General features: G+C 44.1%; 1 long non-coding RNA gene, 2 other non-coding genes and 2 pseudogenes across 5 annotated transcripts in view; 2 read left to right on the plus strand and 3 right to left on the minus strand.

The window, feature by feature from the left end:
* LOC148755207 (testis-specific Y-encoded-like protein 4) overlaps positions 1–1,600 on the minus strand; it is a 13,566-nt pseudogene extending 11,966 nt beyond the window's left edge. The window contains exon 1 of the transcript XR_016018947.1: positions 1–1,600. This exon is cut by the window's left edge and continues 2,192 nt beyond it. The product of XR_016018947.1 is annotated as a testis-specific Y-encoded-like protein 4 (transcript).
* Positions 1,601–15,284: 13,684 nt separating this feature from the next.
* Positions 15,285–44,097, minus strand: LOC148755208 (uncharacterized). 2 transcript variants are annotated; one of them, XR_016018951.1, is made up of 5 exons: positions 37,881–37,972; positions 30,473–30,654; positions 28,325–28,464; positions 24,048–24,171; positions 15,285–16,489 (listed from the first exon to the last, which is right to left on the minus strand). It is a non-coding gene; the product is annotated as an uncharacterized LOC148755208 (long non-coding RNA). The 2 variants fall into 2 exon arrangements; XR_016018950.1 differs by lacking the exons at positions 30,473–30,654; positions 37,881–37,972 and adding an exon at positions 43,906–44,097.
* Positions 17,853–17,974, minus strand: LOC141573001 (U5 spliceosomal RNA). The gene has a single exon (XR_016019113.1). It is a non-coding gene; the product is annotated as a U5 spliceosomal RNA (small nuclear RNA).
* Positions 43,491–43,609, plus strand: LOC148755209 (5S ribosomal RNA). The gene has a single exon (XR_016019120.1). It is a non-coding gene; the product is annotated as a 5S ribosomal RNA (ribosomal RNA).
* Positions 44,098–53,728: 9,631 nt separating the features above from the next.
* LOC141569887 (5S ribosomal RNA) lies at positions 53,729–53,848 on the plus strand (annotated as a pseudogene).
* The last annotated feature ends 18,241 nt before the right edge of the window (positions 53,849–72,089 follow it).

A 72,089-nucleotide genomic window follows, 5' to 3' on the forward strand; every position in this document is an offset into this window, starting at 1 on the left:
AAGCTCCTCAACTTCCAAATTGATGATGTGCCTCATCATGTCTTCGTCTTGGCCACTGGTCATAGGTGACAGCTAGGGATGGTTCTGAAAAGCAGTGACCCAAAAACCTGGGATATTCTGGATACTTCCACACTGCATATGGAGCCTTTGCATCCAGCCAAATTGCGCTCCAGCTGAAGGAAGGCCCTGTCTACCTGGGCACTTATGTTTGACAGCTCCTGATCAATGGCCTCTAGTGAGTCCATGCAGTTATTGATCTTCGGACCCCTGGCACCTGTCTCCTGTTTCACTCCTACCACCTTTTTCTCCTTCTGTGTTACCTTCTTTTCCTTCACCACCTCCTCTGCTACTCCCTCCTTTTCTGGTGTCGCTGAGATGGCACACTTTTTTGTCATCACTTCCTTGGCCTTTGCCCCAGACATCATTTGAGACCCAAACTCCCCTGTGCCACATGCTTCTAGAAATTTCTCCCCAGCAGGACCTCTCAGTTCTCTACGCTGACAGCCATTTTCCTGCCTATTGTCTGCTGCCACTGAGGCAGAGGCAGAGGCTGCTTCCAGGCCCTCCGTAGCCTCTTTCTGGTCCATTTTAGTCATTGCACAGCTGCAACTCCCAGCAACTTGAATGCAGAGCACAGGGCCACAGCCCCAGTGGGCCCGAGATGGGCCTCCCTCCAAGGCAGTTTCCAAACTGCCATCACATGTGTCTCCTCAGTTTTCTTGCTCTGGCCCTGGTTCAGGTCCTGATGTCCTGGAGCACGGTCAGGAGTAACAAGGCCACAGGTTTTAGAGACAGGAAGGTTGTTGCCCTCATCCAGGCCACTCGTTTTGGTAGAAGTCAGACCCGCAGAATGAGAGAGCGATCCTTGTCCTCTGCAGAAGCCATATCTTACTGGTTTTGATGATATTGTAAATGAGGTTGTTTTCTTAATTTCCTTTTTGCACGGTTCATTGTTAATATATAGAACTGCAACAAATTTCATTCTATTTTTAAATAAAAATTTAAATATCTGAGCTGTACAGCATAATGTGTTGATATACATATACATGATGAAATGATGAGTACAGTGGAGCTAGTTAACATATCTCCTCATAGTTCCCAGTTTTTTTGTGATGCGAGCATCTGACATCTACTCTCTGAACAAATTTCCCGTATTCAATGTGGTATTATTAACTAGAGTCATAATGCTATATGTTTGCTCTCTAGACTTATTTATCCCGCAAACTGCAACTTTGTCCCTTCTGACCGACATCTCCCCCTCCCCCACCTCCGCAAATTCCCTGTTAACCACCATTCTGCTCTCTGCTCCTGTGTTTGTCCTTTTAGATTCCACATATGAAGGAGATCATGAAGGGATTTTTTTCTTTCAGTGTCTGGAAGCTCAGACGATAAAATCAAGAGTAAACAAGTGGGATTCCACCAACTAAAAAGCTTCAGTGCAGCAAAGGAAACAACCAAATAGAACAGCAGCCTGTGGATTGGGAGCATATATGCCAACTACATGTCTGATAAGGGGTAGATATCCAATAAAACAGCACAATAACAAAGAAACAAACAACCTGATTGAAACATTGACATTTTTGATCTGAATAGACATTTTTCTGAAGAAGACATAAAAATGGCCGACGGCTGTATGAAACGGAGGAAATTGGTACAGCCATTCTGGGAAACAGTATGAAGGTTCCTTAACAAACTACAAATAGAAAATCCATATGCGCCAGCAGTCTCTTATCTGTGTATAGAGCCACAGAGAATGAAATCAGAACCTCAGAGAGAGAAATCTCCTTCTTCAGGGACCTCCCAGGTTGGCAGTGCCCACCAGGTGGCTGTGCCACCCTGAGGGCTCAGTGCCAGCACTGGCCCTCTGTGCCCTGGGGAGGGAAGGGCCCAAAGCACCCCTTCCTCCCGGCCCACCCAGGCTGGCTGGAAGCTCAGGTTGGCTAGATGCCCATGGCAGGGACAGGGGTGCAGGGAGATTGAAAGGCTGTGTCAGGGCACCTGAGGAAGGAGGGCTAGGACGGGGCTGGGGTGGCAGCCTCCCATGAGGCTCCTGGAGCTAATGCTGCCTGTGGGGTCCAAGCTGCAGGAGCAGCTCCCTAGGGAGTCCCACAACCTCCCCTGGAGAAGATCGGCCTCCTGCACTGTCCCTGGGCCAGGGATGCAGGGGAGGGTTACCGGGAGAATATTCCCTACCAATGACCTTCAAGTGCCCAACTCGAAACCCTGGGTTTATCCTAGGGGCACAAGGATGGTTCAACATACGCAAATCCATCAATATGATACCTCACATAAACAAAATAAAGGACAAAAATCATACCATTATATCAATTGATGCAGAAAAAGCATTTGACAAGATACAACATCCATTTATGATTAAAACACTTCATAAAATAGGTATAGAAGGAAACTACCTTAACATAATAAAGGCCATATATGACAAACCCTCAGCTAATCTCATAATTAAGGTGAAAAACTGAAGACTTTTGCTCTACATTCAGGAACATGACAGGGCTGTCCCCTATCACCTCTGCTTTTCAACATAGGTTTGGAAGTCCTCGCCAAAGCAATCAGGCAAGAGAAAGAAATAAAAGGCATCCAAATTGGGAATGAAGAAGTTAAATTGTCACTCTTTGCAGATGACATAATACTATATATAGAAAACCCTAAAGATTCCACCAAAAAGCTATTAGAAACAATCAACGAATACAGTGAGGTTGCTGGCTACAAAATCAATGTACAAAAGTCATCGCATTCCTATATACTAACAATGAATTCTCAGAAAATGAAATAGAAAAAAATCCTTTTGCAATTGTAGCAAAAAGAATAAAATACCTAGGAATAAACTTAAGCAAGGATGTGAAAGACCTATATGCTGAAAACAATAGGACATTTAAAAAAAAAAATTGAAGAAGACACAAAGAAATGGAAAGACATTCCATGCTCATGGATTGGAAGAATCAACATAGTTAAAATGGCCATATTACCCAAAGCAATATACAGATTTATTGCAATCCCCATCAAAATCCCAGTGGCATTTAAAAAAAAAAATAGAACAAGAAATCATCAGATTTTTTTGGAACCACAAAGACCCCTAATAGCCAAAGCAATCTTAAGAAAAAACAACAGTGCTGGAGGTATCACACTCCCTGCCTTTAACTTGTACTACAGGGCAAAAATAATCAAAACAGCAGGGTATTGGCAGAAAACAACAGACACATAGACCAATGGAATAGAATTGAGAACCCAGAAATAAAACCACATAAATATGGACAGATAATTTTTGACAAAGAAGCTAAAAACATACAATGGAGCAAAGACAGCCTCTTCAATAAATGGTGCTGGGAGAATTGGATAACCACGTGCAAAAGAATGAAACTGGACCGCTATCTGTCACCATGTACCAAAGTTAATCCAAAATGGATCAAAGACTTAAGCATAAGACCTGACACAATAAACTGCATAGAAGAAAACATAGGTACTAAACTTATGGACCTTGCTTTCAAAGAGCATTTCATGAATTTGACTCCAAAGGCAAGGGAAGTAAAAGCTAAAATAAATGAATGGGACTGTATCAAACTTAAAAGCATCTGCACAGCAAAAGAAACCATTGACAAAATAAAGAGGCAACCAACAGAATGGGAGAAGATTTTTGCAAACAGTGCCTCCGATAAGGGGCTAGTATCCAAAATATACAAGGGACTCATGCAACTCAACAACAAAAAAACAAACAACCCAATTGAAAAATGGGCAGAGGACCTGCAGAGACATTTCTTCAAAGAGGACATACAAATGGCAAATAGACATATGAAAAAATGCTCAACATCACTAATCATCAGAGAAATACAAATAAAAACCACAATGAGATGTCACCTCACCCCAGTTAGAATGGCTATCGTCAACAAGACAAATAGTAACAAGGGTTGGAGAGGCTGTGGAGAAAAAGGAACCCTCATACACTGTTGGTGGGAATGCAGATTGGTGCAGCCACTATGGAAGGCAGTGTCGAGGTTCCTCAAAAAATTATAAATAGAATTACCATATGACCCAGCTATCCTTCCCCTACCCAAAAAATCTGAAAACATTTATCCATAAAGACACGTGTGCTGCACTGTTCATTGCAGCTTTGTTTATGGTGGCCAAGACATGGAAACAACCAAAATGTCCTTCGATAGATGAATGGATAAAGAATTTGTGGTATATATACACAATGGAATACTATTGAGCGGTAAGAAAAGATGAAATAGGAACATTTGTGACAACATGGATGGATGTTGAGAGTATAATGCTAAGCAAAATAAGTCAGACAGAAAAGCAGAGAACCATATGGTTTCACTGATGTGCAGTATATAAACCAAAATCAATGAAAGAACAAGAGAAACAAATGAGAAAAAAAACCTCATAGATACAGACATTAGTTTAGTGGTTACCAGAGGGTAAGGGGGGTGGGGGTGGTAGGTGAGGGTAAAGGGGATCAAATATATGGTGGGAAGGAGAACTGACTCTGGGTGATGAACACACAGTGTGATTTATAGATGATGTAATACAGAATTGTACACCTGAAATCTACGTAATTTTACTAACAACTGTCACCCCAATAAACTTTAATTGAAAGAAAAAAGAATCACAAAGTATGACAAATAGAAATCAAGCACTATTTAACTGCTACATTAAGTTCCTTAAATGTACTTTCTTCTGATTTTGAGGGTGGTTGGTTAATGTTAAAAATATGACCTCTGGAAAGGAAACATCCAATTCATTTCCACCACTGACTAGTTAGGGTACCTGGGTAACCTTAAATTCCTCATTGGTAGAATTGTTAATGGAATGTCTTGTCATAATGCTTATAGGCTATTGTAAATATCGCTATGCCAAGTCACCAATTATTTTTAATTTTAACATTGCTATTGATGAAGAAAAATAATACATTTCAAATTTAGCCATTTTAATAATACCACACATATATAAAGCAACGATTTGAATACTTGAAAGATTTAAATTGAAATACTATACACTGTTAGTTAATCGATCCCTATTAGAAAAGTCAATAGCTTTAGAAGCTGACCTTCTGTACAATTGACTATTATTGTATTTGTCTTAGAGACAAGTGGTAGGAACAGAATCATTAAAGTGAAACATGAAGCATTTGATCTGACAAAAAAACCTGCTATAACTAATAAATGAATTCAGTAATGTGGCAGGATACAAAATTAATAGTCAGAAATCAGTTGCATTTTTATACACAAATAATAAATTATCAGAAAGAGTAATTAAGAAAACAGTCTCGTTTACAATTCCTTTTAAAAACACCAAGGAAGAAGTTTAACCAAAGAGGTGAAAGGTGAAAGACCTGTACTCAGAAAATTATAAGACATTGACTAAGAAACTTAAGAAGATACAAATGAAAGCATAGACCGCGCTCCTGAATAAGATTTAACATTATTAAAATGTCCACACTACCCAAAGCAGTCTACAGATTCAATGCAATCTCTACCAAATACCAATGACATTTCTCACAGATCTAGAACTACTAACCCTAAAATTTATATGGCATGACAAAAGACCATGAATAGTCAAAGCAATCTTGAGAAAGAAGAACAAAGGTGGAGGTGTCACGTCCAGCACGAGAGGGCTGTGGGGAGAGAGAAGGGCAGCGCAGGGTTAAGAAAAGACAGTAGCCACGAATACAATGCAAACTGCGGTGCCAAGGGAATCAGCCTCAGGGACTGACCGCCTAATCAGGCTAACACGTAGTTTTTATTGGTAAACTTCTAAAGAGGTAAAAGATGGTTAATCTCAAGATCTGTGTGTTAGTAGCCTGCTGGCTATCTTTCTGAAAGTTCCCATTGTGTTCCAGCTTGTACTTTGCCTTCACACAAGCACATCTCCAAGGAATCCATTGAAGGGGAGGGAGCGATATAATTCCATCGGGTCTCAGTTTGCTGAGACTTCCCCTCAAAGGAGCTTTCCCGATATCTCTCCTTCGGGCCTCAGTTTGCTGAGGCACTCCCTTGTGAAATCCTGGGAAAAGCGTGGGGAGAACAAATGGTTTGGCAGCTGTAAGGAAACATTGAGGTATCACACTACCTGTAGTCATCAAAATAGCATGGTACTGGCATAAAAACAGATGCATAGATCAGTGGAACAGAATGGAGAGCCCAGAAATAAACCCATGCCTATCTGGTCAATTAACCTATGACAAAGGAGGCAAGAATATGCAATGGGGTAAAGACAGACTCTTCACTAAGTGGTTTTGGGAACACTGGACAGATATGTGCAAAGCAATGACACTAGGCCACTTTCTTACACCACATGCGGGAATAAACTCAAAATGGATTAAAGACTTAAATGTAAGACCTAAAACCATAAAATTCCTAGAAAAATACATGGGTAATACACTGCCAGACATTGATCTTAGCAATCTTTTTTTGGATTAGTCTCCTCAGGCAAGGGAAGCAAAAGAAAAATAAACAAATGGGACTATGTTTAACTCAAAAGTTTTTGCACAGCAAAGGAAACCATCAACAAAATAAAATGGGAGAAAATATTCCACAAAATAGAATGGGAGAAGGTATTCTCAAGTGATATATCCGATAACAGGTTAACATCCAAAATATATAAGGAACACATACAATTTAATACCAAAAAAGCCAAACAAACACAAACAATCTGGTTAAAAATGGGCAGAGAACCTGAATAAACTTTTTTCCAAAGAGGACATACAGATAGCCAATGGACATATGAAAAGATGCTCAACGTCACTAATCATCAGGGAAATACAAATAAAATCCACAATGAGATATCACTTCACACCTGTTAGGATGACCATCATCAAATAAATCAACAAACGATAGGTGTTGGTGAGGATGTGGAGATAAAAGGGAACACTCGTGTACTGTTGTACTGTTGTTGGGGTTGCAAATTTGTGCAGCCACCATGGAAAATAGTATGGAGGTTCCTCAAAAATTAAAAAAATAGAACTACCTTATGACCCAGCAATTCCACTTCCGGGTATTTATTTGAAGAAATCCAAAACAAAAATTTGAAAAAATATATGCACCCTTATGTTCATTGCAACACTGCTTGCAATAGCCAAGATATCAAGGCAACCTAAGGGTCCATTGATAGATGATTGGATAAAGATGTGGTACATATATACAATGGAGTATTACAAAGACATGAAAAAGAATGAAATCTTACCATTTGTAACAACATGGATGGACCTAGAGTATATTATGCTAAGTGAAATTAAGTCAGGCTGAGAAAGACAAATACCATATGATCTCACTTATATGTGGAATCCAAAATACAAAAACATGAAGAAACAAAACAGGAACAGGTTCATAGATACAGGGACCAAACTGATGGTTGTCAGATGGGAGCAAGGTTGGAGGTCTGGGGGAAAAAGGTAAAGGGACAAAGAAGTTCAAATTGTAGTTACAAAATAGTCACGGGGATGTAAAGTACAGCACAGGGAATATAGTCAATAATATTGTAAAAACTATATATGGTGTCAGGTGGGTTCTAGATGTATTGAGGGATTACCTCATAAGTTATATAAATGTCTAACCACCACACGGTACACCTGAAATTGATATAATATTACATGCGTACTGTCACTGAAAAAAAGTCACCACCCTCAGCCCAAGGCAACCATTCCCAAATTCCTTCCTCCTCTCCATCTCCTGCTTCCCCTACAATCAGAGGCTGTTCTCTTCCTCCTCCAGGAAGAGAGCCTGGCAAGTTTCCCCACGGAGGAACCATGTTCTCTGCTTGGTGGGAGTGTGTGTGTGGTGAGGGTTTACAGATCTGTGTAGACAAGTGACATGTTGTCGCTGACCGTGGCCTCACCTGACGCCTCAGACCAAGTGAAGTCCTGGCCTGACTTGGAGGGAGATGAGGTCCGTCTCCATGGAGCCCACAGACAGAACCCCTCACCGCAGCTGCATGTGCCCGCTGTGTGGGCTGGCCCCTGGCATGGGGGTGGGGTTACTCCCGCTGGATCCTTAGATGTGGTTGGCACTTTGTCTCATCTCCAAAGCCCCCAGTCTCGCAGTCTCGTGCTCTGACCTCCCAGCAGCTTCTCTGAGCCCCTCTGTGTTTCACAAAGGCTTCTGCTCACACAAGCTCAAGTGCATCCTGCCCTTGAAACTGAGACCTTCACCTGGATGCAGCCAGTTCAGGGTGGTCCCCGTGACACACTGAGCAGCTCTAGAGGTGCTTTCCTGACTTAGGGGAAGGGTCCTGTGCTCGGAGGGAAAGGGAGCAGGTGCGGGTGTCCAGGCCGCCCTTCTCCTGTACTGGATGGCAGGGTCAGGCTGATCAGGTGAGTTATGATGGGGTGCGGCAGGGGCAGGGCAGGTGGGGGTGCAGACTTCCAGCTAGGTGGTCACTCCCAGGTACCTTCATCAACCCCACTCCCAGCACGTCTTCCCTCTGCCCCTAAAGTCTCAGCCCCAGGGTCTCAGCACCCTGGTTCCCCAAAAAAGCTCAAAATGGGCAAGGAGATCTGGGATGTAGGAAACTGCGTCCTATACCTTAGCATTGTGTTTACATCATGACCAAGAATCTGTACTTCCAGGGATCTGTTCTTAAGTCAGATTCGTGGATGCAGATGTCCCCTTCAGCTCGGTGATGGAAATTAGAAATGGCCCATGTGGTCTCAGACACTGGATCCCAGATGCACATGGTGGGTCCATGCGTGTCTCACGTCAGAGAACCCCAAAGACCCTGCCTGCACCTGGACACCAGGCACTGACGTTAGCGGCCGCTGAGCGTTATTTGTCCATATGGACCAGGATGAGTGGATCCCAGCCCCTCTCCGTGGATATTAGTGTTTGTTCCAGTTTCCTGCTGTTTGAACCAGTGCTGTGAGGAATGCCTTGTAAATACATCTTGTAAAACATCTTTGAAACATTGTGCAAGCCTGTCTGTGGGTCACATCCTAGGGTGAGCACTGCTGGGGGAGGGGAGCTCCTGTGGACCTGGGATGGGTCCTGTGTCCTGTCCTTCCAGAGGAGGGGCATTTCCCACTTCTGTTCAGGGGTCTGCTGGGACCTCTGCTTGCTCACGGTGTCCCTATCTCTGCACTGTTTACATCTGCGTGTACCCATCGGGAGGACTGGCATTTCTGACATGTATTGGTGGTAGGTGTTGCCTCTTATTGGAATTGCATGTGATTGCTCTTTGTCATTTTTGAAACATTGATATTTGAGAAGTTTTTGCACCAAAGGGATGTTAAACCTTTCTTTGATTCGGGGTTGTGAAAAATGCTTTGGGGTTTCTGGTTTGTTTTCCAGCTTCTTACATTTTTTGTGATTCTGTTTTGGCCACAGGAAGAGCCAGGTACTTCCTGTCTGTCTTCTAAGGCTGATGTCACATGTGAACAGTGGTGTCTACCCCGAGATTAAGTACATACAGTATTTACTAAAAGGCTTTATTTTATACATCTAATAGTTCATCTACCTGAGGTTTCACTTAAAAAAAATGAGTTCCAATTAAAACAGAAACGAGTTCCAATTAAAATGAATGAGTTCCATTAAAAGATTCATGGGCAGACACAAAAGGGAACCTATTCTATGCTTCCATTTAGAGGAAAGAGCCAGAATAATTACAGTAACAGAGACAGAAAAGAGATCGGGGTTGCCAGGGGTTGGGGAAGAAGCAATGGGGAGTGAAGCATGTGGGTGATGGATTTCGGTTTGGGAGATGAAATATTTCATAGCTAGAGGGTGACGATGGATGCCCGGTCTGCGAATGTACTAACTGCTCAGGAATGTGCAATGTATAACAATGTCTGTTGCATTTAATTACAATAAATTTAAACCCCAAATGTAAGTCATCACATAAATATGACAAAAAATTAAAATTAAGCCAAACAACAAATGTAAACCATAAGAGGGAAGGGAAAGAACGTTCTGGTGGAGAACAGGGTTAAAGCTGTGGAACAGGAAATAGTTCTGAAGGGCGTTCCAGAGCCAGCCACCCCTGCAGGGATGCGGGTCGCAGTGACAGCTCCATGTCCCCTAGAAGGCACCGGAGCTGAAGCTGGTGCAGGTGATGGCTCTTTCCCTTCCCCTATGGTTGCTGGGCACAGTGACAGGTCCAGGTCCCTTCTCAGAAGGCTGCCCTCTTCTCAGAAGGACCTCGAGGGAGCAGAAAGCATTTTCCAGGGACAGGGAGCACGCTGGGTCATACAAGCGAACCAGGGGCGACAGACTCTTCTGCAGATCATGAGACTCTTGGTGTCACCCCGCATATGCACCGCACATTACAGGAGAATAAGCTGAGGCTTTCTCTCCTGCAGCCTCTCCATACTGGGGTCATCTCCTCCTGGTTACAGGGTCCCAGAGTGGAAGACACAGGACCCAGACCTTGTTCTCTTCAGGTGCCCAGGAATGACCCTGTCTCAGACAGACCCCTGGGCACTTCGAGGTTGTCCTGCCCATCAGCCTGGTGTCTCTGCCCCCCCTATCTGTGGGAACCGGACATGGTGCCAAGAGACTGGATGCCCCTGCCCCATAGCAGAGCTACCTCCAACCTCTTACTTCTTGTCCCCTTGTCATCTCCCAAGTGTGTACACCTCTTCTTACCCCCAGTGTGCATGTGTGTGTGTGTGTGTGTGCGCGTGTGTGTGTGTGTACCTGTGTCTGTGTGGAGATGCCCAGAGGAAAGGGCCCCACATGGGAAGGGGACACCAGGATCTCAGGGGCTCTCATTTCCAAAGCAAACCCTGTGGGAGGGTTAAGCCAGGGCCCAGGGTCAGACGTAGGTCATGGCCGTTGTAGTACAGACTGGGGACGTAGCAGGTGCCGCAGTCAGTCAGCCTCAGGGTACAAAAAAAGTGCAGACTGTGAGAGGACCTCTGTTAGTATTAAGGGGTGCCAAGTAGATTCTCGAGCTGCTCAGGGCACTGTCCATCAGTAGATTGAAACCCTCAAAATTCTAATGACCAAATATAGAGAAAGACGCCCGTTTCTTAAGGAACTGTGGGTGTGGCTTTTGGTACCTGGATTAAGTTAGAATCCACTACACAGAAAACCCACAGAGTGGTTCAAAGAGCTGTATTGGCAAAAGCACTGACTGAGATGGTGAAAAGTGAAGAAAGGCCTGTGGGTCCACCGACTTTCTGCAGGCAGGAAACCCGCTGAGCACATGGCCGTGTCCCAATGTCTCCTTCAGAAGTGACCAAAGGGAGTAATGAACACGTGGAAAAGGAAGGCGGTCTTAGGGGACAGAGTGAAGGGGAAAATGGACAGGGAACCATTCCAAGTCACAAACATCAGGGAATACCCTCTCCCCTGGTTAACAAGTCCTAACATTGTCCAAGGGACTGAACTTCCCAGGACTGCGACTGCCCTGTGTTCCCAGTCTTCTTTCTCACAGGACTGCAGTCACATGCTCTCTGTCCCCACGCAGGTGCTGAGCCCGTGGGAGCTTAGTAACTTCTCATTTAGTTCCAAGGTGTATGACTTACAGGGCCCTCTGGGAGGGATACCACGAGATCCTGGATTCAAGTCTGATACCCTGATGAGATGGGACCTGGGGGACCTGAGATGCAAGATGGGGTGAAGACACCTGACACACACAAGGGACATGAACTATGGTGGCCAAGACTGAGAGCTGAAGCAGACGGCTTTCAGGGACCTGGGCTTGTCACCTTTTCCTGAACCCATGCCCTTTGCCCAGGACTTTGCAGTTTCTCTGCACCTTGACTGAGACTCCCCAGGAGCCCCTCCCCACTCCCGCTGTTTCCAACTGGGCTGTTTATTCCTGCCTGTCCCCTGGGAGCTTCCAAGCCCCTGGGGACCTGGAACTAGATTACTGCCCCTCCCTCACTTTGTATCTCCTATACCTCCTAATCTTCCCTGGGCAGAACCTCTCCTGGATTCATACCTGGGGAAGTGGAGGACTTTGCCTCCACGTGGACTGTCGGCCGCAAGCCCAGACTCTCACTTTATGACCTCCCACTCTGCAATGGTCTCTCCAACTCAGCCCCGCTACAGCCACATGATACCCACCCAGGTGGCTTTGACGTCCAGGGCCCCACATTCTTTCCACCCACTCTGACCATATGCTCACTCCATAGGTCACACACGCTCCCCACCAGCCCCACCTTACCACTTCACCCCTCCCACCTGCCTGTACCCCTCAGGCTGTGACTGACTGCCATGCATGCCTGTTTATGTCTCCCTAGTCAATATTTTGAAGCGGCTGATGGTATTAGGAGGTGGGGCTTTGGAAGGTGGGGTTTGGGAGGTGGGTGATGAGGTTTAGATGCAGTCAGGACTGTGGAGTCCTCAGGATGGGATTGGTGCCCTTAGAAGAAGAAGAGACCAGACCCTTCTCTCCTCTCTAGCAGGACCCATGGAGAAGGCAACCATCTGCCAGCCAGGAAGAAGACACTCTTCAGAAACCCACCATGCTGGCTCCCTGAACTGTGATAAATGTGAGCCCTCAGACCTGTGGTGTCTGTGATGGTGCATGAGCTGCGTGAGGCAGAGGCCTCGCCTCACAAATGCCCTCCCTTCTGAGCCCCGATGTCCCTCTATGGGCCTGACAGCCCCACACCCTCTACATACTACCAGGTGTGCCCTGGCCACTGGGGCATGTAGACCAGGCCTTCCTCTTGTATGTGGACAGCATGTGGAGCCCTCCACCCTTCACCAGGCTTACAGGAGAAACAAGGAGTTGCCCCCACCAGGACTCCTCCCATTGCACTGGAGGACTTCCCAATGGCCTCAGAGAGTCTCCCCTGATGCCACCCTCCAGGCCAGGGGAACTAGGCTGGCCTTATCACTCTGGTCTCAGGTGTGTTCCCCCACCGATGTTCTTAGAGGCAAAGGGGCCGCTGGGGGGCCAGTGGGGTCAGAGACTACCTAGCATGTCTCTCTGACCACAAACCCGAGGACCCTCCACCACTTTCCTTCTCTCTCTCTTTCTATCTCATCTCTATCTCTGGGCCTGGACTTCATGGGCACAGTTACTTTGGAGCACAACCTTCTTTCTGTTTTTCTGCAGAATTAATGTACGTGACTGGCACCCTGCAACATGGGCGGGGGGCGTGCAGAACTGGGGCTGTGAGCTCTAAGCCAGGAAGCCTCTCTTCCTGCCCATGGTCACCCAGCCCCATCCAGGAATACCCTGTTGCCCCTCCTCCACCCTTAGTTCGTGGGGGAACTGTGCATGGCTGGGGGTTGTAAGGCAGCCTGGGAGCTTCATTCCTCATCTTCCATGAATTCAATCAAGCCTCTATTTTTCTGGAATTTTCTGCAGGACGGCTGGTTCCACAGCTTACAGTAAACTTCCCAACGCCCACTGCTTGCCCAGTGCACCATGGACTACAGCAACCTCTCCCACCTTCAGCCCTTTGAATTTTAGGGGCAGGAGATAATGGGGGTTGGGGCTCTGGGGACTGTCACTGTGCCATTTCCAGCCTGGCCCACATCTCCCCCTTTCCCCTCCTGGATCAATGATGCCTTGGGCCATTTGAGGTAGGCCAAGGGTGTGTGGCAACCAACAGGCTCATCCACTCACCTGGTAAATGCGAGGGCCCACTTTGTAACAGCAACACAGATGACCTCAGCTTTCCTTTCTCTGTGCCCAGACGTAAAAGGCCCATGCCCAGGTGACCAGGGCCCAAGGAGGCACAGGGCTGGGCATTGGGTGCCATGTGTTGCAGTTCCCTTCCCTGGCAGCTTCCTGGGGGAGATTGTCCTTCCAGCTCACCCCTGCACCCCATCCCACTGATTCTTCCTGCTGTAAACCCACACTACCAGAACAGCCGCAATTCACAGGCCTATGCCCACAGCCGCCTCCACAGAACCTCCTACCTGGCCAATGATCCCATTATTCCAGAACATGTCCTGTTCATTCTGCCTGCCCTCTGCCAACCTGGCATCTCCAGGCCACCTTAGTCCACACCTGTCTGGGGTCCTCCATCCTGCACCCCGACCCCCAGGGTGCTGGGTCGGTGGACTCGTGGTTGTCAAGTGAGTTTGGCAGTCTGGTCTGTCCCTGAAAGAGGCCATCAGCCCCCTCAGGAGCCCTCCAATCCCGCTGGCCGCGGTGGCCCCAACACACAGGGCACAAAGAGCCAGGACAAACCAGGGGACGGAGGAAGCAACACCCCAATACACTGCGCGCCCTCGACTCCAGGAGAGACCACCACAAGGGGAAGAGCAGGCACGCAGGCACACAACCCTCACAAACAGGGTGCCTGGGGGCAGCCACTCTCCTCCCGTGGGCGGGTCCTTGGGCGGGGCTCGGAGCCCACTGGCCCTCCAGAGACCCTGGCGGCCCACCCCGGGGTCTTCAAGGGTGACTGCCAACGCCCGGGCACTGCCTCCTTAGCAGAGCCCAGCCCCGGGCATGACCACACTCCGGTGGAGAATCTGCCACCTCAACACAGCCTCAGTGCGTCTGTCCCAGTCCGTGTGCCCGCCTGTGCGTCCCTCCATCCCCTCCCCCACCCCATGTCTGTCTGGCTCTGTGACATGCCTGTTGGGCTCTGGCTCTCGCTCAGGAGCTCTCTCCCCGCGTGCCAGCCCCCTCTTTCTCTGTCTCTGTCCATGTCTCTCTGTATGTCTAGATACATACATGTACATATACGTGCATATTTCCATCTCTTTCCCTTACTCCTCCTCCCGTTCTGTCCGTCGGTCCCTGTCCTGCGGGGACTCTAGTCCCTCTGCCCGCACAAGAACGCAGGATGTGGCGAGGCCAAGAAGGAACACCAACGGAGCCACGGATAGGGGGCTCATAGCACCATTTCTCACGGGCGGCTGGCTCGGAGACACGGCAAGCCAGAGCCGCCCGATCCCCAACCTGCCGGCCGCCTCTCTGCCAACCAACCGACACACCAGCTGTCGACCCACCAAGCCGGCCAACTGCAATCCGTTCCCCTCTGCAATTTGCAGTCCACCATCCGCGCTTCCTAGCTTGGCCACCGCAGCTCTGCCGGTGGCCAATGGCCAACTGGCAACAGCTGATGGCCAAGCTGTCACAGCTCATGACCATGCTCCACCCGAGGCAGACCCCTCCACGCTAGGACCAGAGCCTGGAAACTGCTCTCTGGGACTCTGTCCCCACAGTCCCCGTCTGTCTCTCGCTGCCTCTCTCTTGCTCTGTCTCTGGCCTTCTCTCATCCTCTCTCTCACCTCCCTGGGTAAGGAGAGGTGATGTGTAGCCAGTGAAGGGACCGAAGATTGGGAGGGTCGCTGGTGGCTGACGACGGGTGGGGGCCCAGACCGAAGGCTCTGTGACGAAGGGTGGCAGCAGACTGGAGCTGCTGCACCCTGGTGGAGTGGGTAGCCACCCCGTGGCTTTGGGCCAGTGGGTGGGGCTGGCCAGGGCCAGGGCCAGGCCTGCGCGTGCGTAGGTACAGAGGGGACGGTAAGGACCCTGCGACCCCCTGGGTGGCCCTGAGCAGGGGCTATATATTTGTAGTCTATATATTTTTAATATTCAACTACATTCAACATTTCACCATCATCAAATATCTGAACATTGAATTTTCTTTCAGGTAATTTGAAAACTATGTTTCTTTCTGGATACTTACTTCTCTTTCTGCTTTAATGTTTTCATGATGACACAGTCTTTCATTTAAGTGAGTCCATTCATTGAGTAACACCTTATTTCTCTCCTCCAGCATACAATCTAGTTTCTCAGTTTGAGCTTGAAATATTTTTATGATATCCTGAAACTGGTCTTGGATTCTAATTACTCTCTTTTCATTGTGACTTTTGTTGCGAGCATCATCCCGTTGCTGTCGAAGCAATGTATTTTCACTTTGTAGGTGAGAACACCTCTCCTCTAGGGATTCCAGCTTTCCAATGTATGTGTTCACTTTTTCTCGTTCACTTTGATACATGTCTTCAATTTCCTTTTTTTGACACTGTGTTTGGCTTAGGTCTCTGTGTACACATTCTAAAACCAAAGTCGTTTCTCTAAGAGAAACTCTTGTGTGATGGCACTTAGTTTCTAGACTACTGAATTTACTTTCAGCTTTAGAAAGTTGTTGAGAAAGAATCTCATTGTTATCTTTAGGTTAGACACATCAAAATTCACTTTGTCCCATAAAACAAACCATTCCTCTCTTGCTCTCTGGAAAGCAAGCTGTACACCTCTTTTAGATTTCTGACTTTGCTCAAGACCGTGGATAGCAGTAGCCAGTCTAGAATGGCAGGATTCAACTTCTGTTTGCAGTCTTTCTCTGTTTCGTTTTTCACTCCGCGTTTCAGAGGTTAGTCTTTTATTCTCAGCTGTCAGAACATTCAGCTGTCCATTACCTTGAAATATTGTTTTCATTAGTGTTTCCTCATTCAGTTTTATTATCTTTTGAAGACGGTCATTCTTTTCTTTTACAATTGCAATGTCCTCAAAATACTTTTTTTCCATTTCCTGATATGCATTTTTAAACCTATCTGTTTCCAGTCTTAGTATGGCAATTTCATGCAACAGATCTTTTTGTTTTTTCATGACTCTCAGAAACCTAGGTAAAAGAAAAAAAGACTTGTAACTAGCCCTCAGTGAAATGACGTATCATGATATCCTCTGAAATTAAAGAAGAACCTATATGTTTATATAATGAAAGGTTGCAATAAATGGATATCCCACTGATTGAAATAAATGCATATCCCAAACCTCCAACTTTATACAAGCATAAATTCTCCAAAGTTCAAAAATTTAGTACAACAGGCTGAATCCATGAGCGTGGAAAACAGAATTTTTCAAATCATAAGAGAATTTTAAGAGTCTCAGATTTGGAAAAGATACAAAATGAGAAGGCATAAATGATTAAGAAATCTCACTTTAAAAAAGAGTTTCCAGTCGGAAAATATAGCAAATCCAGAGTAAGAGTATTAACTCTGCATATATTCGGACAGATTAAATTTCCGAAAATTCTTTTTTCTGATATATTCCATAGATATTCTAATTTTCCAGTATTTTCATAGTCAGTTATGAAAATTACATCTACTAATAACTGATAAATCTACGCATTGCACTAAGCTCTTCTCGTTAGTTTTCACAAGCTAAAACAGAGAAATTGAAAAGATCAGTGAGTTTAGGATTTCCCCCAGGACTTCTGACTCTACAATAGTGCTCTCACACCAAACCACAGTGATTCCTGTAGTGTAAATATATAAATTGAAGAGGTCTTAGAAATTCATGAGATTATTTGCTGCTGCAGTAATTTTATTTCCTCTTTATAATGTTTAAAGTAGCCATAATTATAAAATGGGAAAACACACTGACCTATTTGACTAGGAATAAAATACTCATCAGTAAATTATCACTTGGAATATATATATAAATATACCATGGCATACAATCTTCTTCAAAAGTTCATTGTACTGAAATAGGATACTACTTGGAGCAAATTGTTCCTTTTCTCAAAAGGAGGAGAATGAATGTAAAATATGGTCTGACCTGGCTGTACATTAGCCTCAATGGAAATGAAAACTAACCTCTCTATTGATACAGCAAGGGGATGAAATCACTGCCGAAAACTGGAACATCTGTTGATAGTAGCAATAGTTTTGAGATTATAGAAAGCTCATAGATTCCTGCAAAAAGTGTTAAAGCCTCCACTATGGATGAGGCCACTGTGAATGTCACCACTTGTCTGTCGGACATAGACTGATTTGAATCAAGAATATCATTTACTGCAATGGACCAAAAACGCCACTCCACATAAAACACACACACACACACACACACACACACACACACACACACACTTTCACACATGCACACAGAGATACACACAGACTCACAAACAGATACACACATACATATGCTTTCAAAATCCTCAATATTTCCCATATGTACAGTGTTGGTTTTTAAATATATACACACACAAATACACATGTGTTTGAAAATGACTAAACAAAATACCTCAGAGTTCATTTTCTTTCCATGGAAATCTTTAGTAAAAGGCGAAAGATTTATACGATTTGGAGAGAAACCAGAGTATAAAGAGTTCATTTTCTTAAAATCTATTTCTTTCTCCTTTTGTTTGCAAAGGTCATTAGTCAGAATTGCATCTTGTAATATTCTGTCATTGTGCCCTGGAGAACGTCTCCTCTGAGTATCGAGTATGAACAAAGAAAATTTAGAATATAATGAAAATTTAAGTGTTAAACTTCTTAATTGATGTTTACTTACTCCCAAATTACTGGACTACAACTAGGAAGTGGCAGATAAAGTGCCTCAGTCTAAATTAAGAGAAAAACATGAACCCACCAATCGAATTTTGTCCGTTTGAACTAAACAATTCGTTAGATGTTAAATCCACCCAAAAATGAATTAGTAGATGATTGCTAAATGTTATAGTAGCTTCTTCCCTTAAAATATGTCACCCCACCATATCTTAATTAGTGAGTACCTACCGTGAACCTAACAACATTTTTAAAGATTAATAGCTGGAGAAGAGGCAAACTTTAAACTATTAGGAGCCAAAAACATTTACATGAAGCAGAAAGAGAAGCCAATTTCTAAATTTTTATTCAAATTATATACTATGAAAGGGTTATGCATTCATAGAGTTACCTGTTGCATTCAGTTCCAATTGATTCTAATACCCACTGAGGTGAGCAGATAAAAACAATGAGTAACATTGACCAATTTCCCACACCAAAATGAAAAACTAGAAAGTGCTTGTACCCTAAGAACAGAAGGTCTCATCGTGCAGGATGTGGTTCTCTTAATAGGCAGGTGAGTTGATTTCATGACCCCATCCTCTACCTCAATGTAGACTCGGAAGTCAATTACACAGAGGTCCCAAGGCAGAGTCCATCTCTCACCTCGGCCTTAGTGAGTAGCCATACAAAACTCCAAATTTTGAACCACTGAGAATGATGAGTCCTTTCACACGAGTCTGACTCAGTGGTCAGCATTTGTACTGTGTTCATAATTTCAACTGTTTAATCGTCTGATTCAATAACTGATGGTACCTTCTTTATCATGTAAGGAAGTTAAAACAATGAAGAAGGAAACAATATTCAGGACTTTTTTTTTTTTTGCCTCAGTTCCAAGAATAAAATTGACTTACAAGTAACTATAGATTCTAACAATATTTAAAGTTTTGTAAGCAGTTCAAATGTGATGAAAATAATATTCAATTATGACCTATTGACTCTTAAAAAGCTAGCTTGAAAGTTAATTTCAATGGGCCATGTTACGTTATTGATGCATTAAAAACGACATTATTCTAGAAATTTAAAAGTAAATTTTCACATACATGACAGTGGTTCTTTTCACTTCCATCAAGCCTCACTTGCTCTTTCTGTGATTTCATGCTTAAATGTAGTTCTATAGATAAATCTATATATTAGATAAAATGAACTACTCAGGATATTTAGATAAAAACTATAATCTCTATAGAAACAAAATAACTTGTTATCAATTGAGACTTTAAATTAAGCTTAATCTTTGACTGAACATTGACTTAAAAAATACTTGTGATTATCTAAAACTTCAACAAACCTTTTGGAAAATAACAAATGTCACAAAGCTGAAGGCATATAAACATGTCAAAATCCATTCACAAATTCATTCACCCAACTTCAATGAAAATACAGTCAGAAACAGAACAAAACAAATAAATACCGGACAGACATATCTAGTCATGATGTACTCTGTTGTCTACCTCCTAAGAGTACCTTTGAACAGCACCCTAAGATTCAACTGCAACATCGTTCACAGTTTCCAGAATTTGTGTTACTGTTTACGCCTTTGTAAGTGTACACCTTTCCTCATATCTGAAATGTTTTCCTCTACTATTCTGACAAATTTCCTTTAATCTTTGAGGATTCAGCAATGGGCTTTAAGGAAGAACCAAGATAAGAGGGGACAAACTATGTGGACACAGCTGCGAAGGAAGTACAATGCAGCAAATTCTCAGCAAAATCCATTACGGCTGGAAATGTCCACTCTGAGATACATAAAGCTATAGAAAATCCAAGAAATATTTTAATATTTGGTTTCAGAAGGTGCTTTTTCAGTTACGCTGAATAGAGTTATAACTGATACTTGGGAATTAACTCAGGGCTATAAAACTAAAGCTAAGAAACCACGTGTCCTCTCAGTAATCAATCTTTAGATCTCTGCCTATGTTTCCAATCTGCTCCCAACGTTCTACATATAATCCCCCTGCCCACTCCCCGTGTAGGCTAACTGTTACTCTAAAGGAAATCATGCTGTCAACTCATTGTCTTTCTTATTTTACGTATATGTTACTGTAGTTACAGGAAGAATGCAAATGTCTTGCTGAAAGGTATTCCGTTTGTGTATCTGTTGAATAAATGGAGTGAATATAAAGTAGAGTTTGCCACAAAATGACTTTTGGAAAGTCAGAAAACTATGGTGAAGCCACACAGAGGTGGTCTAGGGTTAAACTCTTTCTGTTTCTTTTTTTTTTATGTTCTTTGCTGTCTCTGTTTCCTGGTAGCTGTGATTCACACAAGTCACAGAGCCTATAATATCCTAATAGAAACACACCTCCAATATGAGTCTTTTCTTTATCTACTAAGATCATGTGTCCAAACTCTGTGGATGCTGACAGATTTTGCGTCATTGAGTGTGATGCAAATGGACATTGATCATCAACTTTCCAATCCTTGGATCTTTCACGAGTGTCATAACTGAAGCTCAAAGCAGTAGGATCCCATTCTGAAGAATCTGAAGTTTTCATTGAGTAAAATGGAAATGATAACACAAATTTGACAATCGTGTAAAACTTCCTTCTTCAGATAAACAGTCCCATGTCCTCCCTTTCCCAAAACACGCTACTCCTTCATTGCACATGTTACTTTAGGTGTCTTATACTTGCCATTCACATAGATAAGTTCAATTAAGTGTTGCCACTCAGCAATTTCTGTTACATAATTTGTTTCAGGTCAGAGCTTTGCTTCTTAATAGCTAAGATTGTTCAGGGTATGAATTTCTTTGTTATTATCAAAAGTTATGTCCAACCACCTATTTTAAGTTTAAATATGCATGTAAAACATGGGTTTAAAAAACTTTTAATGAATGGTACCACTTCAAATAAGAGACCACTTATTCCAAGGAAATGGTCTTTTCTAAATGCACAAATATCTTCAGAATTCATCCTTTAAGCCTCAAGTAAACAGAACTTCATATGACAAAGGACAGCCTTGGGTGATCTTACTGCTACCAAGGAAATATAGGATCAGATTAGGTCCAAACTAGCTACCTCCAAAGGGTACAGAGTGTCACAAGACAGAAAGGGAATATATAACAAAATTATTTTCCTTTTATAGAAAACAAAACTCTCAGATTAAGTTTTTAAGACAAGGGCAAGACAAAAGAAACGACTATAGAGGTGAAGCTTTAAAGCCTGTTTCTTCATGAGGAGTAGCTTCATCATGTCACATCCATGAACACCGTATGGGGCTTCCAAAGGTAGTTCTCAATGTCACATGAGAGTCCCTGAAGTCCCAAGATGTATGAGTTCAGGGGCCTGAAGAGGTCAAAACTACCTTCTCAGGAATACTAAATGTTATTTGCCACTTTCACTCTCATTCTCTTGATCAGTGTCCCATAGAGTGTTCCACAGCCATGGTAACATCATAGCTCTAGTGGTTACTGGGTCATCTCTCTAAGGGCGGATGGAATGTGCATGATGGGTGTGCTTGCACTTTAAATTTTTCTGTTATAATTTCTAATATTGTAAATATCGTGTTTCCCCGAAAATCACACCTAACTGGACAATCAGTTCTAATGCGTCTCTTGGAGCAAAAATTAATGTAAGACCTCGTCTTATTTTACTAAATTATAAACCAGGTCTTATCGAACATAAAATAAGACCAGGTCTTACATTGATTTTTGCTCCAAAAGATGCAGTATAGCTGATTGTCTGGCTAGGCCTTATTTTTGGGGAAACAGAGTATCAACAGATACTCCCAACTTACACAAAATTCTTTGGCATTCTCAATAATTCTTTCTGTTTTTTGTTTTTTTAAATTCTTAATAGTATAAAAGGACCCTAAGGCCCAAAACTTTCAGAATTACAGTTTTCGAAGATTGTGTCTACCAACTATTCATTGTGATTAATTACTCCCACCACTTTAAATAATCAAAGACACCATAAGCGTGCTTGCCTGCACACACACACATAGTCTGCTAATCAGAACATCAGGTTGGCTTAACGTCATTCGTGTAACACTAACATGACGTCAAGTTAAACCATAGTCGACATGTTAGCAAATTAGGTAAAGGGCAACATTCAAATGAGCATTTCAGAATACTGGAAAATTCTCCGTGTGTGATAATTAACTACTGGGAAAGCCGATTAAATAAGGAATTCCAAACTGGGAAATTTAGGGTGTCAAAACAGAAGTAGAAACATCTCAATTAAAGCACACATTTTTTGAATGTCTTTTTCTTATTCTTGTAAACATCTTTTTTTCTCAAATATGGATACAAACAATGACATCTATACTATTTACATCAAATCCATCAATTACATTTGTAAAATGAAAAAAACACACACAAAGGAATGAGTAAGAAGACTGAGCATGTCAGAGATAATATTTTTTATCTGAAGACTGGATCAATGGGAAACCTGAGGATAGAATCAACAGCATATCTTGACTGCAATACATCAGAAACATTTATACCATCATGCTACAAGTATTTATCATGTTCTTCAATTTTTCCTGTAATTCAGCAAATACACAGTTGTGAGGAGAGTTCTGTTGAATGCATAATGCATTTGTCAACAGATGAAGTGTTATGAATCGATCAACTGGGATATGCAATGACAGAATATCAATTCATAAAAATATTCATTACTTTCCACACCAATGTGGCCTACTAGTATGCCTATACTTCTCGTATCCTCTACTTTACAAACATCGCAAAGTTTCTTGATCTGCTCATGTAAGAAGCTGTATCAAAATCCTCTAAGAAATGATGTAGAATGAACCTTCAACATGAAATATGATATTAAACAGAAAAAAATAATTTAACAGCCACAGAAATATTAGATATAAAAAATAATTTATATTTCAAATTCCGTGTAACATTTACTGAAAACAACAATTTTAGAACTTATGGAATGAATTCTCTAATTTCTTTTGTTTCCAAACTTAGTTTCCTTTGGTATCTCATGCTGACTTTAAGGACTTTTATGAAATGGCCATCTTATCAAAGACAAATGGCTCAGCGAGAAGGGTCTCCCGCACGAAAAATGGCGCAGCGAGCAGGGTCTCCCGCACAACACCCTGCATGACAGTAATGTCAGGGTGACCATCATAGTTGAGCCAAAGATGCTTATTTTGTAACACTCTCAGCTACAATATTGACTCCGCCTCTCACCTTCCCAGGAAGTGAAACTCTCCATGTCATCTTAAGATCTCGCATTTACTTAACTATAATTTGCCACATTCTCCTGCTTCCTGTTCTCAGGAGCTGCGTTTTTCTCTATTCAGCCTTGATTCACACTCCACAACCTGGAAATTTTTCTCCTATAAAATATTCATTACGTTGTGGCAGAAAATCATCTCTTACGGTTTTATTACCTCAAATACAATTGAGAGAAGCTTCTTCACGCTGGAGGATTAAATCACCTTTCCTCTAGAGTTAAATAGCTTGGGAATTTCTGGTCAAAATAGCAGAGCAGGTAAACACTGTGCTCAATTCTCAGGACCACATCAATTACAACTAAACCAAGAAAAACATTGTTCAGAATCATCTGAATTCCAGCTGTACCGAAAGCCCTGCCCCTACAAACATACACAAGAAGCCAACTTGAGACTAGTTAAAGAGGTAGAAACCAGAAACATGGAATGGGCTGTTCCAACACTTGAATGTGACCATTAAAAATTCGGAGGTATATCTCAACTGCAGTTTCCCTCCCCAGAGGTGGGAGGTGTCCCAGCCGCTCCCCATCCCAGGGCTCCAATGCTGGGGAGAGAAGTCCCCAGACTTCTGGCTGTGAAGACCAGGGGAGATTATGACTGAGTGTGATAGAGGGCGGCTGCACTGCCAGGCACGCCTCTTAAAGGGAACACATATGGACTTACCCACCAACGGAATCACTGGCTCTGAGCTCCAGCACTGGAATAGCAGCTCAGAAGGTACCAGGAACATATGGGGAGGAACCGAGTTTTCTGGCTTCAGATTGAAGGCTGAAGGGGCTGCTTTCTCCTGGACCGAAGAGCAGGTGAAAGCGATTATTAGTTTGTTGAGCCCTCCCCCTCCCTGCATGCAGACGCACACAGACGTCTCACCTGAGTCTCATCAAACTGGCTAATGCCGTTCATTTGCCCTGGTGATTGTGAAGCCCTGCCGTACCCAAATTTCAGGCACACCCAAACCGCTTTTCCATTAAAATGGCCTACTTTCACTCATGCTAGGACATTCCTAAAATCTCTCATATGTTCACAAAACCCAAACAAGCAACATCTGGCTTCAGCATGACCCTTATCAGTGCCTGAGCGGCCCTAAGCCCGGCATTGGTGGCAGCTGGCCTCAGTTCAGAGCTTGGCCTCTCAAGGCAACTCCAAGTACAGTGCAGGTGGCAGCCATCTGCGGATTAATGGGAGTCTCATGCCCGGTGCCGTCAGGCAGGGCACAGACTGCAGCTGAACCTGGTCTGCAATGAGGCCTTCTTCAGAAGGCCCTGGGGCTGGCAGGCCCAGTTACCAGCTTTAAACAGAGCCAGAGCATTACACAGCCATCTCCAAGGATGACAAATCTAAAGGGCTGATCTGACAGGCAGCTGAACCCCCACTAAACTGAATTGTGCTCTGTAGGGTCAGCCCCCACACGACAGCTCCTATACTGTAGTCACAGCCAGTCCTCACAGCCAGTCAATCTTTCTCATTGACTTGTAAGCAGTGATCAAGTCTCAACTACAAGAGGTAGGTACACGTATGGCACACAGGGGACACACCTGAAACACCCAGCTCTGGTGACCAAGGAGTCTGCACCACTGGGTCCCACAGGACACCTACTACGTAAGCCTACTCTGCTAAGACTGGGAGGCATAGCAGCCTTACATAGAAACAAACATAGGGGGGCAACCAAAATGGGGAGACAAAGAAATATTTGGTAAATGAAAGAACAGACAAAGGTCCAGAAAAAGACTTAAACAAAACGAACACAAGAAATCTACCAGATGTAGAATTCAAATCACTGGTTATAAGGATGCTCAATGTTCTCAGGGAGAACTTCAACAAAGAGGTAGAAAACATAAAAACGCAGAGAGAAAACATAAAAAAGAACTTATCATAAATAATGACTATAATAACTGTCGTGCGCGGAGGCCTTCTCGCCGCGCCATCTTTCAGGCGGGGCGGACTGTGGGGGTCTCTGCTCCTGCTCCCCACACAAGAACGCAGGATATGGTGAGGCCTAAAAGGAACACCCACGGAGCCATAGGTAGGGGAGTCATACCATTATGGTCTCACTGGAGGCCATATAGACATATATGTCTACATATATACATATATGTGTGTGTGTGTATATATATATATTTACAAGTGACAAGTGTTATCTACCTTCTACACATCATGGCACACATAGAAAATATTTGTATTCATACAGCGAACACTGGGGTAACTAGAAAAGGTACTGATCCCCTGACAGCTCAGTAGTATGTAATGGGTCACCTGATGGGTGGGAAGCTCTGATTAGGTCATTTTATTCAAAGTACTGGACAACACATTGTTTTTTGTGTATGCATTTACTGGAGGTTTATTTAAATTTTTCAAGAAAAACAAACTAAAAGAAAATTCCTTTGTCCTCTAAATTCAGTGTTCTCTTATTTAACAGCATCATCTGAATATCTATTAATAACATATCATATATGAATAGCTTGATATAATGTTTTTACCATTGTTTTCTCTTATAGCTTGCTGTATTCCATCACAGTCAGGAGACAGAAAAGAGAATATTTGGGACTATATCAAACTGAAAAGTTTTTTCACGGGAATCTTAACCATAAATAAAACAAAAACGCATCCTACTGAGTGGGACAAGGTATTTTCCAATGATATATCTCATAAGGGGTTAATGCCATAATTTACTTAAAAACTCAACTCAGTACCAAAAAAACTATTAAAAAATGGGCAGAGGACATCAAGAAATATTTCTCCAAAGTGGACATATACCATGTGTCAGTGAAACCATATGTTTCTCTACTTTTTCTGTCTGGCTTATTTTGCTTCGCATTATAATCTCAAATTCCATCCATGTTGTCACAAATGGTTCTATTTCATCTTTTCTTACCACCAAATAGTATTCCATTGTGGATATATACCACAACTTCTTTCTCCGTTCATCTATCGAAGGACATTTTGGTTGTTTCCTTGTCTTGGCCACTATAAATACAACTGCAATGAACATTGGAGCACACATGTCTTTATGGATAAATGTTTTCAGAATTTTGGGGTAGATACCCAGGAGAGGGAGTGCCAAAAACAAACGAACAAGACAAACAAATGAGAAACAAAAACTCATAGACACAGACAATAGTTTAGTGGTTACGAGAGGGCAAGGGGGGGGGATGGTAGATGAGGTTAAAGGGGATCAAATATATGATGATGGAAGGAGAACTGACTCTCGGTGGTGAACACACAATGTGATTTATAGATGATGTAATACAGAATTGTTCACCTGAAATCTATGTAACTTTACTAACAATTGTCACCCCAAAAAACTTTAATTAAAATAAAAGAACAAAAAAAAAAGATCAAAACATTTTCAAGTTAAAAAAAAAAGTGGACATAAAGATGGTAAACAGACAGACATAAGAAAACATGCTCAACATCACTAATCATTAGATAAATGCAAATAAAAACCACAATGAGATACCACCCCACACCTATCAGAATAGCTATCATCAATAAATCAACAAACAACAAGTGTTGGCAAGGATTTGGAGAAAAGAGAACACTGTGCATTGTTGATGGGGTTGCAAATTGGTGCAGCCACTATGGAAAACAGTATGGAAGGACCTCAAAAAATTGAAAATGGCACTGCTTTATGACCGAGCAATTACATTCCTGAGTATCTGTCCTAAAAAATACAAAACTCTAATTTGAAAAAAAATGCACCCCTATGTTTAGTGCAGCACTATTTACATCAGCCAAGATACGGAAAAAACTGAAATGCCAATCAATATATGGTTGGATAAAGAAACTGTTGTACATTTATACAATGGATTATTATTTGGCTATAAAATAGAATTAAATATTACCATTTGCAACAACATGAATGGACCTTGTAAATATTGTGCTAAGTTAAATAACTGAGACTTAGAAAAACACATACCATATGATCTCAATTACATGTGGAACCTAAAGAACAGAATAAATGAGCAAACAAAACAGAAATAGACTCAGAGATATAGGGGAAAAAATGTTGGTTGCTCAATGGTGGGGAGGAGAGAATGGCAAGAAGGTGAAGGAATCAGAAAGAACAAATTAGGAGACTCAATATAGTCATGAGGATATGAAACAGAGTATGAGGAATATAATCAACAATGTTGTAAAGATTACGTAAGGTGCCAGATGGGCACTGGCCTTCTCAGTGGGATCACTGGGAGCCTGTGCCGATGCCTGACCACTACGGTGGACACTGAAGCTGAGGTAGAATAATTAGTGGACATCTCACCTATAATTAAATACATATACATACACATACATATATGTTGTGACAGAGGGAGAAGTACAGCATAAGGAAGACAGTGAATGGTATTGTAACAGCTATATAAGATGTCAGAGTGGTAGTAGCTTGGGGAAGGGAGGATATCGCTTTGTGAGGGGTGTAAATGTCTAACTGTTACATTTCTTTGTACACCTGAAACTAATAAAAATAATGATTTTTGTAAAAAGGAGGACCACAGTAAATAAGATCTTCATTTTTCTGCACACATGATACAGGATGAAGTAGCAAATCCCTGGCAGTATTAAAATCTTGCCTAATAGTAACGTATACGGCAAATCAATCTTGCATCAAAGTCATAAATCCTGACAATGTAGCTAATATAAGAATGGCCCAAAACGGTTACAAAATGCTCATTCCAAGTACTTGTGGTAAAAACTAGGTGAATTAATTTATTCTGCACTTATTGCAACCAAAGTTCCTAACATCTTTACATTTGCTTTAGGAAATTGTAGAAATTGACCTTTCAATCTTTGCTAATGAGAAAAATTTTACTTAATGGATTGCTGTTCTAGTTGGTTGGCACAGAAGGAAAAGTAAAGGGAGTTAAGGAAGTAGAGTCGGTATATAAAAATGTCTCTTAAAAAAACAAAACTGTGCTATTACGGAGAGCAGAGGAAAGGGCAAGTACCTGGTGGGGACTGTGAGGCCTGAGTATTGTTTCTGCAGCTGAATAGAAAGGAACAGTCATGGACGATCAACAGAACACAGAGCTTCACCCAACACATCTTCGGTATTAATTTGACAGGGAGAAGCTGAGAAAAGGGAATACTGGAAAACAAACAAACAAACAAATTGAGGTCCATCATGAGAAATGAGGTTATAAGAGAGAATGCAGCATCTCTAAATAACTTCAAGTCCCTAGGGACACCATATTTCAGGGTGCCACAAGAACTTAAAATGAAATTCCGTATTGCTGACATCAATCCTGAAAACAGTATAGATGCCTCAAAAGGGAATATGTCCATTGTCTAAACATGGGCATAGATGGATTCTGTCCACCAGTGAGCTCAGCATCAACAACATGCAAAACGCTAGACTGCATTGCTGGAGGCGGGGTGTGTAAATGTTCAGGAAAAGAACCCAACGTCACCAAGCCCCAGTTTGTGGTCACTTAGTACAAATTGTGTACATTCGGCTTTAATTCTTTTTTTTTTTGAGATAGCTCTAGATCAGCAATTCAAAGAACTGGGATTCAAGCAGAGAAGAGGTCACAAACTATGCCCCAAAGGCCAAATCTAGCTAGATGGGGTTTTTTTTTTTAAATAAAGTAGTATTGGACTAGAGCCATCCTCATTTATTTATCATTATTGAAGAGAATGCTGTTCCTCTCTCTCTCTTCCTCATCTCTTGGGAAGGCCAGCTGTACTGCTGTTAGAAGAGGTCCATGTGGTAGAAACTAAGGAAATAAGCCTTCTGTCAACATCCAATTAGAAACAGAGACCTCCAATCATAAGACGTGTGAATGAGCCTTCTTCAAAATTGATTCTCCAGAACTGGTCAGGACTTATCATGACTGAAGCTCTGCCCAACGTTTTACCTGCAACTTCAAAAAGACCCTGAGCCATATCCCTCCCGCTAAGTCTCTCTAATATCCCTGACCTTCAGATATTATTTATTAGAAGTTTTGTGTATTTTCAGCTACTATGTCAAAGTTTTTATTTTTTATGACTCATGTTCACCATCCTTACAAATGAATAAAAGCTGACTCATTTCCATGTCCAATCTTTTCCCCAAATCACTGATTATTTCTCAAGTTGATGAGAATAAAACAAGTTAAGACATAAATCGAAGTTCCTTCAGACCCCTTTTTCCTTTACTTTATCTTCCACACTCACAGAAATTATGTTATTATAGTATGAGTTTTGTCTAACTTCATTCCTTGTGAAAAATCATTTCATAGCTCTCTATTGTGTGTATATGAAAATTCAGCCTCCATGCCAGCCTCCATCTGTGGTTTGACTCCATCCCTTTCCCATTTATCATTCTCCCTACCCACAGCATTCCCAGGTTACATTTTTGCTTGATTGTAAACTCCCTGAGTAAATGTACATAATGTCATTCATCACTATAGTTTTCAGGACTCAGTACAGAGGTTGAATAATGGTTGGTGCTCAATAAATTCTGTCTGCTTGCCAAAAATACTCTATCTTGATCCTGCCAAATTGTGTCCCTATCTACCTTAAACAACTATTATCTGATCACCACTTTCAAGTCACCTCTTTCCCGATCTAATCTTATTGTAACAATATTAGGTGCTCCTTAAATAATTTTTATAACACTTATAGCATGTTATAATATTTACCTTTAAGTCTTTCCTACTGCACCTAGGATGGAGGTCGGATTCAATTTGTTGACCTTAATAATTACTGAATCAAAGTGAGATCCTTTGCCCCATACTCTAAGAATTTGGATCTAAAGAGCAAAGTCACATTGTGTCCTGGGTCTCCTTATGCCAGTCCTTACCCCCTCACTTAGGAGCAACGCTCCACTTTATCTGTCTTCACTCTTTGCTTCTGAGTTGAGCCAGGCTACAGAATAGTGTTTCTCCCTATGGCATTACTTCTTAGTTTTGACTGGTGACCTTCTGTGCACCTCTGTAAGACCATATCTCTGTCCTAACCACGAACATAGGAAACAAACCCACTTACATTTTCACTCATACCATCATCACAGGTTAGAGAACTCTATAGAGAATCAAAGTTGCCTCAGCCCATGCCCCTGACTCCCAAGAACTGATCTCTGCTTGGGTTCATCTCAGTTCCTGTGCTTCACCGACCTGCTTTAATGACACATGTGTAGCTGCATTAAAGATGAGCTGGTTAGTTCCTTGGACAATAGGCTGTCCGGGCTTGCTCATTGCAGGAGTCAGCAACATAGAAGAGCTTATGTTTAACCATACAGAGGAGGGAGAGAACCACTTTCTCATGTCCTTTATCCTCTTGATCCATCTGTTCTGAGCTGTGTCAAGCACAGAACATCATGCGTCACCATTAAGTTATTTCAAAATTTGACTAACAAGTCTTCAGCAAGGCATTTTTAAAAAATTATTGGGGTGAAAATTGTTAGTAAAATTACATAGATTTCAGATGTACAATTCTGTATTACATCATCTATAAATCCCATTGGTGTTCACCACCCAGAGTCAGTTCTCCTTCCATCACCATATATTTGATCCCCCTTACCCGCTGGTAACCACTAAACTATTGTCTGTGTCTATGAGTTTTTGTTTCTCATTTGTTTGTCTTGTTCTTTTGTTGTTTTTGGTTTATATACCTCATATCAGTGAAATCATATGGTTCTCTGCTTTTTCTGTCTGACTTATTTCGCTTAGCATCATACTCTCAAGATCCATCCATGTTGTCACAAATGTTCCTGTATCATCTTTTCTTACCACCAAATAGTATTACATTATGTATATATACCACAACTTCTTAATCCATTCATCTATCAAAAGACATCTTGGTTGTTTCCATGTCTTGGCCACCATAAACAAAGCTGCAATGAACATTGGAGCATACGTGTCTTTATGTATAAATGTGTGTCAGGTCTTATGCTTAAGTCTTTGATCCATTTTGAATTAATTTTGGTACATGGTGACAGATAGCAGTCAAGTTTCATTCTTTTGCATGTGGCTATCCAATTCATCCAGCACCATTTATTGAAGAGGCTGTCTTTTCTCCAATGTATGTGTAAATGTAATTCTTAATTTTTGGACTTCCTAGTTAGTAGAAAATTATGGAAAGAAAAACGAAATGCTGTGAAGGAAAAGCATAGACTCTCCTATCAAAACTGGAGCTCGGGAGACGTCATCAAAATGGCAGCGTGAGGTGAGCCTCTGTAAAGCTCCCCTGGAATTTACAACAAATCGAACAACAATAACTTCACCAAGGACTCCCTGTACAGCAGACAGTCAAGATGAAGAGGCCCACTACCGAAGTCACCTACAGGAGTAAACAGAACTGCTGAAACACACGGGCTCTGAATCTGGAGCTGGAAGAGCTTTGGAATATCAAAAGCTCTCCACATACCCACCGGGACACTGAGCCCTGTGACCTAGATGAACTATTAGCAGAGGAGAAGCCCGTCTCCCAGGGAATCCCCCCATTGTGTGAGAAGTTGGAATAGTGCAGAGAAAACATAGCATTACCGTGTGGAAGAAGAAAAATAAGTTGAAGTTGGAGAAATAATAAAACATTCTACCAACAAGTACTGGCAAACAAAAGAAAGACCGCTTTCTATCAACCTGTTGCACAAGTCACTCCTGTAGATGTCTAGGAAGAGAAATAGTAAACCAGTAATCGCCATGAATAACCAAGGCAACAAGATAGCTCAGAAAGAAAGTGAAAAATCTCCAGAGAAGGCACTTAAAGATACAGAAATATGTGACTTAAATGACAGAGAATTCAAGATTGCTGTGGGGAGCCATGGTTATAGCTAACTCTGAGCCTTAACAGAATGGCTCGGTTTATGCTTAACCTGTTTCCTCCCCCTGAGGCAATTGTCTCTGCCTGCACCTGGAGGGTGCTTGCAAGCTGCTCAGGAATGTGGTGGGAGCGGCCAGTTCCCGGACACAGAAGGCTGATGCCTATCAGGGCAATTGATAGGATAATCATCTTTTGTAGTTTCAGTGATTTCGTAGTTTCTGTGTCTAAAGTTAAAGATTTACTGTTAATGAGGTAATGCATTTTTGTGATTGTTAAACTGCACGTCCACAGAATGTATAAATTTTGGGACAGAATAAACTCGACGCTTCAGCATCACTGGAGTCCGATCGATCGCATCATATTGTGTGAGTGTCTTCTTTCATTCCCACTCCCCTTTTCAGGTACTGATCGACTCGTGGTGGCTGGCACGCCACAGATTGCAGTTCTGAAAAAACTCAACGAGATACAAGAAAACACAGATAGGCAGTTAAATGAACTCAGAAACTCAATCAAAGAACACATGAGCATTTTACGAAAGAGATTGAAATTTTTTAAAAAAACCAAATAGAATTTCTGGAAATTAAGAACTCAATAGAAGAAATTAAGAATGAAATAGCCAGCTTAGGTAGTAGAGTTGACCAGATGGAGGAAAGAATCAGTGACATCGAAGATAGAAACCTGGAAATGACACGGATGGAAGAAGAAAGAGACTTGAGACTTCAAAGAAATGAAAGAACTCTACAAGAACTTTCTGACTCCATCAGAAAGAGCAATATAAGAATAATGGGCATACCAGAAGGAGAAGAAAGAGAAGGGAACAGAGAATATATTCAAACAAATCGTTGATGGGAACTTCCCAAACTTGTGGACAGAAATGGACTCTCGAATCCAAGACACACATATAACACCTAATTACCTCAATCCCAACAGGCCTTCTCCAAGGCACATTGTATTGAAGCTGTCTAAAATCAACGACAAAGAAAGAATCCTCAAGGCAGCCAGAGAAAAGAAGACGGTAACTTACAAAGGAAAGCCCATTAGATTATCATCAGATTTTTCAGCAGAAACTCTACAAGCCAGAAGGGAGTGGAACCAAATATTCAAACCATTGAAAGAGAGAACTTATGAGCCAAGAATAATATATCCAGCAAAGACATCCTTTAGATATGAAGGAGTAATAAAGACCTTTCCAGACATACAGAAGCTGAGGGGATTTTATAATACACGATCTGCACTACAAGAAATACTAAAGGAGGCTATTCGACCAGCATCAACAGTGACAATTTGTGTCAAAAAAAACATAAAAAGGAGGAGAGTAAAGGCCTGAACCGGAATATGGGAATGGAGAAAGTAAGCGTGCTGAAGAAAACGGAATACTCTAAATATCAAACTTTCTTTTACATAAACTTAAGGGTAACCACTCAAAAAAAAAATCCAGAACTGAAATATATACTGTAATAAAAGAAGAAACAGAGGGGAAAATCATAGAATACCACCACACAGAAATAATAGACAACAACAAAAAGTCAAAGAAACAATGGAGACACAGCCTTACCAGAAAACTAAAGATAGAATGATAGGAAATCCTCACATATCAATAATCACCCTAAATGTAAATGGACTGAACTCACCAAAAAAAGGCACAGAGTAGCAGATTGGATCAAAAAACTAAACCCAACCATATGCTGTCTCCAAAAGACACATCTCAGCTACAAGGACAAGCATAGACTCAAAGTGAAAAGGTGGAAATTGATATTTCAAGCAAATGGTACCCAGAGAAAATCAGGTGTAGCCATAATGATATCAGAAGAAACAGACTTCAAGGGGAAAAAGATAACAAGAGACAAAGATGGACATTTCATAATGGTGAAGGGGACTGTACAACAAGAAGACATAACAGTCATCAATATTTATGCCCCCAATCAGGGAGCACCGAAATACACCAAGCAACTACTAACAGAACTAAAGGGAGAAATTGACCAAAACACAATTATACTAGGGGACTTAAATACATCATTGACAGCTATGGATAGATCTTGCAAACAGAAAATAAATAAGAAAATAGCAGCCCTAAATGACACATTAGATGAAATGGACATAACTGGCATTTATAGAGCACTTCATCCTAAAAGATCAGACTATACATTCTTTTCTAGTGTACATGGAACATTCTAAAGGATAGACCATTCGTTGGGACATAAAATCAGCCTCAGCAAATTTAAGAAGATTGAAATCATACCAAGCATATTCTCTGATCACAAGGCTTTGAAATTGGATATCAACTGCAAAGAGAAAGCAGGAAGAAACACAAATACATGGAGATTAAACAACATACTTTTAAAGAACGACTGGGTCAAAGAAGAAATTAGAGGAGAGATCAAAAGATACATAGAAACAAATGACAATAAAAATACATCCTACCAAATTTTTGGGACACAGCGAAAGCAGTTTTAAGAGGGAAACTTATCTCATTACAGGCCTATCTCAAGAAACAAGAAAACTCCCAAATAAATAACCTCATATTACACCTTAAAGAACTAGAAAAAGAAGAACAAATGAAACCCAAGGTCAGCAGAAGAAAGGAAATAACAAAAACCAGAGCAGAACTAAATGAAATAGAGTACAAAAAGACAATAGAAAAATTAATGTGACAAAGAGCTGGTTCTTTGAAAACATTAACAAAATTGACAAAGCCTTGGCTAGACTCACTAAGATAAAAAGAGAGAAGACACTAATTAACAAAATCAGAAATGAAAAAGGGGAAGTTATCATGGACACCACAGAAACACAAGGATCATCCCAGAATACTATGATTGACTATATGCCACCAAATTCAATCACCTAGAAGAAATGGACAAGTTCTTAGAAACATATAGCCTTCCTAGTCTGAACCATGAAGAACTGGAAAATCTAAATAGACCGATCACCAGTAATGAAATTGAATCAGTCATTCAAAACCTTCCCAAAAGCAAAAATCGGGGACCAGATGGCTTCATTAGTGAATTCTACCAAACCTTCAAAGAGTATCTAATACCCATCCTGCTCAAACTCTTCCAAAAAATTGAAGAAGAGACAGTACTCCCTAACTCATTTTTTAGGGAGGCTAACATTACCCTGATACCAAAACCTGGTAAGGACAACACAAAAAAGAAAACTACAGACCAATATCGCTGATGAATACAGATGCAAAAATCCTAAACAAAATTCTAGCAAATCGAATACAACAATGCATTAAAAAGAGTATTCATCACGACCAAGTGGGGTTCATCCCCGGGGCACAAGGATGGTTCAACATACGCAAATCCATCAATGTGATACATCACATAAACAAAATAAAGGACAAAAATCATATGATTATATCAATTGATGCAGAAAAAGCATTTGACAAGATACAACATCCATTTATGATTAAAACACTTAATAAAATGGGTATAGAAGGAAACTAACATAATAAAGGCCATATATGACAAACCCTCAGCTAATCTCATAATTAAGGTGAAAAACTGAAGACTTTTGCTCTACATTCAGGAACATGACAGGGCTGTCCCCTATCACCTCTGCTTTTCAACATAGTTTTGGAATTCCTCGCCAGAGCAATCAGGCAAGAGAAAGAAATAAAAGGCATCCAAATTGGGAATGAAGAAGTTAAATTATCACTCTTTGCAGATGACATGATGCTATATATAGAAAACCCTAAAGACTCCACCAAAAAGCTATTAGAAACAATCAACGAATACAATAAAGTTGCTGGCTACAAAACCAACGTGCAAAAGTCCATCGCTTACCTATATACTAACAATGAAATCTCAGAAAAAGATATACAAAAAACAATTCCTTTTGCAATTGCAGCAAAAAGAATAAAATACCTAGGAATAAACTTAACCAAGGATGTGAAAGACCTATATGCTGAAAACTATAAGACATTTTTGAAAGAAATTGAAGAAGACACAAAGAAATGGAAAGACATTCCGTGCTCATGGATTGGAAGAATCAACATAGTTAAAATGGCCATATTACCCAAAGCAGTATACAGATTTAATGCAATCCCCATCAAAATCCCAATGGCATTTTTTAAAGAAATAGAACAAAAAATCATCAGATTTGTTTGGAACCACAAAAGACCCCGAATAGCCAAAGCAATCTTATGAAAAAAGAACAATAACGGAGGTATCACAATTCCTGACTTTAGCTTGTACTACAGGGCTACAATAATCAAAACAGCATAGACCAATGGAATAGAATTCAGAACCCAGAAATAAACAGACACATAGACCAATGGAATAGAATTGAGAACCCAGAAATAAAACCACATAAATATGGAAAGATAATTTTTGACACAGAAGCTAAAAACATACAATTGAGGAAAGACAGCCTCTTCAATAATTGGTGCTGGGAAAATTGGAAAGCCACATGCAAAAGAATGAAACTGGACTGCTATCTGTCACCATGTACCAAAATTAATTCAAAATGGATCAAAGACTTAAGCATAAGACCTGACACAATAAACTGCAGAGAAGAAAACATAGGTACTAAACTTACTGACCTTGGGTTCAAAGAGCATTTTATGAATTTGACTCCAAAGGCAATGGAAGTAAAAGCTAAAATAAACAAATGGGACTATATGAAAGTTAAAAGCTTCTGCACAGCAAAGGAAACCATCGACAAAGAGGCAACCAACTGAATGGGAGAAAAGTTTTTGCAAACAGCACCTCCGATAAGGGGCTAATAAGCAAAATAAACAAGGAACTCCTGCAACTTAACAACAACAACAAAAAAACAACCCAATTGAAAAACGGGCAGAGGAACTGAAGAGGCATTTCTCCAAAGAGGACATACAAATGGCAAACAGACATATGAAAAAATGTTCAGCATCACTAATTATCAGAGAAATGTAAATGAAAACCACAATGAGATATCACCTCACCCCAGTTAGAATGGCTACCATCAACAAGACAAATAGTAACAAGTGTTGGAGAGGCTGTAGAGAAAAAGGAACCCTCATACACTGTTGGTGGGAATGCAGACTGGTGCAGCTGCTATGGAAGGCAGTGTGGAGGTTCCTCAAAAATTTTTGAATAGAATTATCTTATGACCCAGCAATCCCTCTCCTGGGTATCTACCCAAAATATCTGAAAACATTCATCCATAAAGTCACGTGTGCTCCAATGTTCAGTGCAACTTTGTTTACGGTGGCCAAGACATGGAAACAACCAAAATGTCCTTCGATAGATGAATGGATAAAGAAGTTGTGGTATATATACACAATGGAATACTATTTAGTGGTAAGTAGAGAAGAAATAGCAACATTTCTGACAACATGGATGGATCTTGAGAGTATAATGCTAAGCGAAATAAGTCAGACAGAAAAATCAGAGAACCATATGATTTCACTGATATGTGGTATATAAACCAAAAGCAACAAAAGAACAAGACAAACAAATGAGAAACAAAAACTCATAGACACAGACAATAGTTTAGTGGTTATCAGAGGTAAGGGGGGTGGGGGGCGGGAGATGAGGGTAAGGGGGATCAAATATATGATGATGGAAGGAGAACGGACTCTGGGTGGTGAACACACAATGGGATTTATAGATGATGTAATACAGAATTGTACACCTGAAACCTATGTAATTTTACTAACAATTGTCATCCCAATAAAATTTAATTTAAAAAAAGAAGGAAAGGAAGGAAGGAAGGAAGAAAACTGGGCTATTAAGGAGAGCAGAGGAAAGGGCCAGTAACTGGTGGGGGACGTGTTACCTGAGTCTTGTCTGTGCTGCTGAGAAGAGTGGAATACTGATGGATGATCAACTGAACACAGAGCTTCACCCAACACATCTTTGAATATAAATATGAGAGGGAGATGGTGAGAAAGGAGAATACTGAAAAAAGTTAATTGATGTCCATGATGAGAACTGAGATTATAAGAGAGAATGTAGCATCTCTCAATGACTTCAAGTCCTCAGGGAGACCATATTCAGGGTGCCACAAGAATTTAAAATGAAAGACCATATGGCTGACATGAATTCCAGAAAACAGTATAGATGCTCCAAAAGGAAATATGAGCAGAAATCGTGTCCATTGTCCAGAGAGGCAAAGATGGATTCTGTCCACCAGTGAGCTCAGCATCAACGATGTGCAAAATGCTAGACTGCATTGCTGGAGGTGGGTGTGTAAATGTTCAGAGAAAGAAACCAAGGTCATCAGGCCCCAGCTTGTGGTCACTTATTACAAATTGTGTACATTTTGCTTTAATTCCTTCTTTGAGAGAGCTCTAGATCAGCAAGTCAAAGAACTGGGATACAAGCAGAGAAGCGGTCACAAACTATGCCCCACGGGCCAAACCTAGCAGGATGGGTTGTTTTTTTTAAAAAATAAAGTGTTATTGGAATAAAGTCATCCTCATTTATTTATCATTGTTGAATGATAAATTTATCACTCCTCTCTCTCTCTTCCTCATCTCTTGTGAAGGCCAGCTGTGCCACTGTTAGAAGTTGTCCATGTGGTAGAAACTAAGGAAATAAGCCTTCTGTCAACATCCAATTAGAAACTGAGGCCTCTAATTAAAAGATGTGTGCTTAATCCTTCTTCAAAATTGATTCTCCAACCCCAGTCAGGCCTTACCATGACTGAAGCTCTGGCCAACATTTTTCCTGCAACTTCACAAAGACCCTGACCCAGATCCCTCCAGCTAAGCCTCTCTCATATCCCTGACCTGCAGAAATTATGTGAGATATTAGATTATTTGTTTGTTTATTTTAAGTTACTTTGTCAAAGATTTTATTTCTTCTGAATCATGTTCACCATTCTTCCAAATGAATAAGAGCTGACTCATTTCCATGCCCAGTCTTTCCCCCAAATCACTGCTTATTTCTCAAATTGTTGAGAGTATAAGGTTTAAGATATGTCAAAATTCCATCAGATCATTTTCCCCTTCACTTTATCTTCCGCAATATCAGTAATTATGTTTTTATAACATAAATTCTGTCCTATTCCACTCCTGTTAAAACAACTACTAGAAAAAGCCAATAAAAGCTTAAATTGCAGTAATAGAAATGGACAGACAATAGAACAAGAGAGAACACAGGCTTGTTTGTTCTTTCTGTAGCCCCAGCACAGCTGTAGTAGTACTATGTTCAGTTCTGAGCAACATACTTGAGAGAGTGTGTGTAAAGCAGAACTATTCAGAGGAAAGTTGCCAGAATGATAATACTCAAAAGCCAGCAGGAATCTCAGAAAATAAAGATGAGTGATCAGGGTTACTGTGTTTAAATGAACAAACACCATTTGTGTGGGGGAAGTGTTACCTTAATTCTGGACGTTGTCCATGGGAGAACCAAAACAAGTGACAACAAGATTGTTGTCAATATAAAGGAAGATTTTCTATAAAGGAAGGAAGGAAGACCTATCCAAAGATACCAGAAATGTCTTAAGAACTAATATCCTGCATTTTGAGGGGTGCAAGATAAGGTGATGGAGAACTGACTCTGGATGGTGACCACACAATGGGATATACAGATGATGTATCCCTGCTCTCATCATGGATATTCAACTTGTGATATTTTCAACTATAACTAAAATACCTTTCACTGGTCACTATAAATCATTTCCTGATCCAAATGAGGTATTGATGTAAGTAACGCCATGGGGTTCCTGCATATTACTTTTAGAATCATGCCGGGTATAAATCAGTCAGTAGGGTGTGGGAGACAAATATTAGTATCCACACTCACAGATAAGAAATGTAAAACTCAGAGACTGAATGACTCAGTGAAGGTCACACAGCCAATAAGGAACAGAAATGAGTCTAGAATTATCTGAATGTTGTGTGTTGTACTAGTCACTGCACCCTCTACCTTCCTGTACGTTTTCTATGATGTGTATCTGTAGTGTAATTTATAACAAATATGTTATTCATACACTTACATAGAATTAGAGTAAGAAATAGTTTAAACATGTAATTCTATAGTTTGTTTTTACCCTCCTGTGTACATATTTCAAATACCTGAATAACAGGTCTAGCTTCCAAGCAATCAAGGTTTTTCTTACCATATTGAAAAAAAGGAAACTATCTTTAATTCAAACTGACAGGTATTTTTCTTTTGGGTCTACAATGATGAAAGTAGCATTTTATGCTAAGACTCTTGAGATTGTAAAAAAATAAGAATTACGTGCTTGAACCAAAAATTATGAACTTTGGATGCAAAAATGCATTAGCGTAGACCTAAAAGCCATTTAAAAGATTGAAAAGGATAAGTTTTCACTAGCTTTTCAGTTCCTTCCCAGCAGGGAATTGATGAGTCCATTAGAGCCATAATCTATGTCTGCAGAGCGAGTTAGGGCAGATTCCAGCCCAACAAACTGTGGCTGATGCCTGGGAAGCAAGAGGTGAGCCCTTGAACTGGAGAACCAGAAGAACTTGATACACGTAATTTCCACACCACCAAATGATCCTAGAAAATCGATTTTTCAAAAGCTCAGAGTCATCTGAGGTGCACTGTAAGTGCATCTACAATGGTTTATTTTTTTAATTGCTGTGGTATATTGTGGGATGTCACAAAGTTAATTTGACAGAGACCCACCATCCCCTTGAATTCACTGACATTTCTGGACCAGGTTCCGTGAAGCTTTAGAGAAAAAGAGGTGAAAATCTCTCTTTTCTGCCTACTAATTATCTTTCAAATTTAGGGGCACTCTACTCAGTAATGTCAGGGTGACCATCATTGTCACGCAGGGCGGCCTGCAGGGTCTCTGCTCCCGCTCCTCACATAAGAAAGCAGGAAGTGGCTAGGCCTAAAAGGAACACCCACGGAGCCATAGGTAGGGGAGTCATACCACAATGGTCTCACTGGAGGCTGGGCCCACCGGACGCCGACCTGCCGTCCGCCTTTCCGCCAACCGACCGACCGACAAATGGCGCAGCGAGGAGGGTCTCCTGCACGACAAAAGGCGGAGCGAGCAGGGTCTTGCGCACGACAAATGGCACAGCGAGCAGGGTACGGTGCCGGCCAAAACCTACCGAAGCATGGTGGAGCAGTTTGTGCGTGTGAAAGCCCAGCTTCGGGAGGCCCATGAGGAGCGACACTTGGAAAGGGAGGTGCTGTCTGCCTGGAAGACTCAAGCCTCCAGCTGGCACATCACCCTCTTGGCCATGGACGGCATTGCATTCATTTTGGTAATCTGCTGCGGCCTTAAGCTCCAAGAGTTGTGGACATCTGCCGCGGAGGACTCCACCCACTCAGACACCTGGCACGGTGAGCAAGATTCCAACCAGGTAGGAATGGCGTTTGACTCTGGGCAGGAGGACATGTGGCCCCCACACAGTGTATGATGTCCGGTGGCCACTGTTCTCAGGAGTTGGACCCCCAAGGGGAGGTGGGAGGACATGGACGGTTCTCCGGCCATTGTGCAGAGGGCCCTGCAGGCTCTGGCTGAGCGGTTGCCGGAGGAGGAGAAGGCTACAGCCGGCCACGTGGGCTGGATGTTCCTCACGGCCTTGAGTCTCAACACGGAAAATGGGCTTAATGAAATGGCCCGGGTGCCGAACCAGGTGTCCCGGTTGGAAGCGCTGGAAGCCCGGGTCCACCTGTTAGAACAGGGGCCTCAAGATGGAGACTCTGAGGCAGAGGTGGAGGAAGCAAGTGGAGACAATGTAGCTCCCAACCCCCAAGCCCGGCCAATCTTGAAGCAAAGGGTAAAACGTGAGCAACCTTTGGGCCCTGGGGGCGTTGCTGCCGGCAACCCAGCTGTGACTGAGTTCACAACCTACACCCCATATACTCCCACTGAGTTGCAGGAGCTGGGGAGGCGGTACAGACAGCGCCCTGGAGAGCCAGTCTCGGCTTGGCTATTATGTTTATGGGATGAGGGAGCAGACAGCATTCTCTGCTCCCCAGGCGAGATGGAAAAGCTAGCCTTCGTGACAGTGCATCCGTCCCTGCGACAAAGATTACAAAACTGCCATAGGTTGGCCAACAACCAGGGCAACCATTCTCTAATGGCATGGCTCACGGCTGCAGTACGCACCGTATGGGAACAGGCTGGTGAGTTGCCAGACACTGTGAGTCAATGGCAGTCATATACAGAACTTACACAAATAATCCGTGAAATGGGTATGAGACATGCTATTTTTAACCTCAACATGCATGGCCCAGATGACGATCTTTTTACTGCCAGCATGAGAGATCTGGTTTTAGATACTGCACCTGCGAGTGCTTTTGGATCCTTGGTTGCTATTCTTACACCGTATGTAGGGCGACGGATCCATGAAGTTACAACTGCCATGGCCACCCTAGGGGATGTTGAGAGCTGAGAGAGCGGAAGAGAGTCGAGGAGAGTGGAGGAGAGTCGTCGGTCGGTCGGTTGGCGGAAAGGCGGACGGCAGGTCGCACATCCGATGAACCCAGCCTCCAGTGAGAGCATAGTGGTAAGACGCCCCTACCTATGGCTCCGTGGGTGTTCCTTTTAGGCCTCACCATATACTGCATTCTTATGTGGGGAGCAGGACCAGAGACCCCGCAGGCCGCCCCGCACGACAAATGGTGGAGCGAGCAGGGTCTCCCGCACGACACCCCCGCACCCTCTTCTTAGTCCTCTAGGCTCCTGGGGCAGTAGGCCCGCAGCTGTTCACCGCGCCTCGGTCGCTGCCGCCGTCGCCGCTATCTCCGCGCTCCCTCCTGCTCCCCACACCCGCCGCCGCCGCTGCTGCCGCCGCCATCACAGCACTCCCTTCAGTTCCCTACAACGCGCTCCCCGCCGCCACCGCCAGCGCCGCCCTCTCCCCCGCTCACACCGCCGCAGCCGCCATTGCCGCACTCCCCATTCCCGCCTCCAGCGCTGCCCTCGCCCCCGCCCCGCCCCCGCCACTGCCGCCACCGCCATTGCCGCACCCCCTCCAGCTCCAGCCACAGGGCTCCCTGCCTCCCCCGCCAGCCCCGCCCTCTCCCGCCGCCGCCGCCGCCGGCTCCTCCCACAACTCCCAAGCACAGGGCTGCCTGCTGGGGCAGGCCTCCACCAGCGTTGGGGGTGCTGTTGGGAGTGGGCCTGGTGGCGGTAGATGGGCGGGGTGTATGCCGGTCGGGGCCTGGGGAGTCTGAGGATGCCAGAGTTCCATGACTTCTGTCACCATCAGGGAAGTGGCAGAGTCCCGTGGAGCCACAGATGGCGTGAAGGGGCCTCGTTGTGGGCCAGGAGTAGCACCCCGCCCATGCCAGAGGTGTCCGGAGGAGGCGGGGAGCAGGCAGGAGGCGCGGCGCTCGCAAAGCCGGCCAGCAGGGAGATGCTCGCCACCCGGGCGGCCCAGCTGTATGGCGCACGCTCAATGGGCAGGCCGGGTGCAGGCTCTTGGGGCGCCGGGAGCCAGATCCCAGCGTCTACGGCCAAAGCACCCTGAATGCGCCCGATCTCGTCTGATCTCGGAAGCTAAGCAGGGTCGGGCCTGGTTGGTACTTGGATGGGCGACCACCTGGGAATACCGGGTGCTGTAGGCTTTTGCTCGCCTCTCCTTTTGCGCGGCTGCCCTGGCGTGCCTCCCTCCGAACACCTGCCGCACCTTGCGACTCTGCAGCCGCCCAGCCAGCCGAAGGTCCTCCTGGCCAGTGGCGGGTCAGCCGCCCGGCACTACAAGCTCACAGCCTGGGCCGCACGCCAGGCCCGTCAGCCCCAGCTCCCCCCCCCACACCCTCTTCTCAGTCCTCTTCGCTCCCGCAGGCCGACAGCCCGCAGCCCTTCTCTGAGCCCTGGTCGCCACCGCCGCCATCTCCGCGCTCCCTCCCACTCCCCGCACCTGCTGCCGCAGCCGCCAATGCTAAAGCCCATGGCTGCCTGTTGGCGCAGGCCTCCACCAGGCTTTCTCCATCTCAGGACGTGCAGGTCCTTTGCACCTCGACCCGAGCCCAGGGGACGACCATCCCTGTGCCTGCCCATGGGCCCTGAGACAAAGGATCAGCGTGTCCTCGGGCAAACGAAACGCCCACCCGCCCCGCCCCACTGGAGGCCTCTGTCTCCACTGGCAGGCACCTCACCCCATACCCCTGCGCGCCCCCTCCCGTCTCCCACAAGAGCCAGTAGCCCTCCGTTCCCACCAGCCGCGGTGGCCCCGACACACAGGGGAAAAAGAGCTGGGACAAACCAGGGGACGGAGGGAGCAGCACCCCAACACACCGCGGGCCCTCAGACTCCAGGAGAGACCACCACAAGGGGAAGAGCAGGCACGCAGGCACACAACCCTCACAACGAGGGTGCCTGGGGGCTGCCACTCTCCTCCCGCGGGCGGGTCCCTGGGCGGGGCTCGGAGCCCACCGGCACTCCGGAGACCCTGGCGGCCCACCCCGGGGGCTTCAAGGGTGACTGCCAACGCCTGGGCACTGCCTCCTTAGCGGAGCCCAGCCCCGGGCACGACCACACTCCGGTGGAGAAGCTGCCACCTCAACACAGCCTCAGTGCGTCTGTCGCAGTCTGTGTCCCAGCCGGTGTGTCCCTCCCTCCCTCCCCCTCAACTCCCACTCCCTGTCTGTCTGACTCTGTGACGTGCCTGTTGGGCTCTGGCTCTCGCTCAGGAGCTCTCTCCCCGCGTGCCAGCCGCCTCTTTCTCTGTCTCTGTCCATGTCTCTCTGTATGTCTAGATACATACATGTACATATATGTGCATATTTCCATCTCTTTCCCTCCTACTCCTCCTCCCGTTCTGTCTGTCGGTCCCTGTCCTGCGGGGACTCTAGTCCCTCTGCCCGCACAAGAACGCAGGATGTGGCGAGGCCAAGAAGGAATGCCAACGGAGCCATGGATAGGGGGCTCATAGCACCATTTCTCACGGGTGGCTGGCTCGGAGACACAGCAATCCGGAGCCGCACGATGCCCAACCTGCCGGCCGCATCTCTGCCAACCAACCGACCCACCAACCGACTGACCCACCAAGCTGGCCAACTGCAGTCCGCGCCCCTCTGCAATTTGCAGTCCACCATCCGAGCTTCCTAGCTTGGCCACCGCAGCTGTACCGGTGGCCCATAGCCAACTGGCAACAGCTGAAAGCCAAGCAGTCACAGCTGACGACCATGCACCACCCGAGGCAGCACCCCTCCACGCGAGACCCAGAGTCTGGAAACGGCTCTCTGGGACTCTGTCCCCACAGTCCCCATCTGTCTGTCTCCGCCTCTCTCTTGCTCCGTCTCTGGCCTTCTCTCATCCTCTCTCTCACCTCCCTGGGTCAGGAGAGGTGATGTGTAGCCAGTGAAGGGACCGGAGATCGGGCGGGACGCTGGTTGCTGAGGAGGGGCGAGGGCCCAGCCAGAAGGCTGTGTAACGAAGGGTGGCGGCAGACTGGAGCTGCTGCACCCTGGTGGCGCGGGTGGCTCCCCGAGGCTTTGGGCTAGTGGGTGGGGCCGGCCAGGGCCAGGGCCAGGGTTGCACGTGCCTGGGGACAGAGAGGACGGAGAGGACCCAGCAACCCCCTCGGTTGCCCTGAGCGGGGTACCGCACAGCAGCCAGTCGGGTCTGCGGTGGTGGGACTGGGGGTGGGGGTGAGCAGGGTTGGGGTGGGGGGCGGGGTGAAAGCCGTTCGGGGCCTGGGGAGTCCCAGGATGCCAGGGCGCCCAGACTTATGTCACCGTCAGGGAAGTGACAGAGGCCCATGGAGCCATGGGTGGCGCGAAGGGGCCTGGCTTCGTGCGGGCCAGGAGTAGCCCATTGCCTACGCCAGCAGCATCCAGAGGATGCGGGGAGCAGGCGGGAGGCTCGCTGGTGGCGGAGCCGGTCAGCGGGGAGATGCTCGCTACCCGAGTGGCCAAGTAGCATGGCGCGCGCTCACGAGGCAGGCCGGGTATTGGCTCTTGGGCGACGGGAGCCGGGTCCCAGCGTCTTCGGCCATACCACCCTTAACGAGCCCGATCTCGTCTGATCTCGGAAGCTAAGCAGGGTCTGGTCTGGTTAGTACTTGCATGGGGAAAAGGTTGTTATTTTGGTTAAGTTGAGGGTGAGTGATGGAAACGTGTTTGGCTGTTGCCTACAGCCAGGTATACATTTAGGTTCGGAATAGGGTTTGAACATTTGTCAGCGCGAGTGAAGTTATAGGTTGGTATGCTGGTTAGGCTGAGGGTGAGGGATGGGACAGGGTTCGAGTTCTGCTTACAGCCAGGTGTACGTTTAGGCTCGAAAGACAGTTAAGGCCACGATTACCGGGAGGTTATGGGAAAGGATTGTATGTTGGTTAGTGTGAGGCTGAGGGATGGGACATGGTTCGGCTACTGCCTTGTCGGAGCTGCCGACGAGACGAACGGTTCCTGAAGTGGGGAGTGAGGATTGAGAAAAAAAAACACAAGAGACAAAGATGGGATCGGGAGGGCGAGCAGTTCTAATTAGATTGCTGCACCTGTTTTATTTTCCAGCTTTCTTTTATACACACAGAAACAAGAAGGTTACATAGAGTGGCTGAGGCAGCACGTACAGATTAGTTATGTTTTTTCAAAGTTTGACCCTGACTGTCTTTATCTTTTTGATAATTCCTCATCCCCAGAACAGCTGGTGTCTGTTTGTTCTCTATGCTTATCGGAGTGCCCCTCAGCGATCCTCCCAACCTCTGCTTGAAGTTACATTTTCTTAACCCTTAATGCTCCAGCTCCCTACATATCCCCCTTTTTTATTTTTTTGAGCTCGTGTCTGGCTTAGGTAGTCAGTACAGACATTCTCACTTACCCATCATTGGATATCGATCATCAAAGCGATGGACTCCTGTCTTAGGTTGTCAATACGCTTACTGATCATTACCCGTCATTGGCTACCGATCTCCTTTGGGGTTAGACAGGGGCAGTGGCTTTTGGTTTATTAGCCATGTGGAGCCTTATTTTGTGTATTTCTCCATAAATATCTGTGACTGTCCCGATCACAGCTTTTGTGATGCAGGGGAGGAAACATAGTATCAGGAGGATCACAACAAGCGGAATTACAAGGGGTGCATTGAAGAGTACGATGGAAATACATTGTAAAAGCTAGAGACAAGCTTGTTGAGCGTCTCAGCTATATCAGTATTTAAAGGAGAGGTCTCTTGCAGTGTCAAGACCTCTTTATGAAATTGGATAAGGTCAAGAGTAACGTTTTCATGATGCCAAATGCCTAATAAGTGTTTTTTCACCTTATCCCAAGGTGTCTCAGATTGATTATATTGTTTTGCCGTCACACAGATCCAAGTGTACTCTGCATGACAAGATAACCTTGTCTTAATTTTTAGGGCTTGTACCTCCTCACCCATCCAAAATATCATCTCGTATAAGGCATCGATTTTGGCGCTTAATTTTTGATCTATGAGTTCTTGCGTACCTAAAGCAGTGGATACATTTTTAGACAATGAGTTTACATAAGCAGCTGTTTTAACAGTCTGGGATAGAGAAACTGCCGCCGTTACACAGGAGGCTATGAGCACAATTAAAACAGTTATCCCAGCTATAATAAGCCCTGCGGCTCGAATTGGTCTTGAAAGAGCCGCTTCTAACTTTACTATTACTTGATATCCTTTGTCAGAATACCATTCTTCAGACATGTTAACAGGTAACATCACAAAGGAAGGTTGATGTAATACCATGACTCTCTGTTTTTTGGGGAGCCATGTGACACAACTACTAAGTTTACAGTTTATACAAGAAACATTGAACTGAGAGTTACCTATAACATGAATGGTGACATTGCCTATCAAAAGTACATGTGGGGGTCTGACACAGGCAGTAACATTTTCTTGTCTAATAGCTGCCAATTCCACGGCATCTAATGCTCCTGCTATTTTCCAACTATGATGTTGGGGATAGGAATCAGCCCACCATAGGCCTGCAACTATTCCCAATTGTCCGGGGTACCCCGGACCAGTCTATGCAGGATCTATTAAACCCTGGGATGGGAATACCTCCAGGGTTCGATGTAACAGTCTCTGCATAATGCAGTTTTGCTGCTTGTGCGCTTCTCTTTTTCACAAGGATCTACAGTCTGGGGTCCTTCCCATATGGTGGGATGCAAGAGCGGGGGATCAGGGATGTAAGCCCAATACGTGGTTCCATCAGCTGAGGTCAGGACCGTCAAGACTCCAAGTAAGATCTGCAGCAGAACGCACCAGCCTTTCCGGCAGCCACCGTGCTCCTCCACTATCCTGTGAATAAACACAAACATGTCCTCGTCCCCATATGAGGACTGGATCTGGCCCATGCCAGTTAATGTCAAGAGGGTCCCTCCACTTTACATATGCGTAATCATGTTGAGTAGTGGGATGCCACAAGCGATCTGCGGCAGATCTGCCCCGTGCATCCAAATTTAAAAAATTTAAAATAAATAAAGTATGATTTAAGATAGTATGTGGAGAGACAGGGTAGGTCTCCCCCTTTTTTATTTTTATTTTTTAGTTGGGCTTTTAGCATTCTATGAGCACGTTCAACAATTCCTTGTCCTTGTGGATTATAAGGAATACCTGTTTTGTGTGTGATGTTAAATTGAGAGAAGTGTTGAAAACCTTTACTGGTATATCCAGTACCATTATCTGTTTTAATTATTTCTGGAAGGCCCATAGCAGAGAAGCAATGCAAGCAGTGATTAATAATATGTTTCGTGGCTTCTCCTGTCTGGGCCGTAGCCATGAGAAATCCAGAGAAGGTATCTATAGTGACATGTACATATTGTAATTTCCCAAAACTAGGGACGTGTGTAACGTCCATCTGCCATAATTGATTGGGCGTGATACCCCGAGGGTTAACCCCTAAATGTGGCACAGAGTGATGTACAGGACAGATCGGGCATTGTTTTACAATTTGTCTGGCTGTTTCTTTTGTAAGCTGGAATTGTCTTTGTAGACTCCGACTGTTTTGGTGGTATAACTTGTGTGATTGTTCAGCCAATTCAACGTTAGTTAGGGCCACCAATTTTGTGAGCTGATCTGCTGTGGTATTGCCTTCAGTGAGGGGGCCAGGTAGCCCGGAATGGGCCCGAATGTGTCCGATAAAGCAAGGATTTGTACGTTGTCTGATAAGAGTTTGGATTTGAATGAACAGCCCCTGAATTTCATTATTTTGAATTTTAATGGACGCCATAGTTTCAAATTTATCTACTGATTGAGCTACATAGTAGCTATCAGTATACAAGTTAAAAGGAACTGAGTGTAAGGTTTGAAATACAGCACTGACAACCCGTAATTCAATTACTTGAGCTGATGCTGGAGGTGATGAAATTACATGTGGTTGATCACCAATAACATAGGTAGCTCTTCCATTAGAGGAGCCATCAGTAAAAACAAGAACAGCATTTTTAATGGGTTGTTGCTGAACAATCTTAGGAAATATAAAGGCATGTGTCATAGCAAAATGCAGTAATTTGTTGTTTGGGTGATGTGTACCAATTTTTCCTGAAAAATTAGCAAGTGCAATGCCCCAAGTGTTAGAATGTTGAAACAGCCATTCTATTTGCTGCATAGTAAAGGGAACTGTAATGGTTTGTGGCTCTCTTCCAAAATATTCAATTGATTCTCCCCGACATAGCTGAACTAACAGCGCTATAGCTTCATGATACGGATTTAACACTTTCACAGGAGAAACAGGGAGATGGATCCATCTTAGGGGTCCTTTTTGCCAAATAACTGTTGTTGGGGTGAGGTTGTTGGGTAAAATGTATGCCTCCCAGGGTTGGGTATAATCTACATATAATATTTGTTGTTCATTTATGGCGGTTTCTACTTTATCTAAAGCCTTTAATCCCTCTTTAGTCATCTCGCGGGGAGAAGTAGGATCGGCTTCCCCTCGTAACATTTTAAACAAAGGTTGCAAATCTCCGGTTGTCAACCGCAACTGAGGTCTAATCCAATTAATGTCTCCCAGTAGCTTTTGAAAATCATTTAATGTTTTTAAACAATCTCCCCGGATTTGTATTTTTTGAGGCACAATGGCCTGAGGCATTAAACAATATCCCAGATAAGAGTAAGGAGGCACTTGCTGAATTTTTTCTGGGGCTATAACCAGCCCATAATTGAGGAGTTTTTTCTGTAAATGAGCAAAAGCAGTAAGCAACTTTGTTTCACATGAGTGGGCAAGGAGTATGTCATCCATGTAGTGGATGATGTAAATATCTGGAAATGCCCTTCGGGTAGGTTCTATTGCAGCTGATACAAATTTTTGACATAATGTAGGGCTATTAGCCATTCCCTGAGGTAGCACTAGCCAATGATATCTCTTAAAAGGTTCTTGTAAATTAACAGAAGGAACATTGAATGCAAATCTAGGGCAATCATTAGGATTTAAAGGTATGGTATAAAAACAATCTTTTAAATCCAAAACAATTTTATATGTGTTTTTTGGTATGGCTGCAGGGCAGGGTAAGCCTGGCTGTAAAGCTCCCATTAATTCCATGGTTTCGTTGATTTTTTGTAAATCCTGTAACAATCTCCACTGACCAGATTTTTTCTTGATAACAAATATGGGAGAATTCCAGGGAGAATTAGAGGGAACAATGTGTCCTTTTTCAAGTTGCTCCTGTACTAGCAGCTTGGCAGCTTGAATCTTTTCTGCTGATTTGGGGCCACTGATCTACCCATACTGGGCATCACTTGTCCAAGTGATGGCGTCAGCATAGGGTACAGGACACTCAGCGACCCCAGCTAAACATATCCTAGTCCTGATCTAAGGGGTAAAGGAGATGGGACAATAGGTGACCTTCTTCCTTGATTGTTTGTTCCCAGTCCATTTTCAGGGAGGAAGCCTTGGTCAGACATCATATTAGTGACCTGTTGATTAGAACTATACAAATACACTCCCATCTTACTCATGATGTCTCTCCCCCATAAATTAACAGGTAATCCTGCTACAATATACGGTTGAAAAGTCCCTCGATGTCCCTCCTGATCTTTCCAATTTAAATTATCACTACTTTGTTCTGGTGATTGTGACATTCCTATTCCTTGTAATTGAGTTATGGTTTGATGTTTTGGCCAATGTGCCGGCCATTGTTGAGCAGTTATAACAGATACATCAGCTCCCGTATCTAAAAGACCTATAAAAGAGTGGCCATTAACAGTGAGAGTCATTTCTGGTCTTTGATGATTTATTGCTTGAACCCAATAAGCATCTGATGAGCTGATACCATGTTCTCCCCTAGGTTTATTTTGTTTAACCTGACCTATTTTGATATATGGAATTAATAACAATTGGGCTATTCTCTGTTCTTTTTCTATAACAGGGATGCAACCATGTTCGGCTATTGCCTACAGCCAGGTATACATTTAGGTTTGGAACAGAGTTTGAGCCATGGTAACTGCGAGGGAAGATAAGGTTGGTATGATTGTTAGGGTGAGGGTGAGGAATGGGACAGTGTTCGGCTTCTGCTTACAGCCAGGTGTACGTTTAGGCTTGGAACACTGTTATGGCCACAGTGAGCTGGAGGGTATGGGAAAGGATTGTATATTGGTTAGTGTCAATCTTTGGGATGGGTCAGGGTTCGGTTACTGCCTGCAGCCAGGTATACATGAAGGTTCCGGTCAGTGTTAGGGTCGGTTAGCCGGAGGGTGAGACAGGGTTGGTGTGTTAGTTAAAATGAGGGTGAGTGTTCGGACAAGGTACGGTTTCGGATAACAGCCAAGTATACGTTTAGGTTTGGAAGAGTGTTAGAGCCACGGTTACCGCGAGGGTAGGGAAAAGGTTGGTATGTTGCTTAAATTGAGGCTGATTGATGGAAAGGTTTTCGGCTGTTGCCTACAGCCAGGTATACATTTATGTTCGGAACAATGTTTCAACCTTGGTCAGCGCGAGGGAAGTTAAAGTTTGGTATGTTGGTTAGGCTGAGGGTGAGACAGGGTTGGTGTGTGAGTTAAAGTGAGGGTGAAGGTTGGACAGGGTAGGGGTTTGGATAACAGCCAAGTATACGTTTAGGGTCAGAAGAGTGTTAGAGCCACGGTTACCGCAAGGATAGGGAAAAGGTTGGTATGTTGGTTAAGTTGAGGGTGAGGGATGGAACCATGTTCAGCTGTTGCCTACAGCCAGGTATACATTTACGGTCGGAACAGTGTTTGAGCCACGGTCACTGCGAGGGAAACTAAAGGTTTGTATATTGGTTATGGGGAGGGTGAGGGATGGGACAGGGTTTGGGTTCTGCTTGGAGCCAGGTGTACGTTTGGGCTCGGAACTATGTTAGGGCTACTGTTAGCTGGAGGGTATGGGAAAGGGTTGCATTTTGCTTAGTGTTAGTCTGAGGGATGAGACAGAGTTCGGCTACTGCCTGCAGCCAAGTGTACATTAATTTTCGGTTCAGTGTTAGGGCCTCGGTTAGCCCGAAGTTGGGGATAGTGTTGACTTGTTAGTTAAAGTGAGGATGAGTGTTCAGAGAGTGTACAATAGTTTGGATAACAGCCAAATATATGTTTAGGGTCGGAACTGTGTTAGAGCCACGGTTACCGCGAGGGTAGGGAAAGGTTCATATGTTGGTTTAGTTGAGGGTGAGGAATGGAACCTTGTTTGGATGTTGCCTACAACCAGGTATACATTTAGGTTCGGAACAGTGTTTGAGCCACGGTAACCGTGAGGGAAGTAAAAGGTTGGTATGATGGTTAGGGTGAGGGTGAGAAATGGGACAGGGTACGCCTTTTGCTTACAGCCAGGTGTACGTCTAAGCTAGGAACACTGTTAGGGCCACGATTAGCTGGGGGGTATGGAAAATGATTGCATTTGCTTAGTGTCAATCTGAAGGATGGGAGAATGTTCGGCTACTGCCTGTATCCAGGTATACATTAAGGTTAGGGTGAGGGTTAGGAACTTGATTAGCCCGAGGGTGAACAGGGTTGGTGTGTTAAAGTGACGGTGAGGGTTTGGACAGTGTAGAGTTTCGGATAACAACCAAGTAGGTTCGGAACAGTATTTGAAGCTTGGTCAGCGTAAGGGAAGTTAAAGGTTGGTATGTTGGTTAGGGTGAGTGTGAGTGATGGGACAGGGTTCAGGTTCTGCTTACAGCCAGGTGCACGTTTTGGCTCGGAAGACTCTTAGGGCCACGGTTAGCGGGAGGTTATGGGAAAGGATTGAATGTCAGTTAGTGTGAGGCTGAGGGATGGGACATGTTTCAGCTACTGCCTGCAGCCAGGTATACATTAAATTTCGGTTCAGTGTTAGGGCCTCGGTTAGCCCGAAGTTGGGGACAGTGTTGACGTGTTAGATAAAGTGAGCGTGATGGTTTGGACAAGGTACGGATTCGGATAACAACCAAGTGTAAGTTTAGGGTCGGAAGTGTGTTAGAGCCAAGGTTACCGCGAGGGTATGGAAAAGGTTCCTATGTTGGTTTAGTTGAAGATGAGGGATGGAACCGTGTTTGGCTGTTGCCAGGTATACATTTAGGTTCGGAACAGTGTTTGACCACGGTAACCGTGAGGGAAGCAAAATGTTGGTATAATGGTCAGGATGAGGGTGAGGAAAGGGACAGTGTTCGCCCAGGAGCAGCACACCGCCCACGCCAGAGTCGTCTGGAGGAGGCGGGGAGCAGGAGGGAGGCGCGGCGTTGGCGGAGCCAGCCAGCAGTGAGATGCTTGCCTAGCGAGTGGATCAGCTGCAGGGCGCGCGCTCACGAGGCAGGCCGGGAACAGCCTCTTGCGGCGCCGGGAGCCGGGTCCCAGCGTCTACGGCCATACCACCCTGAACGCGCCCGATCTCCTCTGATCTCGGAAGCTAAGCAGGGAGGGTCCTGGTTAGTACTTGGATGGGAGACCGCCTGGGAATACCTGTAGGCTTCTGCTCGCCTCTCCTTTTGCTTCGCCGTCCCAGCGTGGCTCCCTCCGAACCCCTGCCACCACTTGCCCCTCTGCAGCTGCCCAGCCAGCCGAAAGTACCCCTGGCCAGCGGAGGGTCAGCCGCCCGGCACTACAAGCTCGCAGCCACGGGTGCACACCAGGCCCATCGGCGAGGGCTCCCCTCCGCACACTCTTCTTAGTCCTCTTCAATGAGGCAGGCCGTCAGCCTGCAGCAGTTAGCCTAGCCACTGCCGCCACCGCCATCGCAGCGCTCCCTCCCTCTCCCCGACGTTGCCGCCGCCGCAGCCCCCAAAGCCCAAGCCCAGGGCTGCCGGCCGGCGCAGTCCTCCACCAGGCGTTCTCCAATCCCAGGACGTGCTAGTCCTCTGCACCTCGGCCCATGCGCAGGGGACGCCCATCCCTGCGCCTGCCCCTGGGCCCCGAGACACAGGATCTGCGTGTCCTCCGTGCAAACGGGACGCCCACCCTCCCCGCCCCACTGGAGGCCTCTGTCTCCGCTGGCAGGCACCTCGCCCCACACCCCCGCGCGCCCCCTCCCCTCTCCCACAAGAGCCAGGAGCCCACCCTTCCCGCCGGCGGCAGTGGCCCCAACACAAAGGGCACAAAGAGCCGGGACCAACCAGGGGACGGAGGGAGCAGCACCCCAACACACAGCACTCCCGTGACTCCAGGAGAGACCACCACATGGGGAAGAGCAGGCACGCAGGCACACAACCCTCACAACCAGGGTGCCCGGGGGCTGCCACTGTCCTCCCGTGGGCGTGTCCCTGGGCGGGGCTCGGAGCCCACTGGCCCTCTGGAGACCCTGGCGGCCCGCCCTGGGGGCTTCAAGGGTGACTGCCAACGCCCGGGCACTGCCTCCTTAATGGAGCCCAGCCCCGGGCACGACAACACTCTGGTGGAGAAGCCGCCACTTCAACACAGCCTCAGTGAGTCTGTCCCAGTCCGTGTTCCCGCCTGTGTTTCCCTCCCACCCTCCCCCACCCCATGTCTGTCTGGCTCTGTGATGTGCCTGTTGGGCTCTGGCTCTCACTCAGGAGCTCTCTCCCCGCGTGCCAGTCCCCTCTTTCTCTGTTCTGTCCATGTCTCTCTGTATGTCTAGATACATACATGTACATATACATGTATATTTTCATCTCTTTCCCTCTTACTCCTCCTCCCGTTCTGTCTGTCGGTCCCTGTCCTACGGGGACTCTAGTCCCTCTGCCCGCACAAGAACGCAGGATATGGCGAGGCCAAGAAGGAACACCAATGGAGCCATGGATAGGGGGCTCATAGCACCATTTCTCACAGGCGGTTGGCTCGGAGACACGGCAAGCCGGAGCCGCCCGATCCCCAACCTGCCGGCCGCCTCTCTGCCAACCAACCGACACACCGGCCGTCGACCCACCAAGCTGGCCAACTGCAATCCGTTCCCCTCTGCAATTTGCAGTCCACCATCCGCGCTTCCTAGCTTGGCCACCGCAGCTCAATGACCAACTGGCAACAGCTGATGGCCAAGCGGTCACAGCTGATGACCATGCTCCACCCGAGGCAGCACCCCTCCACGCGAGGACCAGAGCCTGGCAACTGCTCTCTGGGAGTCTGTCCCCACAGTCCCCGTCTGTCTCTCTTTGCCTCTCTCCTGCTCCATCTCTGGCCTTCTCTCATACTCTCTCTCACCTCCCTGAGTCAGGAGAGGTGATGTGTAGCCAGTGAAGGGACCAGAGATCGGGCGGGACGCCAGTCGCTGACGAGGGGCGAGGGCCCAGACGGAAGGCTTGTGACGAAGGGTGGCGGCAGACTGGAGCTGCTGCACCCTGGTGGCGCGGGTGGCTCTCACTGGCTTTGGGCCAGTGGGTGGGGCCGGCCAGGGCCAGGGCCAGGGTTGCACGTGCCTAGGGCCGGAAGGGACTGAGAGGATGCTGCGAACCCCTCGGTGGCCCTGAGTGGTGGGGACAGCACAGCAGCAAGGGGGTGTGCGGTTGTGAGGCTGGGGGTGGGGATGAGAGGGGTTGGGGTAGGTAGGCGGGGTAAAAGCTGTTCGGGGCCAGGATGCCAGGGCGCCCAGATATCTGTCACAGTCAAGGAAGTGACAGAGGCACATGGGGCCACGGGGTCGCGAAGGGCCATGCTGCGGGCAAGGAGTAGCCCGTCGCCCACGCCAGCGGCGTCGGGAGGAGGCGGGGAGCTGGCAGGAGGCCCGCCGGCAGACATGCTCGCCACTCGAGCGGCCCAGGAGCACAGCGCGCACTTAGAAGGCAGGCCGGGAGCAGGCTCTTGGGGCGCCGGGAGCCGGCTCGAGCGTCTACCGCCATACCACCCTGAAAGCTCCAGATCTCGGCTGATCTTGGAAACTAAGCAGGGTCAGGCCTGGTTACTACTTGGATGGGAGACCGCCTGGGAATACCTGTAGGCTTTTGCTCGCCTCTCCTTTTGCCCCACCACCCCGAAGTGGCTCCCTCCGAACCCTTGCCACCCCTTGCCCCTCTGCAGCTGCCCAGCCAGCATAAGGTCCCCCTGGACAGTGGCGGGTCAGCCGCACGGCACTACAAGCTCGCAGCGCAGGGTGCACACCAGGCCCATCGGCCAGGGCTCCCTCCCCACAACCTCTTCTTAGTCCTCATAGGTCCCGCAGGCCATCAGCCCGATCCCTACACCGAGCCGTGGTCGCTAACATAACCCTAACCCTAACCCTAATCCTAACCCTAAGCAAAATCCTAAATCTGACCCAACCCTAATCCTAACCATAACCCTAAACTAAACCTAATATTAATCCTAAACTTAAAACTAAAGCCTAAACCTAAGCCAAACCCTAATCCGAACCCTAAACTAATCATAACCCTAATACTAACCATAACCCTAAACCCTAACCCTAACCCAAATCCGAACCCTAACCAAACCCTAACCCTAACATTAAACCTCACCGTAACCCTAACGCTAACCCTAACGAAAACATAACCCTAACCCTAACCCTAAAACGAACCCTAACCTAAACCTAACACTAAGCCTAACACTAAACCTAACCCTAAACCAAAAACTTACCCTAACCTAAACCCTTACCCTAACCCTAACCCTAACCATAAACCTAACCTAACCATAAACAAAAACACTATCCCTAACCCTAACACTAACCCTAACCCTATCCATAACACTAACATAATCCTAACTCTAACCCTAACCCTAATTCTAACCCTAACCCCAAACATAAATCTAACCCTAACCCTTTACTAAAACTAACCTTAACCCTAACCCTAACCTAACCCTAACCCTAACTCTAACCTAACCCTAACCCTAAACCTAACGCTAACCTTAATCCTAAACCTAAACTAAACTTAACCTTAAACCCTAACCCTGACTCTAACCGTAAATCTAAACTAACCCTAAACCAAACCCTAACCCTAATCCTAACCCTAAACTATACCTAACCCAAACATTAAAAGTAACCCTAACATTTAGCGTAATGCTAACATAACCCTAACCTTAACCATAACCCTAACTTAACCATAACCCTGACCTAAACATAACCCTAACCTAACCTTAACCCTAACCGTAATGTAACGATAACCTTAATAACTAACTCTAACCCTAACCATAAACTATCACTAACCCTAATATTAAAAATAAAGCTAACATTTACCCTAATGCTAACATAACCCTAACCCTAAACTTAAACCTAAATTAACCCCAACCCTAACCTAACCCTAATTCTAACCTTAACCATAACCATAACCCTACCCTAAATCAATCCTAAACCTAACCCTAACACTAACACTAACCCTTACCCTAAACAAAACCCTAACACTAACCCTAACCGTAACCTTAACCCTACCCTTACTCTAACCCAAACCCTAAATTAAACCTAACCCTAAATTAACGCTAACATTAACCGTAACCTAAACCTAACGATAAACCCTAACCCTAACTCTAACTCTCCCCTAAACCTAACCCAAACATTAACCCTAACCCTAACCCTAAACTAACCGTAACACTAAAATTAACTCTAAACCTAAACCTTACCCTAAACCTAAACCTAACCCTAACACTAACATTAACACTAAACCTAACCCTAAAGCTAACATAAACCTAACCCTAAACCTAACCTTAACCTAACCCTAACCCTAACCCGAACTCTAAACTAACCCTACCTCTAACACTAACCCTAACCATAAACCTTTCCCAAACCCTAAACCTAACCATAAGCCTAACGCTAACCCTAACCATAACCCTAACATAGCCGAAACCCTAATCCTAAACCTAACCTTAAACTTAACCCTAAACTAACTCTAACACTAAGCCCTTACCATAACCCTAACGGTAACCCACACCTAAACCTATCTGAAAACCTAATCCTAACCCTACCCCTAAACTATCACTAACCCTAACAATAACACTAACCCTAACCTTTAGCGTAACGCTAACATAACCCTAACCCTAACCCTACCCTAAACCTAACCGTAAACGTACCCTAACCAAAAACCTAACCCTAACCCTAAACCTAACCCTAACTCTAAACTTAACCCTCACCTTACCCTAAACCAAACCCTAACCCTAACCAAACCCTATACTAACGATAACAGTAACCCTAACCTAACCTTAATAATAAACCTTAACCTAATCCTTACCCTAAAGCTAAACTTTCCCTAAACAAAACCTTGACCCTAACCTAAAACTAACCCTACCCCAATATTAACCCTAAAACTAACACTAACGTTACCCTAACCCAAACCCTAATTCTAACCCTAAACTAGCCCTAACATAAAATGTAACTCTAACCCTAACCCAAACCCTAAACACTAACACAAATCCTAACCCTAATCTGAATCCTAAACTATGCCCTAAACCTAACACTAAGCCTAAACCTATACCTAAGCCTAACCGTAAACCTCACCCTAAAGCGAACTCTAAACCTAAACATACCCCTAACCCTAAACCTAACTCTACCCCTAATTCTAAACCTAACACTAACATTACCCCTAATGCTAAACCCTAAACCTAACCATAACCTTAAACCTAAACCTAACAATAACGCTAACATTAATACTAACTTTAACCGTAACACTAACCCGAATCCTAAGGTAACATAAACGTAACACTAACGATAACCCTAACCTTACCCTAACCCAAACACTAACCGTAATCTTTACCCTAAACTAACCAGAAATATAACACTAAACCCTAACCCTAAGCCAAACCCTAACTCAAACCTAACCCTAACCCTAACCCTAACCTTAACCTTAACCCTAAAACTATCCCTCAACCCTAACGCTAACCACAATCCGAACCCTAACCTAACTCTAACACTAACCCTAACCCTAACACTACACTAACCATAACACGACCCTTAACCCTAAACACTAACCCTTACCACAACCCTAACACTAAGCCTAATACTAAACCCTAACCCTAGACCCTAACCCTAAACCTAATCTTAACCTAACCCTAAACCTAAATCTAACCCTACACAAACCCGAACCCTAATGCTAACACAAACCTAACCCTAGAGCTAACGCTAACCCTAAAAACAAACCATAACCCTAATCCTAACCCTTACGTAACCCTAACACTAACCCTATACCTAAACGTAACCCTAAGCCACACCTTAACCTTAACACAAACCCAAACACTACCCTAACCCTAAACCTAACCCTAACCCTAACCATTACGTTAACATTATCCAAATCCAAACCCTAACCCTAACCCTAACCCAAACCCTTCCCTAACACTAACAGTAACACTAAACTAACCATAACCCTAACATTAACTCTAAACATAACCCTAACCAGGACCCGAACCCTAACCCGAACCCTAAACCTAACCCTAACCCTAACGCTAATCCTAATCCTACCATTACACTAACACCAATCCTTGCCATAACGCTTAAATAACCCTAACCCTAACGCTATCGCTAACTCTAAACCCTAACTCTAACCTTAATCCGAACCTTAACTTAACACTAAACCTAACCCTAACCATAACACTAATATTAACACTAACCCAAACCCTAACTGTAAACTAACCCTAACATTAAGCCTAATATAACCCACTCTAAACCCTAAACCAAACCCTAACTCTAACCCTAACCTAAACCTCATCCAAACCCTCACCCTAACCCTAACACTAAAGTAACCCTAACCCTAATATTAACCCTACCCTTAACCGTAACCCTAACCCAAATCCTAAACCTAACCATAAAGCTAAGCTGAACCCTAACCTAAACCAAACCCTAACCCTAAACCTAATCCTAACCCTAACAAAAAACCTAACCCTAATACTATCCCTAACCCTAGCCCTTCCCTTAACCTAACCATAAACCTATTCCTAAACCCTAACCAAACCTGACCCTAACCCATACACTAACCTGAACTCTAACCCTCAACTAACTATAATATTAACCCTAACAATAACCCTAACCCTAAACCCTAACCCTAACACTACCCTAACCGTAACCCTAACTCGACCATAACCATAACCCTAAACCAACGCTAAATTTAAATCTAATCCTAACACTAACCCTAAACATAATCCTAATCCTAAACCTAACCTAACCCTAACCTTAACCCTAACCCTAACGCTAACGTTACAATAACCCTAAACCTGACACAAATCCCATCCCTAACCTAACCCTAACCATAACCCTAAACCTAACCTAACCCTAACCCTAACCCCAACACTACACTAACTCTAAACCAAACCCTAATCCTAAACCTAATTCTAACCTTACCCTAACCCAAACCCTATCCCTAACCCTAACCATAAACTAACACTAAATCAAACGCTAACAATAACCCTAACATTAACCCTAACACTAACCCGAACACTAACGCTAACACAATCGTAAAACTAACGCTAATTCTAACCTGTAACCCTAACCCTAACCTTAATCCGAACCCTAACCTAACGCTAACCCTAGTCCTAAACTTAACACAAACCCTAACCCAAACCTAAACCTAACCATAACCATATCCCTACCCTAACACTAACCCTAAACCTAAACCTAAACCTAAACAATAACCCTAATCCTACCCTAACTCGAACCCTAACCCTAAACACTAACCCTAACTCTAACCCTAACCTTACCCTAACCCAAACCCCAACCCTAACACTAACCCTAAACTGACTCTAACATTAATCCTAACGCTAAACCTAAACCCTAACCCTAACCCTAACGCAAACATAACCCTAACCCTAACACTAAACATGAACCTTAACCCTAACCCTAATCTGATACCTAACCTAACCCTAACCCTCAGCCTAACCACAACCCAAACCCTAAACCTAACCCTATCCCTAATTCTAACCGTAACACTAACATTACCCCTAATGCTAAACCCTAAACCTAACCCTAACCTTAAACCTAAACATACCACTAACGCTAACACTAATACTAACATTAACCGTAACACTAACCCGAACCCTAAGGTAACATAACCCTAACACTAACGATAACCCTAACCTTACCCTAACCCAAACACTAACCGTAATCTTTACCCTAAACTAACCATAAATATAACCCTAAACCCTAACCCTAAGCCTAACCCTAAAACTATCCCTCAACCCTAACGCTAACCACAATCCGAACCCTAACCTAACTCTAACACTAACCCTAACCCTAAGCTTACCCTAACCCTAACACTACCCTTAACCCTAAACACTAACCCTTACCATAAGCCTAACACTAAACCCTAACCCTAAACCCTAACCCTAAACCTAATCTTAACCTAACCCTAAACCTAACGCTAACCCTAACCCAAACCGGAACCCTAATGCTAACACAAACCTAACCCTAGAGCTTACCCTAACCCTAAACAAAAACCTTAACCCTAATCGTACCCCAATCCTAACCCTTACGTAACCCTAAGCCTAACATTAACCCTAAACCTAAACGTAACCTTAAGCCACACCCAAACCCTAACCCAAACCCAAACCCTACCCTAACCCTAAACTTAACCCTAATCCTAACCTTACGTTAACATTATCCTAATCCAAACCCTAACCCTAACCCTAACCCAAACCCTTCCCTAACAATCACACTAACACTAAACAAACCCTAACCCTAACATTAACTCTAAACATAACCCTAACCCGAACCCGAACCCTAACCCGAACCCTAAACCTAACCCTAACCCTAACGCTTATCCTAATCCTAACATTACACTAACACCAATCCTTACCATAACGCTTAAATAACCCTAACCCTAACGCTATCGCTAACTCTAAACCCTAACTCTAACCTTAATCCGAACCTTAACTTAACACTAAACCTAACCCTAACCATAACACTAACCCTAAACCTAAGCCACACAATAACCCTAACCTGAACAGAACCCTAGCCCTGACCCTAACCCTAACCCTAACCCTAATATTAACACTAACCCAAACCCTAACTGTAAACTAACCCTAACATTAAGCTTAATATAACCCTAACTCCAAACCCTAAACGAAACCCTAACTCTAACCCTAACCTAAACCTCATCCAAACCCTAACCCTAACCCTAACACTAAAGTAACCCTAACCCTAACATTAACCCTAACCTTAACCCTAACCCTAACCCAAATCCTAAACCTAACCATAACCCTAAGCTGAACCCTAACCTAAACCTAACCCTAACCCTAAACCCAATCCTAATCCTAACCCTAACAAAAAACCTAACCCTAACACTATCCCTAACCCTAACCCTTCCCTTAACCTAACCATAAACCTATTCCTAAACCCTAACCCTAACCTAACCCTAACCCATACACTAACCTGAACCCTAACCCTCAACTAACTATAATATGAACCCTAACAATAACCCTAACCCTAAACACTAACCCTAACACTACCCTAACCCTAACCCTAAATCGAACATAACCATAACCCTAACCCCAACCCTAAATTTAAATCTAACCCTAACACTAACCCTAAACTTAATCCTAACCCTAAACCTAAACCTTGACCTAACCCTACACCTAACCCTATCCTTACGTAACCCAAATCTAACCCTCACCCTAACCATAAACCAACACTAACATTAACCCTAACCTAAACCTAACACAAATACCTAAACCTAAACCTAACCCTAAATCTAACGCTAACACTAACCCTAACGAAACCCTAACCCGAACGCTAACCTAAACTTAACCTAACCCTAATCCGAACGCTAAACTAAAGCTATCCCTAACACTAACCCTAATCCTAACCCTAAACTTAAACCAAAGCCACACCCTGACCATAACCCTAAACCTAACCTTATCCCTAAACCTAACCTAACCCATACACTAAATTAACCCGAACGCAATCCTAATACTAACACTAACCCTAACCCTTACCTTAACCCTAACGCTAACCCTACGCTAAACATAACACTAACCCTAATCCTAAACCCTAAACCTAACCCTAACCCTAACCCTAAACATAATCCTAAGCCAAAACCTAACTCTAATTTAACCGTAACCCTAAATCTAACCCTACCCATAAACCTAAACTAAACCTAAACCTAACAAAAACCCAATCCTTAACCCTAACCTTAACCCTAACCTAACACTAATACAAACCGTAACCCTAACCCTAATCCGAACCCTAATCTAACCCAAACCCTAACCGTAAACCTAACCCTAACCCTAACCTAACACTAACTGAAACCTTAACCCTAACCCTAACCCAAAAACTAACCCTAAACCCTAACCCTAACCCTAATCCGAACCCTAACCTAACTATAATCCTAACCAAACTCTAACCCTAATATTACCCCTAATCTTAACCGAACCTATCCCTAACACTAACCCTAACACTAACCCTAACTCTAACCCTAACCCTAACCCTAACCAAAACCCTAAACCTAACCCTATACTTAACCCTACACTAACCCTAAAACTAACACTAAACCCTAACCCTAACCCTAATCTGAACCCTAACCTAACCCTAACCCTAAATCTAAACCTAACCCTAACCCTAACCCAAACCCTAACCACAACCTACCCCTAACCCTAACCCCACCCTAACACTAACCCTAACCCTAAACCTAACCGTAACACTAACCCTACACTAACCGTAACACTAATGTTAAACCCTAACCCTAACAATAATCCGAACCCTAATTAACCCTCAGCCTACCCCAAAACCTTACCGTAACCCTAACCAAAACCCTAACCACAACCCTAACATTAACCTAACCCTAAACGTACTCTAACACTGACCTTATCGCTAACCAGAAACACTAACACTAACCCTAACCCTAACCCTAACCCTAACCCTACCTGTAATCCTAAATCTAATCCTAATCCTAACCCTAACGCTTCCTGTAACCCTAAAACTAATCCTAACCCTAACCCTAACCCTAATCCGAACCCTAACCTAACGCTAACCCTAGTCCTAAACTTAACACAAACCCTAACCCAAACCTAAACCTAACCATAACCATATCCCTACCCTAACACTAACCCTAACCCTAACCCTAACCCTAACTCTAACCCTAACCTTACCCTAACCCAAACCCCAACCCTAACACTAACCCTAAACTGACTCTAACATTAATCCTAACGCTAAACCTAAACCCTAACCCTAACCCTAACGCAAACATAACCCTAACCCTAACACTAATCTGATACCTAACCTAACCCTAACCCTCAGCCTAACCACAACCCAAACCCTAAACCTAACCCTATCCCTAATTCTAACTGTAACACTTACATTACCCCTAATGCTAAACCCTAAACCTAACCCTAACCTTAAACCTAAACATACCACTAACGCTAACACTAATACTAACATTAACCGTAACACTAACCCGAACCCTAAGGTAACATAACCCTAACACTAACGATAACCCTAACCTTACCCTAACCCAAACACTAACCGTAATCTTTACCCTAAACTAACCATAAATATAACCCTAAACCCTAACCCTAAGCCTAACCCTAAAACTATCCCTCAACCCTAACGCTAACCACAATCCGAACCCTAACCTAACTCTAACACTAACCCTAACCCTAAGCTTACCCTAACCCTAACACTACCCTTAACCCTAAACACTAACCCTTACCATAACCCTAACACTAAGCCTAACACTAAACCCTAACCCTAAACCCTAACCCTAAACCTAATCTTAACCTAACCCTAAACCTAACGCTAACCCTAACACAAACCGGAACCCTAATGCTAACACAAACCTAACCCTAGAGCTTACCCTAACCCTAAACAAAAACCTTAACCCTAATCGTACCCCAATCCTAACCCTTACGTAACCCTAAGCCTAACATTAACCCTAAACCTAAACGTAACCTTAAGCCACACCCAAACCCTAACCCAAACCCAAACCCTACCCTAACCCTAAACTTAACCCTAATCCTAACCTTACGTTAACATTATCCTAATCCAAACCCTAACCCTAACCCTAACCCAAACCCTTCCCTAACAATCACACTAACACTAAACAAACCCTACCCTAACATTAACTCTAAACATAACCCTAACCCGAACCCGAACCCTAACCCGAACCCTAAACCTAACCCTAACCCTAACGCTAATCCTAATCCTAACATTACACTAACACCAATCCTTACCATAACGCTTAAATAACCCTAACCCTAACGCTATCGCTAACTCTAAACCCTAACTCTAACCTTAATCCGAACCTTAACTTAACACTAAACCTAACCCTAACCATAACACTAACCCTAAACCTAAGCCACACAATAAGCCTAACCTGAACATAACCCTAGCCCTGACCCTAACCCTAACCCTAACCCTAATATTAACACTAACCCAAACCCTAACTGTAAACTAACCCTAACATTAAGCTTAATATAACCCTAACTCCAAACCCTAAACGAAACCCTAACTCTAACCCTAACCTAAACCTCATCCAAACCCTAACCCTAACCCTAACACTAAAGTAACCCTAACCCTAACATTAACCCTAACCTTAACCCTAACCCTAACCCAAATCCTAAACCTAACCATAACCCTAAGCTGAACCCTAACCTAAACCTAACCCTAACCCTAAACCCAATCCTAATCCTAACCCTAACAAAAAACCTAACCCTAACACTATCCCTAACCCTAACCCTTCCCTTAACCTAACCATAAACCTATTCCTAAACCCTAACCCTAACCTAACCCTAACCCATACACTAACCTGAACCCTAACCCTCAACTAACTATAATATTAACCCTAACAATAACCCTAACCCTAAACCCTAACCCTAACACTACCCTAACCCTAACCCTAAATCGAACATAACCATAACCCTAACCCCAACCCTAAATTTAAATCTAACCCTAACACTAACCCTAAACTTAATCCTAACCCTAAACCTAAACCTTGACCTAACCCTACACCTAACCCTATCCTTACGTAACCCAAATCTAACCCTCACCCTAACCATAAACCAACACTAACATTAACCCTAACCTAAACCTAACACAAATACCTAAACCTAAACCTAACCCTAAATCTAACGCTAACACTAACCCTAACGAAACCCTAACCCGAACGCTAACCTAAACTTAACCTAACCCTAATCCGAACGCTAAACTAAAGCTATCCCTAACACTAACCCTAATCCTAACCCTAAACTTAAACCAAAGCCACACCCTGACCATAACCCTAAACCTAACCTTATCCCTAAACCTAACCTAACCCATACACTAAATTAACCCGAACGCAATCCTAATACTAACACTAACCCTAACCCTTACCTTAACCCTAACGCTAACCCTACGCTAAACATAACACTAACCCTAATCCTAAACCCTAAACCTAACCCTAACCCTAACCCTAAACATAATCCTAAGCCAAAACCTAACTCTAATTTAACCGTAACCCTAAATCTAACCCTACCCATAAACCTAAACTAAACCTAAACCTAACAAAAACCCAATCCTTAACCCTAACCTTAACCCTAACCTAACACTAATACAAACCGTAACCCTAACCCTAATCCGAACCCTAATCTAACCCAAACCCTAACCGTAAACCTAACCCTAACCCTAACCTAACACTAACTGAAACCTTAACCCTAACCCTAACCCAAAAACTAACCCTAAACCCTAACCCTAACCCTAATCCGAACCCTAACCTAACTATAATCCTAACCAAACTCTAACCCTAATATTACCCCTAATCTTAACCGAACCTATCCCTAACACTAACCCTAACACTAACCCTAACTCTAACCCTAACCCTAACCCTAACCTAAACCCTAAACCTAACCCTATACTTAACCCTACACTAACCCTAAAACTAACACTAAACCCTAACCCTAACCCTAATCTGAACCCTAACCTAACCCTAACCCTAAATCTAAACCTAACCCTAACCCTAACCCAAACCCTAACCACAACCCTACCCCTACCCCTAACCCCACCCTAACACTAACCCTAACCCTAAACCTAACCGTAACACTAACCCTACACTAACCGTAACACTAATGTTAAACCCTAACCCTAACAATAATCCGAACCCTAATTAACCCTCAGCCTACCCCAAAACCTTACCGTAACCCTAACCAAAACCCTAACCACAACCCTAACATTAACCTAACCCTAAACGTACTCTAACACTGACCTTATCGCTAACCAGAAACACTAACACTAACCCTAACCCTAACCCTAACCCTACCTGTAATCCTAAATCTAATCCTAATCCTAACCCTAACGCTACCTGTAACCCTAAAACTAATCCTAACCCTAATCCTAACCCTAATCCGAACCCTAACCTAACGCTAACCCTAGTCCTAAACTTAACACAAACCCTAACCCAAACCTAAACCTAACCATAACCATATCCCTACCCTAACACTAACCCTAAACCTAAACCTAAACAATAACCCTAATCCTACCCTAACTCGAACCCTAACCCTAAACACTAACCCTAACTCTAACCCTAACCTTACCCTAACCCAAACCCCAACCCTAACACTAACCCTAAACTGACTCTAACATTAATCCTAACGCTAAACCTAAACCCTAACCCTAACCCTAACGCAAACATAACCCTAACCCTAACACTAAACATGAACCTTAACCCTAACCCTAATCTGATACCTAACCTAACCCTAACCCTCAGCCTAACCACAACCCAAACCCTAAACCTAACCCTATCCCTAATTCTAACCGTAACACTAACATTACCCCTAATGCTAAACCCTAAACCTAACCCTAACCTTAAACCTAAACATACCACTAACGCTAACACTAATACTAACATTAACCGTAACACTAACCTGAACCCTAAGGTAACATAACCCTAACACTAACGATAACCCTAACCTTACCCTAACCCAAACACTAACCGTAATCTTTACCCTAAACTAACCATAAATATAACCCTAAACCCTAACCCTAAGCCTAACCCTAAAACTATCCCTCAACCCTAACGCTAACCACAATCCGAACCCTAACCTAACTCTAACACTAACCCTAACCCTAAGCTTACCCTAACCCTAACACTACCCTTAACCCTAAACACTAACCCTTACCATAACCCTAACACTAAGCCTAACACTAAACCCTAACCCTAAACCCTAACCCTAAACCTAATCTTAACCTAACCCTAAACCTAACGCTAACCCTAACACAAACCGGAACCCTAATGCTAACACAAACCTAAACCTAGAGCTTACCCTAAACAAAAACCTTAACCCTAATCGTACCCCAATCCTAACCCTTACGTAACCCTAAGCCTAACATTAACCCTAAACCTAAACGTAACCTTAAGCCACACCCAAACCCTAACCCAAACCCAAACCCTACCCTAACCCTAAACTTAACCCTAATCCTAACCTTACGTTAACATTATCCTAATCCAAACCCTAACCCTAACCCTAACCCAAACCCTTCCCTAACAATCACACTAACACTAAACAAACCCTAACCCTAACATTAACTCTAAACATAACCCTAACCCGAACCCGAACCCTAACCCGAACCCTAAACCTAACCCTAACCCTAACGCTAATCCTAATCCTAACATTACACTAACACCAATCCTTACCATAACGCTTAAATAACCCTAACCCTAACGCTATCGCTAACTCTAAACCCTAACTCTAACCTTAATCCGAACCTTAACTTAACACTAAACCTAACCCTAACCATAACACTAACCCTAAACCTAAGCCACACAATAACCCTAACCTGAACAGAACCCTAGCCCTGACCCTAACCCTAACCCTAACCCTAATATTAACACTAACCCAAACCCTAACTGTAAACTAACCCTAACATTAAGCTTAATATAACCCTAACTCCAAACCCTAAACGAAACCCTAACTCTAACCCTAACCTAAACCTCATCCAAACCCTAACCCTAACCCTAACACTAAAGTAACCCTAACCCTAACATTAACCCTAACCTTAACCCTAACCCTAACCCAAATCCTAAACCTAACCATAACCCTAAGCTGAACCCTAACCTAAACCTAACCCTAACCCTAAACCCAATCCTAATCCTAACCCTAACAAAAAACCTAACCCTAACACTATCCCTAACCCTAACCCTTCCCTTAACCTAACCATAAACCTATTCCTAAACCCTAACCCTAACCTAACCCTAACCCATACACTAACCTGAACCCTAACCCTCAACTAACTATAATATGAACCCTAACAATAACCCTAACCCTAAACACTAACCCTAACACTACCCTAACCCTAACCCTAAATCGAACATAACCATAACCCTAACCCCAACCCTAAATTTAAATCTAACCCTAACACTAACCCTAAACTTAATCCTAACCCTAAACCTAAACCTTGACCTAACCCTACACCTAACCCTATCCTTACGTAACCCAAATCTAACCCTCACCCTAACCATAAACCAACACTAACATTAACCCTAACCTAAACCTAACACAAATACCTAAACCTAAACCTAACCCTAAATCTAACGCTAACACTAACCCTAACGAAACCCTAACCCGAACGCTAACCTAAACTTAACCTAACCCTAATCCGAACGCTAAACTAAAGCTATCCCTAACACTAACCCTAATCCTAACCCTAAACTTAAACCAAAGCCACACCCTGACCATAACCCTAAACCTAACCTTATCCCTAAACCTAACCTAACCCATACACTAAATTAACCCGAACGCAATCCTAATACTAACACTAACCCTAACCCTTACCTTAACCCTAACGCTAACCCTACGCTAAACATAACACTAACCCTAATCCTAAACCCTAAACCTAACCCTAACCCTAACCCTAAACATAATCCTAAGCCAAAACCTAACTCTAATTTAACCGTAACCCTAAATCTAACCCTACCCATAAACCTAAACTAAACCTAAACCTAACAAAAACCCAATCCTTAACCCTAACCTTAACCCTAACCTAACACTAATACAAACCGTAACCCTAACCCTAATCCGAACCCTAATCTAACCCAAACCCTAACCGTAAACCTAACCCTAACCCTAACCTAACACTAACTGAAACCTTAACCCTAACCCTAACCCAAAAACTAACCCTAAACCCTAACCCTAACCCTAATCCGAACCCTAACCTAACTATAATCCTAACCAAACTCTAACCCTAATATTACCCCTAATCTTAACCGAACCTATCCCTAACACTAACCCTAACACTAACCCTAACTCTAACCCTAACCCTAACCCTAACCTAAACCCTAAACCTAACCCTATACTTAACGCTACACTAACCTTAAAACTAACACTAAACCCTAACCCTAACCCTAATCTGAACCCTAACCTAACCCTAACCCTAAATCTAAACCTAACCCTAACCCTAACCCAAACCCTAACCACAACCCTACCCCTAACCCTAACCCCACCCTAACACTAACCCTAACCCTAAACCTAACCGTAACACTAACCCTACACTAACCGTAACACTAATGTTAAACCCTAACCCTAACAATAATCCGAACCCTAATTAACCCTCAGCCTACCCCAAAACCTTACCGTAACCCTAACCAAAACCCTAACCACAACCCTAACATTAACCTAACCCTAAACGTACTCTAACACTGACCTTATCGCTAACCAGAAACACTAACACTAACCCTAACCCTAACCCTAACCCTAACCCTATCTGTAATCCTAAATCTAATCCTAATCCTAACCCTAACGCTACCTGTAACCCTAAAACTAATCCTAACCCTAACCCTAACCCTAATCCGAACCCTAACCTAACGCTAACCCTAGTCCTAAACTTAACACAAACCCTAACCCAAACCTAAAACTAACCATAACCATATCCCTACCCTAACACTAACCCTAAACCTAAACCTAAACAATAACCCTAATCCTACCCTAACTCGAACCCTAACCCTAAACACTAACCCTAACTCTAACCCTAACCTTACCCTAACCCAAACCCCAACCCTAACACTAACCCTAAACTGACTCTAACATTAATCCTAACGCTAAACCTAAACCCTAACCCTAACCCTAACGCAAACATAACCCTAACCCTAACACTAAACATGAACCTTAACCCTAACCTTAATCTGATACCTAACCTAACACTAACCCTCAGCCTAACCACAACCCAAACCCTAAACCTAACCGTATCCCTAATTCTAACCGTAACACTAACATTACCCCAATGCTAAACCCTAAACCTAACCCTAACCTTAAACCTAAACATACCACTAACGCTAACACTAATACTAACATTAACCGTAACACTAACCCGAACCCTAAGGTAACATAACCCTAACACTAACGATAACCCTAACCTTACCCTAACCCAAACACTAACCGTAATCTTTACCCTAAACTAACCATAAATATAACCCTAAACCCTAACCCTAAGCCTAACCTTAAAACTATCCCTCAACCCTAACGCTAACCACAACCGAACCCTAACCTAACTCTAACACTAACCCTAACCCTAAGCTTACCCTAACCCTAACACTACCCTTAACCCTAAACACTAACCCTTACCATAACCCTAACACTAAGCCTAACACTAAACCCTAACCCTAAACCCTAACCGTAACCTAATCTTAACCTAACCCTAAACCTAACGCTAACCCTAACACAAACCGGAACCCTAATGCTAACACAAACCTAACCCTAGAGCTAACCCTAACCCTAAACAAAAACCTTAACCCTAATCGTACCCCAATCCTAACCCTTACGTAACCCTAAGCCTAACATTAACCCTAAACCTAAACGTAACCTTAAGCCACACCCAAACCCTAACCCAAACCCAAACCCTACCCTAACCCTAAACTTAACCCTAATCCTAACCTTACGTTAACATTATCCTAATCCAAACCCTAACCCTA

Source organism: Rhinolophus sinicus, chromosome 15, assembly GCF_057876585.1.
Source record: "Rhinolophus sinicus isolate RSI-liver-muscle chromosome 15, RSI-T2T, whole genome shotgun sequence".
Lineage (NCBI taxonomy): Eukaryota > Metazoa > Chordata > Mammalia > Chiroptera > Rhinolophidae > Rhinolophus > Rhinolophus sinicus.